This window comes from Diabrotica undecimpunctata, chromosome 9 (genome assembly GCF_040954645.1).
Source record: "Diabrotica undecimpunctata isolate CICGRU chromosome 9, icDiaUnde3, whole genome shotgun sequence".
Lineage (NCBI taxonomy): Eukaryota > Metazoa > Arthropoda > Insecta > Coleoptera > Chrysomelidae > Diabrotica > Diabrotica undecimpunctata.
In genome coordinates this window covers 9,796,275-9,855,454 of record NC_092811.1, presented here as the reverse complement: position 1 = coordinate 9,855,454, position 59,180 = coordinate 9,796,275, and the positions used below count along the sequence as shown (strand labels likewise).

The following is a 59,180-nucleotide window of genomic DNA, read 5'->3' as shown; positions in this document are numbered from 1 at the left end:
GCTTTTTAAATACAATCATTTTTTTCGAATCCTGAGAAAACTAACAAATATTTTTAAAAAAATTAAACACAGAGTGAAAGATTACATTATTACCGAGGGCCGAAAGTCCCTTAGAATAAACAAAAAGTTTTTTTGAATGAGATATTTGAAATTAAAAATCACACTAAATTTTCTTTTTTTTTTTTTTTTCGCTGTAACTTATTAAAATAAACATTACAGAAGTTTTCAGGGACTTTCGGCCCTCAGTAATAATGTAGTCTTTCATTCTGCGTTTAAATTTTTCAAAAATACTTATTAGTTTTTTCAGGATTCGAAAAAAATGAATGCATTTAAAAAACATTGACCCGAAATTTTGCGCCTACGCTCTTAAGAATTTATATTGTGTGATATGCCCACTGACTATTAATTTTCTGGTTGTTAGCTGTCATTGGCGGCTTGGCCACGTAACTTCAAAGGACTTTCGCTTCTCTGTGTTCGGTTGTTCTCTGATTTCATTCTATGAACTTTAATTGACAGCTCAATTATAGCTAACTTCACTGGGACTAAATGTGAGAGACATCCGAATAGGTTAAGTTAATGGATTTAGTGCACAGTGCAGACCATAGATAAAGAATATATATTACTGAATTGCAGACGTACAATATATGAAGAATGGGTTCTTCACAGAAGTAGATATAGATATAATAGATGTTAAAGAAAAGATGTTAAAAAGGAAAAACAAGAGGATGATTCAGGTGAGATACTAAATTAAACATGAAAATGTAAAGCCAAATATGGACATGCATTTCCTAGTAACAGTTTTGCATAAATTTTAATATTTATTTCCATATGTTCATACCAGAGTAATTGGAAAATGTGACTTTAATTTTAAACATAATAAATTCAACATAACCTGCAATAGTATTTCTAGCATCATTCTTGTATAATTTGATTGTGTAGTAAGAGGGTAAAAGAGTTGTCTAAAAACAAAATCGCCATTAATTTGTTTTGTACCACCATTGTAGATAATAAGCCAATCAGTTCTGTGAATGATCTGCATCTGAAGAATTTGGAGTCAAAAATAGCAGCCAATTCAGTGAGTGAAAATATAATGGATATTAAGGTTGAAATTAAGAAAGAACTTGAGGAATATGATAATGGATTTAGTAGTGGAGACATACAATATATGCAGAGTGGGTTATCCACAGAAGTAGATATAATAGATGTTGAAGATGTTAAAAAAGAAAAACAAGAAGATCATTCAGGTAAGACACTAAATTAAACATGAAAATGTAAATCCAAATGTAGACATGTTACATTTCCTAGTTGCAGTTATTATTATTATTACTAATGCCATGAATAAATTTTTGTCCAGATACAAAACAATTGTAAAATAAGCATTTTTACTAAAAATCGAAAATTATAAATTATTGTTATAGTTTGAAAATATTTTGACAGATTAATTGTTGGAAACATACAAAACAAAAATTCATACCACACTTATTAATAGCTCAAATAAAATTACTATTACAGATTTCTTCCATTGTGGGAGTGGATATGTATTTATTATTGTAATTAAAAACTTTCTACTGTAAATACTAATCTATATACAACTACACTGCTGAGTATAAAATTATGGTCACCCAAAAATATGAATTTATTTTAGAATTTATTAATTTTTCACTATTTTTGGTTGTAGCATAGTTTACCAACTAATTGTTAAATTAGTACATTCAACCAACTTACACATCTAAATGATTAATGGAATTCACAGAAAACCTTTTGTTGTAGTACAAGGCACGGTAAACTGCACTGGAGTTCTCCATAATCTTTTTAATTACTTATGTCGACTTTACACTACATGATTTTATCAAATGACAATATCATATGAGATTTGTTATGATCCTTGTTTCTATGATGTTTTAAAAAATTATGTTTACACTGAATGATAATTTAAGACTTATTATATGAGTGACAATGAGGTTTTATTGACTTTTCTTTTTGTTTATGGTCATAGAGATATTAGACACAGTATAGGTAACAACTAAATTTTTAAACTATTATAATGGCAAATAAATCTTTGCTTGCATTGGAGTCCTGACTTTTATTAATAATATGCCGCCAACAACAGATTAGACAATAGGTTCAATATCAATGCAACCAAAGTATTATATACTCTGAATGCAACAAACAAAAAATAAATAAATAAAGGATGTTGTCTCTCGAGAAGGGAATTTCACTGAATTGACATAAGACTAAGGCACGATATTCAAATATGTTGGTGTTACCAGTATTATTATCGAAAATCATATGATTTTATCATGCGGAATAGGTACCGTCCTATAAATATAATAAAATTATATTAAACATAATTATACATACAAATTAAATAAATTAAACATCTATCAAAATACAATTAAACATCTATGAAAACTACACAGTAATTCATCAACTGGATTAGACGGGCTCACCTCCTTTTTCCTCAAAAAATGTGCAGAATCTGTGTAGCCATCCCTATATCTCTAATAATGAATACTTCTTTTAATGAAGGTTCTCTCTCCTTGTCCTAGAAATTGGCTTCGGTTACTCCTATATTCAAGAAAGGAAATAAACTTGATTGCAATAATTATCTCCCAATCAGTTCCTATTGTCGGCAAGGTCATGGAATCGATTATTTAGGAAGCTATGTCTGAGTTTCTTCTTCAAGAAAATATGAGGAGCTATTTTTCAAAAGGCAACAAGTCCATTTTTCCAATTTTTGGGTATGGTTAAATAACTGATTTGACGATTCTGCAAATCGCAGGAGACCAAATTATGTGTTTTAGAATTAAGGGCATATAGTTATCTAGAATTATGATTTTTGGTAAATCAGAATGATTCCTATCCATTTATTTGACCGCCATTTAAATGGACTTGTCTCTTTTTGAAAAAAAAAAACGCGGACTAGTTACATTTTGAAAAAAATATGTATTTTAATTAATACACTAAAACATAAAGAACGAATTAAAAATATGTATTTCATTCACACCTTTAGTTCTGGCTCTTCTTGAACACATTCGCAATTAACGTGATGGTCGTGATCATTTTCCGCATCCTCTTCATAGTTTTGAATATTATTAATCAGCAGTTCGAAATACCAACTTAAGCCTTCTTCAAGACGCCAGTTTTCTCCGAAAGCTGCAATCAAAAGTTTGTTAACGGCTTTTCCTTTATCAGCCGAAATCTTATTGTTTTCCCTTAATTGTCTCAGTGAAACACCTGCTAAAGATTTTCCTCTTTTCAAAAGGGTTTTTTCTCTTTTTGAAGGATCGTTGTTTCTATAAAATACTTGCGAAATTATCGTTACTGCATTATGTTGTTTACCACGGTTTAAAGTTTTCTTTATATTAACAATTTTTTGTTCGCTTATCCCGTCGTATTTATTAAACACCGCGAGCAAGCCCTTTAGATCATACATTTTCAAATCCTTCTCCAATTCAAATACATTTCCAAACTTCTTGTAGATAGCAGTATAATCTGAAGGTAAAATAATTCTGTCGTGTCTCCGTAAGTCTTTTTCAACTCGTCCGAAGATGCGATCAGCAGGCAAATAAGAATGACCACGCACAGGAAAAACGATTTCAATTTCTTTAATATGCATGGGTGATTCCGTATACAGCCAGTAAATTAGGAGGTACAGGATGTGACTATTCTTACTTTGACCGCCACATCCATCACAAAACAAACGAATTTTCGTTACGGATTCATTGAACTGAGAGTGCTTTAAAAAATGAAGAAGCGCTGACCCAACCTCGTTTGATCCTCGGCCGGAAAGGTTCTCAGTCCAAATATAAAAGTTTGGCATCCTGGCATCTACATCAACTACACAAAAACAATAATAAGCTATTTGGAGAGAGTAAAATGTTTCCTGTATGGGAATTTTTCGCAGATTTTGAACTTGTTGGAGGTCAAAACAGTAAGTAACTTCGTTGTCTCGCTTTTCTTTCATTAGTAAATTAAACTGTTTGGCCTTATGTTGATGAACTTTTAAATCACGTTTGGCCTCATCGTATGTTGGAGTATTTTTTATTCGAAATTTTGTGCGTTCGCAGTAGCTACATACATCTGTAGCAGGTGAACCGAATCCAAGATTAAACTGCGTAGAAAAAACTTTATGAAAATAACAATATTTCACTTGAAACTCGACATCTGCTTGATCATTATACGTCTCCCACATTTTTCTTATGGTTAATGACGAATGCAGATAGAGCCTTTTAGATTTATTTCGGTTATAATAACTCTCTTGGGCTTTAAAATTACCAATGCATTGTTTTACTCGTTCAAATTTAGGTAGTTCTTTTGGAGAACGCCTGTCACCGTCACTTTTATCTCCAACGCTTTCTCCGTTTAGAGTTTTACGTGCAATTAATAAAACACGTGGAGCTTTCACTTCAAACAGTTTTAAGAAAAAGGCTCTGCAAACAACAGAATATCTTCCCTTCTTACCGACCTGCTTTGTTGCTTTAATAAAGTCCTCGTAGACATACCGTCTCAGGACTTGCAACTTAATGTAGAGTCATATGTCGCCATGTTACCAATCCAACGGTAACTTTACCATCCTATTTGTAAACACGACATAATGTAAACTAAACTTTATATATTAATTTTTAAAGGGTTTTTACCCTCATATTTAGTGGCTACATTCATGTAATATATTGACACTGATGATGGAATACTTATTCCGAAAACGTTTTGTCTTTTTAACATAGCCCGACGGGGTTTTTTTATATACCTTTTTATAAAGGATTTTATTGGAAAATTTTTTATAACAATATTGTTAAGTGGATATAGAATTACTTGAAACTTAAAATAGTAAATTGCAAACGGTAAATTTGCTTGTTTTAGATTGTTTATTACTACATTTTTTTCTTATAGACTTATTTATTTTTATTCCTGTTGTTGACATTCTTTCTGTACTAATTTTTACTTGCAGTAAAGAAACAATTTTTGGTTGAGTTTACCGAAAGTACAAGCTGAATATAGCCGCAAATATTTCGGTTTAGCAGTGTTGGCACTTAGCATTTTTGTTCCGTGTTTGACATTTGCGGCTATAATCAGCTTGTACTTTCGGTAAACTCAACCCAATTTTTTATAGTTTGGTTTATATTTTAGGGTTTCCCCAAATCAACAATAAAATGGAAAATGAAAAAAAATCACCGAAGTACTCATACCACGAGGAACAACAAATAAGTCGCCATATTGAAGAAACCATATTAAACAAAAGTGTAAAAGTTCAGATTGGACAAAACCCAAACAAGTGTGAAATTTGCTTTAAGGCATTTACTACAGCAAAGTATTTGAAAATACATTCGCGAATACATACTGGGGAAAAACCTTACAAGTGTGAAATTTGCTTTAAGGGATTTATTACAGCAGAGTACTTGAAAAGGCATTTGCCAACGCATACTGGGGAAAAACCTTACAAGTGTGAAATTTGCTTTAAGGTATTTGTTACAGCAGATAACTTGAAACAGCATTTGCGAATACATACTGGGGAAAAACCGTATAAGTGTGAAATTTGTCTTCAACAGTTTTCTCAGCAAAGCACTTTGGTAAATCATAGTAAAGTACACACTGGAAAAAAGAATTACAAGTGTGAAATTTGCTGTAAGGTACTTACTACAGCAAATTATTTGAAAGTACATATGCGAATACATACTGGGGAAAAATCTTACAAGTGTGAAATTTGCTTTAAGGGATTTATTACAGCAGAGTACTTGAAAAGGCATTTGCCAACACATACTGAGGAAAAACCTTACAAGTGTGAAATTTGCTTTAAGGTATTTGTTACAGCACATAAGTTGAAAAGTCATTTGCGAACACATACTGGGGAAAAACCGTATAAGTGTGAAATTTGCATGAAGGCATTTACTACAGCAAATTATTTGAAAGTACATTTGCGAATACATACTGGGGAAAAACCTTACAAGTGTGAAATTTGCTTTAAGACATTTATTATAGCAAATTATTTGAAAGTACATTTGCGAATACATACTGGGGAAAATCTTTACAAGTGTGAAACTTGCTTGAAGGCATTTACTACAGCAAATTATTTGAAAATACATTCGCGAATACATACTGCGGAAAAACCTTACAAGTGTGAAATTTGTTTTAATACATTTATTACAGCGAGTAGTTTGAAAGTACATTTGCGAATACATACTGGGGAAAAACTTTACAAGTGTGAAATTTGCTTTAAGGCATTTGTTACAGCACATATGTTGAAAGTGCATTTGCGAACACATAATGGGGAAAAACCTTACAAGTGTGAAATTTGCTTTAAGGCATTTACTAGAGCACATATTTTGAAAATGCATTTGCGAACACATACTGGGGAAAAGCCGTATAACTGTGAAATTTGTCTTCACCAGTTTTCTCAGAAAACCCATTTGGTAAATCATATTAAAGTACACACTGGAGAAAAGAATTACAAGTGTGAAATTTGCTTTAAACAGTTTTCTCGGCAAAGAAATTTGATAACGCATAAGAAAGTACACACTGGAGAAAAACCTTACGAGTGTGAAGTTTGCTTTAAGACATTTATTACAGCAGATGGTTTGAAAGTACATTTGCGAATACATACTGGGGAAAACCTTTACAAGTGTGAAATTTGCTTGAAGGCATTTGGTACAGCACATAGGTTGAAAGTGCATTTGCGAACACATAATGGGGAAAAGCCGTATAACTGTGAAATTTGTCTTCACCAGTTTTCTCAGAAAAACCATTTGGTAAATCATACTAAAGTACACACTGGAGAAAAGAGTTACAAGTGCGAAATTTGCTTTAAACAGTTTTCTCGGCAAGGAAATTTGTAATGCATAAGAAAGTACACAGTGGAGAATAGCATTACAAGTGTTAAATTTGTTTTAAGCACTTTAGCTTACGGGGAAAGCACATACTGGGGAAAAACCTTCTTCTTCACTGGCTTTACAACACGGGGTGAGTCTTTGGGGCATCCACTATCGCCCTCCATCCTCTACGATCTTGCGCTTTTATTTCCCATTGTTGTACCCCAATTCTATATAAATCGGCTTCAACATCATCTTTCCATCTTTTTCTCGGTCGGCCTACTGATCTACCATCTGGTTTTTCAAAAAACACTGTCTTTAACACTCGGTCATCCTCTGATCGTACCACGTGACCTGCCCATCTTATTCGGTTTGCCTTGATATGTCTGACTATGTTTTCAGTTCCATACAGTCACCAATTCAGCATTGCGGCGTCTTCTCCAATCCCCTGTGAATTCATCTCTTTGAAAACCAAATATTATTCTGAGACCGTTTTTTCAAATACTTATTAGCTTATTAATTTCCTGCTGGTTGAGAGTCCATGCTTCACTGCCATATGTAATAATTGGGCGAATAATCGACTTGCACAGTGTTAATTTAGATTTTCCTCTTAGCAGCTTCGAACTTAATAATGTTGATTATTTGCTCTATTTCCCGCAGCTATCCTTGCTGAGACCTCTTTTTCTAGGTGGTGGTCCGCTGTGATTATCGCCCCCAGGTATTTAAACTCCTTTACTACTTCGAAGTTGTGATCTTTAATACTGATGTTTTGCCTAACTCTTGGTCTTGGATTTTTAGTTACTACTATGTATTTTGTTTACCTGTTTCCTCCTCGAGCTGTTTACCAATAGTTTACCAACTAATTGTTAAAAGGAAACAACCTTTTTACCCTCAAAGTTTATTCAAAGTAATGAAAATGAACAATTTTCCTTTAATATACTTTATACAGTACATTCAACCAACTTATACATCTAAATGATTAATGAAATTCACAGAAAACCTTTTGTTGTAGTACAAGGCACGGTAAACTGCACTGGAGTTCTCCATAATCTTTTTAATTACGTATGTCGACTTTACACTACATGATTTTATCAAATGACAATATCATATGAGATTTGTTATGATTCCTTGTTTCTATGATGTTTTAAAAAATTATGTTTACACTGAATGATAATTTAAGACTTATTATATGAGTGACAATGAGGTTTCATTGACTTTTCTTTTTGTTTATGGTCATAGAGATATTAGACACAGTATAGGTAACAACTAAATTTTTAAACTATTATAATGGCAAATAAATCTTTGCTTGCATTGTATTCCTGACTTTTATTAATAATACGCCGCCAACAACAGAGTAGACAATAGGTTCAATATCAATGCAACCAAAGTATTATATACTCTGAATGCAACAAACAAAAAATAAATAAATAAAGGATGTTGTCTCTCGAGAAGGGAATTTCACTGAATTGACATAAGACTAAGGCACGATATTCAAATATGTTGGTGTTACCAGTATTATTATCGAAAATCATATGATTTTATCATGCGGAATAGGTACCGTCCTATAAATATAATAAAATTATATTAAACATAATTATACATACAAATTACATAAATTAAACATCTATGAAAACTACACAGTAATTCATCACCTGGATTAGACGGACTCACCTCCTTTTTCCTCAAAAAATGTGCAGAATCTGCGTAGCCATTCCTATATCTATAATAATGAATACTTCTTTTAATGAAGGTTCTCTCTCCTTGTCCTAGGTTGACTTTTCCAAAGAGTTCGACCGTGCTCCAAAACGTCGATTACTAGCTAAATTGGATCACTATGGTATCCGCGGAAAGTTAAACATTTGGATTCAAGATTTTCTATCACAACAGATATTTCAAGGTTCGTGTTGGGGAAGACCACTCACTAGATAAGCCAGTCAAGAATGTCTTATCTTCTTCTTCTTATTCTTATGGAATCAGTACTTGGACCGCTTTTTTGTGTTTACACTAGTGATTTTCCGCTCATTATATTCAGTAAAGTTTCCATTTACGCTGATGCTACGAAATTACATGTGAATCTACCTATTAACCAGCATGTTCTTCAACACGATCTTGATGCAATATTCAAATGGTCCTCAGAATGGTCTTCCGCTTAACATTGAAAAATGCGTTGTTTTACATATCGGCAAAAATAACCAATCACTGCCGTACTTTATTAATGGACATACCTTAAACTTGGTAACCTCTCACAAAGATCTCGGAGTGATAATTAATACTGACTTAAATTGGTCTGATCATATAGTATGTGTGGTGTAAAGCAAACTCGAAACTATTTTTGATCCGTAAATGGTAAATGTTTTATACGTATACCTCTAACCTCTGTTAGTAAACTTTACTCAATATACGTTAGATGTGTGGAATCCAGATCTCAGTCGCGATAAAATCCTACTTAAAAATGTTCAGCGTCAAGCCACAAGACTGGCATTCGGCCGTGTAAGACCTAACTATGAAGATAGACTATCCATGACTCATCTTACGACATTTGTTCAGCGACGTCTTCGAGGTGACCTAATTATGTCCTTCCGTATTTTAAAACATAATTTTGGGAACCTAAACACCATATTCACTTTAAACCAAGACGAAAGATTAAGAAGCCGTCGTTGCAAATTAAAGAATGGACAATATACTGTAAGGTCCAGAGTGAACTTCTTCCCAAATAGAATATTTTGGAATATTCTGGAACAATTTGGATCAAGACACCATATCGGCAACTAGTGTTAATATCTTTAAAAATAAACTTGATAGCGCTTTATATTATTTATAGGATTACTCGGACCGCATTATTTATTTATTGTTTCACAATTTTTTGTATAATTTACTTAATTATTTACTTAGCTTAAATTTATAATTGGTGTTAGTTTTATGATATTTTTTTTTGTTTTTTGGGCATATATTTGGGCAATAATAAATTCAAATTATGGGGTGACCCTAATTTTATACTCAGTGTATGCAATTTCAAAAATAAACTTTTGTTTTAATTGGTAGTTTAATTTTGTTAACAAACAGCATATGAAGATTTTTTTGTTTAAATATTGGCTATGTGAATGTATGCTTGTATAGTAATTTCCAGTCACTGAGGGTTGGTCAAAATTGAACCAACACATCAAAAATAATTACTAAATTTAGTAGACAATTACGACTGGGATCAACAAACCAACCATCAGGGTCGTACTGATGTACGACCTATGTATCATATGATTTTTTAAAATATTTACTTTTGAAACTGTTAGTGTAAGAATTTCTTGAAATTTAATCATTATATCACAATTAAACTAAACTCTAAAAAATAACACGACCAGTAAATAACTTAACAATAACTATAACATAAATATAACACAATATAATAACTTAAAAATCAACACGATACAATTAGAATTTAAAATAATCACAAGTTGGGATCTGTAACATGAGAATCTGTCTCGCTTACGGTAATAAATTATATTTTATTGCCTCTTGACGAATAAGACGGCGAATATCAACACGTGCTCATGTTTACTGATGGGAATTTGGTAAACGAATATACTTTAACAATATTGTTAAGTGGATATAGAATTACTTGAAACCTAAAATAGTAAATTGCAAACTGTAAAATTGCTTATTTTAGATTGTTTATTACTACATTTTTTTCTTATAGACTTATTTATTTTTATTACTGTTGTTGACATTCTTTCTGTACTAATTTTTACTTGCAGTAAACAAACAATTTTTGGTTGAGTTTACCGAAAGTACAAGCTGAATATAGCAGCAAATGACAAAAATATTTCGGGTTAGCAGTGTTGGCATTTAGCATTTTTGTTCCATGTTTGACATTTGCGGCTATAATCAGCTTGTACTTTCGGTAAACTCAACCCAATTTTTTATAGTTTGGTTTATATTTTAGGGTTTCCCCAAATCAACAGTAAAATGGAAAATGAAAAAAAATCACCTAAGTACTCATACCACGAGGAACAACAAATAAGTCGCCATATTGAAGAAACCATATTAAACAAAAGTGTAAAAGTTCAGGTTGGACAAAACCCAAACAAGTGTGAAGTTTGCTTTAAGGCATTTACTACAGCAAAGTATTTGAAAATACATTCGCGAATACATACTGTGGAAAAACCTTACAAGTGTGAAATTTGCTTTAAGGCATTTGTTACAGCAGATAACTTGAAAAAGCATAACTTGCGAATACATACTGGGGAAAAACCGTATAAGTGTGAAATTTGTCTTCAACAGTTTTCTCAGCACAGCACTTTGGTAAATCATAGTCAAATACACACTGGAAAAAAGAATTACAAGTGTGAAATTTGCATGAAGGCATTTACTAAAGCAAATTATTTAAAAGTACATTTGCGAATACATACTGGGGAAAACCTTTACAAGTGTGAAACTTGCTTGAAGGCATTTACTACAGCAAATTATTTGAAAATACATTCGCGAATACATACTGCGGAAAAACCTTACAAGTGTGAAATTTGTTTTAATACATTTATTACAGCAAGTAGTTTGAAAGTACATTTGCGAATACATACTGGGGAAAAACCTTACAAGTGTGAAATTTGCTTTAAGGCATTTACTAGAGCACATATTTTGAAAATGCATTTGCGAACACATACTGGGGAAAAGCCGTATAACTGTGAAATTTGTCTTCGCCAGTTTTCTCAGAAAACCCATTTGGTAAATCATATTAAAGTACACACTGGAGAAAAGAATTACAAGTGTGAAATTTGCTTGAAGGCATTTAATAAAGCAACTCATTTGAAAATTCATTTGCGAACGCATACTGGGGAAAAACCTTACAAGTGTGAAATTTGTCTTAAGAAGTTTTCGCAGCAAAACCATTTGAGAGGACATAAGAAAAGACATACTGGGGAAAAACCGTACGAGTGTGAAATTTGCTTTAAAACTTTTATTTCAGCATATAATTTGAAAATGCATTTGCGAACACATACTGGGGAAAAACCTTACAAGTGTGAAATTTGCTTGAAGGCATTTACTACAGCAAATTATTTGACAATACATTCGCGAATACATACTGCGGAAAAACCTCAAAGAAATTTGAAAATGCATAAGAAAGTACACAGTGGAGAATAGCATTACAAGTGTTAAATTTGTTTTAAGCACTTTAGCTTACAGGGAAAGCACATACTGGGGAAAAACCTTACAGATGTAAAATTTGTTTTAAATAATGTTCCTATCCCAGTGATCTGAAAAAACATACTGGAAAAAAGTATGAAGATTGTTTAAACAATTAATTGAATGCATAATCAGCATGACCATCGAAATAAAAAATATTGTTACTATTTTAAAAGATGTTTGATTCAGGTCTTGAGATATGGTCAAACAGCCTTTTTTATATAAAATGAAAAAGAATTAAAGATCTTTGAAAAACTAGTATGCCTAAGGTATTGTATTTAATTAATTTACTTAAAACGAATAAGAAGTGAAGTGCTGGAGTGTAAATTTAAGGTATAATAGAATTTAGTTTAGTAAAAATCAGCTTTAATTGTTAAAAAAAACATTAATCACTATAAGGAATCATATAAAATTATTGTATGACAAATATTTAAATTCATTTAATTCTTGTATACATAGAAATAAAGAAGTAATTTAAAAAGTTCAAATATTAGTTAATATCAACCTGTGGGTGTCGAAAGTCCTAGAGAGATCGTTTTAATCCCTCAATTATAATTTACATAAACAAGATTGTAAATAATATATAAATCTGAGAAATGGTTTTGAAAACTCAAACAGGAAAACAACTACTGTGAATAAAAATCGAGGAACAAAGGTTAAAGAGTACTACTTGTTAATATTAAGAATAGAAGGCTAAGGAATTAAAAATGGGGAGAAAAAGAGTGAAAAGGATTTTTTTAATTAAGACAAAAGAGGAATTCGATTTTGATAGTAGTTATAAGAGGGCTGTTAACCTGAAGAAAATTGTGTGCCAGTAAGAGAGTTGAAGAAGAAAAAAGTAGTCGTGGTACTGGTTGTGGTAAGTAATAAGTAATTATTCAATAAATTTCCAGACAAATATTGAGAGAGTAAAGAATGAGCAAAGAGCGAGTCATTTTGAATTTTGTCTCAATATCAAATAGACGTTTTGGGAGCAAAAGCAGCAGTTAGAGGGGTATAGAGTGTTTGATTTCATGTATTGATTAATTCATAGGAATTTATAACAAATGAACTTATGACAAGAATCATTTTTAAGTTGTTGTAATACTGATGTTGCTGTATTATTGAAATTGGTTGCCTCGTTCTGTTCTTAATTCGCTCATGGTTATATGTTCTTCTTTATCATCTATTACTACCTCGTTTTGTTTATTGCCTTCATTGATGTGTCGTTCTCCTAGTAGATCTTGAAAGTATTCTTTCCATTTATTCATCAAATCTTTCTGATCGGACAATATGTTTTTTAGATTCTCAATGATCTTAGTGTTTTATAAAAAAGCTTTTGATTTCCTTTCCTATTTCACTCCATTTTTTACAATTTTTATCCATGTTTGCTTCTTCGATTCAGTTATTAGATTTTTTTTCCAGAATCCAGATATTCCAAAAAAATAGGCAGATCGTTCAATTTTTTAGTGTCGAAAATAGAAAAAAAAATGAAGGAGTGGATCAAGCTAGGAACAATTTTATAAAGGTCGTCCTGTAAGGTCCATTCGCTTAGCTCGGGCATATTTTGACAGATTCATAGTCGGAAACCTACAACCAAAAAAATTCATACCCCTCAGTGTTAATAGCTCAAAGCAGACTTCTATTAAAATAAGAAGAATTATTCTAAATAGTGGAAGTGTATACTAAACCCATAAAATTTTCCCTGTATGTATATTTAAAATATAATATTTGAGTTGTTACAATTTCACATATATTGTAGTAAATATTGTTGTTTATTTTAATTAATATAGTTTTATTGTTTTATTATTTTTGTTTAATTCTTTTGTTAGTTCTATTTTGAATTTTATTATTATGGATAGTCAAAGTTTTCCACTTGTTCCATCAGCTAATGCGTTGGTAAGTTTTTCTTAAATAAATATTCTATTTGTTCTTTATAAGTTAATATGATTAGATGAGTAAGGATGCTGTTAAATTACAAGGTGATGAAACTGCACAAAGGTTTATTCAAAATACCTAACATTCTTTTAAATTATTTGCCAAATGAAACCCTGTTGAGGTAAGTTGATCGTTAAAATATATTTTCCGTTGACCGTCCATTTATGATCAATTTTAACACACTCAAAATAATTGATTAATGACACCTATTAATGAATTATTTTATATTAATGAACGATTTCATTATAGACAACACAGCATACATTGCTTGCATAAATTAATTAAACGATCTGTGATTGGCAGTGACCTGTGGTGTAGGCAACCAAACATATACCTATTTATATTCCCACTAAAAAATTAATTTAAAATGAAGTATTAGCCGCTGTTAGTACTATCTGTCATTGTATGTCATTATTTACTTTATTGTTTAAAATTCTGTGTATTTGAAAAATCAAAGGATGGATATTGACGAAGAGTTTAATTTAACTCCACCAGAATTTAACTTCTTCTATCACAGAATTTACAGAGGTCAAAGAAGACTTAAATATAAATTTGTCAAAATGCTATACAGCAGATAATCATTTATCAATATCTTCCTTTAGTTTCAGTAATTGTACCATTTCGAATATTAATGTTTACTATAATAAAACTACCACTAAGGAAACTTTGAATAAAGTCAATGAAAGCTGAAAAAAATTGTTGTTTATCGTTAAGCAAATAAATATTTAAACTAAGATATCTTTATTTCTGAAAAGTACGGTCGACGGAAAAGTTTTGTTTTTGTAACTCGTGAATTAAAATGGCGATTAACATCTCTATCATTAACGCGCTCACGCGTTAAAATATCTCAATGGTTAATCGCCCTTATTAATACATTTGTTGGTTAAATAACTATTATCGAATTATGTAAATGTTACAAATGTTCTTAATAACAAAAACATTTCAGTTTTATAGCATGTATAAAGAAAGTAAGTTTCTATTATATATAAAAAAATATATTTTATAAAAAAAGTTTAGGTTAATTTAGTTTATATCGTTGAATTGCGCCAAATGTAGGCAACCAACTTAAAGTTTTTGCTTGAGCTTCTTGAGAATATTTTCAATAAACGTTTAATGTTTTCCAGTTAATTTATTATTTTTTTAAAGTGATGATAATAATGCTGAATAAGCACTATTTCAAATGATACATTATCACAAAACATACTCAATATTGTGTTATATAATCTATATAATAAAGTACGTTAGATAAAATACTAGTTTCGGATAGGAATAATTGAATATTAGTAGAGATAGTGCAAACACCCCTGACCATGGAGCTGCGCGAAGGCGGAGTCAAAATTCACGTAAAGATAGAAAGGTTCTATTGTAATTGGAATTATACTAACCAAACTGAAACGTTCTACCTTCGACTGCAACCTCGAAATTGTTACAGTGTTGGACTGAGTAATAAATACAAAATTGCACGGTGTATAACAAAAATCATTTTTATGTGCATTTCGTTTATATTTTCAATGATATAGTCACGTAAGAGTATATAGTTCTCGTAAGAGTTTTAATTGTCTATAGCAGGTTCTTCTAATAGTTCACATCCTAGGTCACCTTCATCATCGTCAGTGTGTGACCACAAACTGTCAGAATCATCTTCGCCAACATGTATAATTAGTTCAGTCACGTCATCTATTAAGTGTTCTTTCTTAAGGTACTCCTATTCTACTTCAATAACGTGTTCACATGTATTCTTCCACACATCTGCTCCGAGATTGTTGAATTCTTCGGCTATCTGCCTAACATCGGACATGTTAAACTTTATTTGAAGCGATATGAACTACTCTCCAAATTTTTTCAATGGGATTTAGTTCAGGGTGGTATGAAGAAAGACGTAATACAATGTGTCCTTGTTTCGCCATTATAGTGTCTACTACATATTGTTTATGTACTGGTTTATTTAATTTAATTTTTTAATAAAGTTCTGGTTTTGTATCAGTCGCTGCAAAATAAATGCATCTTTCTGTTAGCCATCACTGCGTGTCCTTTTTTTCCATGAAGATGTAGGGGCCGCTTCACAGGCTACGTTATGATAGGATGCGTTGTCCAATTCAAGGACGGTTTTCTGCTGTAAGTTGGGAATTAACTTTTTTGAAGCAATTTTATGAAGTTTTCGTGGTTCTTCGTTATGATAATCTCCAGTACGCTGACCAGATTAGAAAATTAGTAGGCCATTTGGAACGAAACCTTTTCCCCCTCCTGCATGTACGATAATTAACCGCTGACCTTTGGCAACAGAAGAGTTGTTGTACCATCATCCCATGATTTAGATGTTGTATGGCTGCTGTTGAGATACGTTTCATCAGTGTAGATAACATCATAACCCTCAGCTCTATATTTTTTTTAGTTATTCGGTTCGTTTGGCTCGAATATCCGTTTTTTTCATGAGTATTTTTCGGTTGTCATTTGTGTTTTTCCCATTTAAAACCTAATTTCTTCACCAGTTTTCTGAACGACGATAGTTTACCTTGAAAATTAATCTTATTCTTAACAGAACACAATGACATTGTAGGTCTGCTGCCATAAATCATTGCAAAGGTATGCACTGTGTTTCTTATAATTTCTCCCTGATAACCATGGACGTTGGTTTTAGATTTTTTTTGATTAATATTTTTTCTGGGAGATTTAAAGATGTTTCCCGAGCTGCCTGAAGGAGATGAAAAATCGGAAACTCTTTCTCCTTCTTTCATAATTCTTTGGACGCTGTTTATAGAAATTCCAGTGGCTTCAACAACCATATTTAAAACGTGTTTAGATTTAGATGTGTAAAGATTTCGTGTCGTTTTTTTCGTGCTCCTTTTTTATAAACTTATACACGTTGTAAATAATCTGTCGGCCCTGACTGTAAATAACACGGCTATTATTCATTGTGATGGCAATGTGAAGGAAATGGAAATGTAAAAATATTTTGATTAAACAATTATGTTTGTTTTCAAATGTTTTCATTTTTCTATAAAAAAAATCACCATAAAAATATAATTTAATTATAATCCGAAAACGAATTAAAAAAAAGTTTAAAAAATTTAAAATTTTATGTTAAAAAAAAACACGGTGTATAAAACAAAGATTTCAAAAAAATATAGACTCAAATCAACATAAATCGTAACGTATGAAGTAGTTTTAGAAAAAAAATTTTCCAATATCAAATATTAACGTAATAATTGAAACAGACTGCAAGTAATTTTTGTTTTGCACCAGTCTCAAAAAAAAAAGAATGAAAAAATTTTATTTAAATTTCCTTAATGAGCCCCTATGTATTTTAATTTATGATAAAGTCTTTTGACCGCATTTAATAAATTTGAATACGCAACAGGCTGTGGCGCACCCAGCGGGGTTTTCGGGGTTAAACCCCCCCCCCTCAGGCCATATAAAGTAAAAATATATAAAAAATCGTAGGAAAATATAACTTTTCTTTCACACACAATACAAAAAATCCAAAACGCTAATTGAATAATTAAATTACCACGTTCAATATGCAGAACACAATAATTATTGTATAAATACACAATAATTAATACACTACTGTATCTGCGGCGGCCTTGTGGACTATCACGGGTTGTGTTTCTCTCATCGAGTTAGATTCTAACTCGATGGTTTTCTGCATGTGTTAGCAGTAGAAAAGAGACATCTCTATGATAGAAAAGAGCATTTGACAACGGCTATAAAAAAAAGAAGAAAAGGAAAGATCAATGGAAAGATGGCAAGAAGAGGGGAACAACAAGGAAGATGTTGCCTAGTGGACCAAGGTGCTGATCCTGAGCCTAAGGGACTGGGTAGATTGTCTGTTTTAGATAAATCGGAAATAGGCTAAATAAAAGTAACTAAAGGACTAAAACAGGGATGCAGTATAACAAGTAAACGGGAGAAAACATACAATCTTATTGAAAGTTAACACCTCGAAGTCAAAAACATAGCACACTACCACCTATCAGTGAAACTCCCGTGTTAACGACTAAAACAATGATTGGCGCATCGCCCAGTGACCGGGAGCGTAACTATATATACATGCATAAGGCAAATAATAAACTGAAATACCACGAACAAACTGTGATAATAAATGGGTTTTGTATTCTTGTGTACTCTGGTGACGTAACTCAAGTATCCCCACCCCAGTCGGAAGAGGCAACCGTAGTAAGTCAACGAACCGTGAGCTATCTCCACGGTTCGTATCTCTGGGTAAACTCAACCTTACTCATTCTTGTTTTATATATATATATATATATATATATATATATATATATATATATATATATATATATATATATATATATATATATATATATATATATATATATATATATATATATATATATATATATATATATATATATATATCAAAAATTGCAGAATTCTGAACATAATATAATCAAAATGTACTTTTCTAAAGCTTTATCTCTTTTAAATTTGAAGCACATACACCACATACATTATCAAAACATGCCAACACTGCTAAACCAAATTTTTCTGTTCCATGTTTGACATTTGCGGCTATGATCAGCTTGTACTTTCGGTAAATCGACCAAATATTTTTTATTTAATAAAGAAATAACATTGCTTATAAACAAAGAAAGGCTTTAGAAAATTTAGAAAATAATATATGTATTGTCTTTAAATGATTAAGAGTGTATATCACTTTTACATATTCCATAACAATATCGCTTTGTTGTTTCTTATATGTGTTCTTCTTATGTTGTTTCTATAAACTTCAGTAGTTTATGGACCGATATTTAAACTTTCAAAGCAATAAAGAACCTTTTAAGCTTTGTTTATATTATTTTGTGTATATTAATTGGAGTAGTGCAAGCACTTTTAAATAAAATACAGTCGATTTATGAATATTTCAAGGTGACAATCTAAGAGCAATTTAAAAACGCTGATTTTCTCGTATACATTTTATTAGGTAGGCATTATTCATCTTGAGATTTAGTAACAGCCTAAAAATTTTAAAAATCGTAATATATAATTACACAGAGCTTATACTTATATTAGCCCGAATAACTTATTATTTTGTGGTATAGCTGTTCAGGAAACTAATGGAGCTCGCTGGATGTTGATGTTAATAGGCAGGAGGCCATCACAATACATACCCACATTGGCAACATGGCAACGAAGAAAGTAGAAAGTTATGTCAACAAAGATGTTGTTTCTTTTCTCATTTTTTTTTAAATACGAATTAGTATATGACTGTGATGGATATTAAAGTAGAAATTAAGAAAGAACTCGAGGAATATGATAGATTTAGTAGTGCAGAAGTACAATATATGCAGAGTGAATTATCCACAGAAGTAGATATAATAGAAGATGTTAAAGAGGAAACACAAGATGATTCAGGTAAATTAAATATAAGAAATAGGATGGTAAATATAGACAACATACTTTTTCTAGTTGCAGTTTTGCATAAGTTTTAATTTTATTGTCTTTTGTATGTGAAATTTTTTGGACTTAATGTCAAAACTTTGATGGATTTACTGTGTTGGTGTCTACTGATATTGATAAATTTTTGACCAGGCAAAAAATTTGTAAAATAAACCATTTGTAGTCCATTCACTCAGTTTAGGAATATTTTAAGAGATTCATTGTAGGAGATATAATAATAATATAATATATTAGCACTTCAACTTCAATCCAAGTAGACTCATGGCTTGGTTTACAATTTTCCTCCATCCTTGTTTTTCCTTTGCTTTTGCTTTCCAATTGCTTGTAATTGAGGTAACTCAGGTAGTGGTGGTTGATCCAAGTATTTTTGTGGATCAGGTCAAACTGATATGCGTAAACAAAAATACCTGTTCCAAATACCTGTTAAAAAATACTGGTTTGGAAATCAGTTTGTTATCATTCGTTTAATAGACATGTAAGCATAACCATATCATTATTTGTATTTTATTAGATTTTTTTATAGTTATTAAAATGACTGTTTGACTACAAATACTTAAATTACTGTTATTCAGAGATTGCATAAAAAATGGCAATAGTATCTTGTCTACTTCACGCCAATTGCCATCTGTTGATATTTCTCTAAAGCTTTGTAAGCGTATGCACGAGTATACAAGTAAGTATACAAGAGAAAAATGAGGACAAATGCAATGAAACAATTAAATTGTTATGTATTTTTTATGTATATTTGTCGAATAGTCCACTGATCGACAAGCTTATGCAATTTCCTGATTAATATGAATAACAACAAATGAAAACGCATAATATGATTATAATAAATTTTAGAAGTACTACATGAACACGTAAAAATAAATATTTGCAAATAAAATTTTATATATTTTAATGATAATTTTTGACAATGGTGGTTTTATAGATATGGATGAATGAATTTGGCAACGTCAACTTGTTTGTAGCATGTAGAATAACTAGAAAATTATTCGTGTTGCTTAGAAATTAATTTATGTTTCGAAATCTTAGTATGTCTATTATACATTAGTCTTTTTGTTCAAATTTGCCATAAAACGATCTTTATACAATTCAATTTAGAATATTTATTTGGTAAATGCCGTCTATCATATTACATTCAGCTAAGATAAATTTAAACTTCATCCGGGTGCATACACCTACAAAAATAATTTATAAGTTATTTTACCACGTTCAGTAACAAAAAAAAACCAAGTACATATTTCACCTAGCGCGAGTTCTCTTAAAAATATATACCGAGGTACCGAGTACATTATATACATAAATCTATTATCCACATCGATCAAATCCAAGTCCTGCATCACTTCCAACATCCAAGTATGAGTACTGAGTACATTCGTAAATGTAGGTACGCGTCCGAGACATCCGAGTCCGAGTACTGTTTTATCATCCACCCGTACAGCTGAGTCTGTTAAATAGATATCGAATATAAGTATTGATACTGATACCGATCCCGTTCAAGTCCAAGTCCAGCCAAAGCGAGTACAATGTACGCGTACGCGTACTCGTTTATATTGGTGTTAGGGATCAGTTCCACAAGTATAAATAAAATACCTGTTCCAAAGTAACTGGTACGGGATCAGGTCACCATCCCTAAACTCAGGTCATCTTTAATTTTATGACTCCATCTGGTCATAGACCTTCCTTTTTTCTTTTTACCACCTATTGTAGTGCTTAACAAGATTTTTGGCATTCTTTGGAAATGTCAGCAATTATTTAATAAGCCGGAACGCCTCAAAAATGCCCAATTTTCTTTGCTATAAACTAGTACAAGTCTACAAATAATTAAAAAAATCAGAAAAAATAACAAAAAAAGTATTGTGAGCCAAAAAAAAATTACATAAAAAGCAAATAAAAGTATATATACATGTCTTAATAAAAAAACCTTAACTAAAACACATTAAATACCACTGTTTTTTACTGTTAAATTATGAAAAAATGTGTAAAATTGTTTAAAATAATCAAGATTTTTAATGTTTCAAAACAATATGGCGGCCATGGGCAAGAAGTTAATTTTCATGTACATTTGACATTGTTGTCAGTCTTAACATTTAAAATACCTAAAAATTTAATGAAAATTACTTATTTAACTCTAAAGTCTTGTAAGGAATTGCTATAAGGTATAGCATAGGATTATTTACATTAAAATTTTAGTGTGACAAATAATATAATTCGTTGGGGATGAAATAATACCCAGAGTGCTCACTCTAAAGTCATTTAGTGTATATAGTATTACAATATTGTAATACATAGTTTATAATTATGTAGTTAAAATTTTAGTTTAACGGATACTATAATTCGTTGGGTGATAGTCATTTATTTTTTGACTTAGGTTAATATAAGTATATTAATTTTTATATCTTATCACAAGTTAACCATTTTCACTTTATTTTGTTTAAATAATAGTATCTAAACTTACAAGTTATTATACCTATATCTAGGTATCTAGATAACTTTATTATTTGGTAAAGATTACCTTTATTATTATTTTGATGATCATAACATATAACGAGTTTAGTGATGAGAAAAATTTCTCAAGGTACTTTCGAAATTTTTCTACTGGGTGGTGAAAGTGTGTAGCGTTATAACTGCTACATTGCCTGCTTTCTTTCTTATGTTAATATATTTCGTTAATTCTATTCTCCAATTTCCATATCTTCTGTCATAATTCATATTCTTCTATATCCTCCATTGTATCTCTTATTTTTCTATATATTTTCTCAGATATAGATTGTATCAGAATTATGTCGTTACTTAATTGATTCATTATTCTCTTTTCATTTTTACTGGTATTTGGTATAAAAACCAGTTGGCGTCCAAATCTATCTTCTTTATATATATATATATATTTCAGTATCTACCTTTCCTATTTTCTTAATAATCATCATTTTTATCTTTTACTCAAGTTTCTAAAGAATGAATTTTATTTTCATCTCTATTTCTGTTACTTTGGAACGAGAGGTGCCATCTTTATTCTCTGTATTGCATTGTTGGATAACTGTCTGTGAAAGACTCCTTTTTGTTGACATTTCCCCCTTCCTGTTCGATACAAAAGTCGATATAGTGGCTTCTATTTCTAAAAATGTGGATTTTCTTCATGACTTCTGTAAAAGTACAATAACCAATTGTTATGTCGTCTCCTGATTAGGAGTCAACCTCCGGGATACATTTCTCAGGTGCGGGTCAAATTCTATTAACATCCAGAAGACCAACCGGCCTGAGAATAGCACTATCATTCCGATAGGAGAGTTGACTCCGGGGCAAGAAAATCCACAGCTAACAACATGGCTTGCTAACAACCATAGCAGAAAAGACCAGGATAAAACCTAGGATTTGGTGACAAACATTTTTCTTTACTATAATGTAACACTGTAGCAAGAAGTCGAATAATTTTTATTTAAATTCAATATCATATTTAAACATGTATTTTTCTGTCATTTTTTTTTAATATTTTAATAAACATGTGTTAATTTTACTGTGTATTGTTTCTTCTTTTTACTTGTTTGCGTGTGTTGCTCCAGAGTAGGCCATATTCACGTCCTGAGTGAGCTAGCCAGGGAGTGTTTCGTGTAACATCTAATGTAGCAATTTTGCAATTGATACATTAGGGGTTATGACGTTAAAAATTGGTCCCAACGGGAAACGATTTGTCGCTCCAACTTTGTTAGTGATGTTAGTCAGGTTGTAGCAGCAAACTAAGGTTTGCGGTTACAAGTTGACAACAGCAGCTCAACGTTGGGATGTTACAAATTGAGCCTCGAAGGGTTACAAATTGGCACCCAATGAATATTCGTTGGCACGTCATAGATTGACGTCCAATGAATGTTCGTTGGAACGTTACAACCTTAATAAACAGGTAGATAAAATCTTAATAACCGGATGGATATAATGATGCGGCAGCTGTAAAGAATGCATGCATTCTCTCCTTCTTATCAGGAAATCTTTTGAAGTAGAATTCTGCAAGGTAACCTACAAAATGGTCTTGCCTTAGTCCAAACTTGGGAATGGTGGACCGAACTTCCCTCCAGAGTCTCTCTTTGTTGTTGGTATGTGTACCTGTCTCAGGATCGACAAATCGCTTGGAATGATTGACTGTTTGGTGAATAAATCCTTCTTGGCTCAAACAATTGTATGATTTCCAACAATCACTATAAATTGTTGTGCCAGGAAGAACCCATTCTTTAATTATCCCAAGGAAAGTATCGGCATCCCTTGATTCCGCAGGTATTAAAAAACAATTCTTGGAATTCCGTTCAAATCCACCAAAAACCCACTGTCCAACCACACGGCGACCTCTATTGTACTTTCTCTTGCCGAATTTCGCTTCATCAACCTCAATAACGGTCGAAGGGCCCCCTATTTTGATATAGTGTTTCATCATGTAATCCAGAAAAACTTCTCTGCAAAACGAGTACCAATCAACCATCGTCTTGGAAGAAATCTCGAACTTGTCATTTACGAATTCTTGCCTAGGCGGCTTTAAATGTAATAAAGTTGCCACGAACATAAATATTTTCTCTACCGGCAATTTACTTGCTTCCAAAAAGTCCCTTTCTTTGCCGATAGACTAAATCCACACTTTTTGTGTGTGTTTTTTTTTTGTCTTTGGACAAGTTTATTACATTTAAACCTACCTTCAGCGTTAATTCGTAACTCGTTGCCGCAACGACACACCATTTTGTCTTTAATAACACCGTGTTTGATCATAATATCTAGGACACTACCTTTGTTCAAACACAATGTGAAACTTTCCGTAAATCTTAATTGACACCCACCACACTCCATTTTGTCTTCCTTTCGTAACGAACACGAACAAACAAGAAATGAGTTGAAAATGCCACACGTATTTCCCTCCAATATTTTAAACACAATTGCCAAATTTAGATGTTTGCAAATCTAAAGTACACTTTAATGCAAAATGTATCCGTATTTTCATATGAAATTATCTTTTATCGTCTAGACGGCAACGCAACTATATAAAAAGTTTCATTCATTCGATTAAGGTCGGGTATTTTCGTTTTGATATTGCACGTTATAAAAAATATACGTTCACAGAAAATTCCTAGATTGACACCTAACCGTTAAAAGTCTGTCTGTAAAGTTTATTATTAAAAATGTAAACCAATAAACCAAATCTAACCTAACCCTGTTAAAAAAGCAGTAATAAGAATAATATTTGTAATAGTTATTTAACCAACAAGTGTATTAATAAGGGCGATTAACAATTGAGATGTTTTAACGCGTTCGCTTCGCTCACGCGTTTATGTTCGAGATTGTTAATCGCCATTTTAATTCACGAGTTCGTTACAAAATTTTTCCGTCGACCGTACTTTTCAGAAATAAAGATATCTTAGTTTAAATATTTATTTGCTTAACGATAAACAACAATTTTTTCAGCTTTCATTAACTCTATTCAAAGTTTCCTTAGTGGTAGTTTTATTATAGTAAACATTAATATTCGAAATGGTGCAATTACTGAAATTAAAGGAAGATATTGATAAATGATTATCTGCTGTATAGCATTTTGACAAATTTATATTTAAGTCTTTTTGGACCTCTGTAAATTCTGTGATAGAAGTTAAATTCTGGTGGAGTTAACTTAAACTCTTCCAGCATAACTAATAAACCAAGTATAAAACTTATACCCAGAATAAATCAGGTATAGGCAAAATCACTACCAATAAACATGGAATAACTTAGATATAGGTTATACTTGGTATAAGAATTTATTCCAGGATTATACCGACCCGCACCCTTGTTTAAGTCTGGTATAACCTATTTTATGAATGTCAAAGTCATCAGTGACAAGAATATATTATTTTTTGTATTGTTTTGTGATTGTGAGTAGCAATATATAAAAAAAATGTGTTTAAGAGGTGTTGCGGCTGTCGAGGAAGTTGATAATTTAATTCACCTGATGGAAAATGCACGAAAAAGAAAAACTTTTAAAGAAAGTATAAATCCCTTTTCAAAATACACCGATAGAGAATTTAGAATAAAATATCGGTTTTCTAAAGATGGTGTAAGGTTTTTAGAAAACTTAATAGGTGATTCACTTATTGTGGACACGCGAGGAGGCGGTTTATCCTCTACTGTACAGCTACTCACCGCTTTACGATATTGGGGTCGCAATGAAGTGAGTATATATATGAATTGTTTTATCTAGATTATGTACATACAACTGCTGTACTAAATAACTGTTAACACAAAAGTTTTCTTGATTTTTGTAGATTCAAGATGATGCAGCAGATATTCATGGCTTAACCCAGCAGTCTATCACTAATGTATGTCGTCGAGTCGCAAGAGCGATATTGGAGAAAAGATTTGATTATATCAAAATGCCTTCTCTTCGTGAAGAATTAATTTTAATGCAACAGTTTGAACAAATAGCTGGTTTTAAAAAAGTAATTGGTACTATAGACTGTACTCATATCAGAATACCTAAAATACAAGGGCCAAGTGGACAGTATTATATAAATAGGAAAGGATATAGTTCCTTAAATGTTCAGGTGAGTTGTTATACATTTTTTTGTAATATAGGTATGTGGTTTAATAAGTTTTGTTTTAGGTGGTTAGTGACAATCATTTAAAAATAAGAAATATTGTTGCTCATTGGAGAGGAAGTACACATGACTCCCGCATTTTTAATGAAAGTACATTAAAACAACGGTTTGAGGGAGGAGAATTTCATGGGTTGTTATTGGGAGACTCTGGTTATGCTTGTTCCCCTTATTTATTTACACCAGTTTTAAATCCTTCCAACCGTCAGGAGGAACGATACAATTATGCACACATCAGAACACGTAATACTGTTGAAAGATGTTTTGGTGTTTGGAAAAACCGATTTAGGTGTTTACTGAGTGGATTCAGAACATCCTTAGATAATACAAAAATGTATATTGTAGCTTTGGCAGTATTACATAATATTGCAATTTATTTAAATGAGGAACCTTTTCCTGATGATGGTGATGTGCAATATCCACCTCAACCACTAATAGCACCAGTAATGCATAATAATATACAAAGGGGTGCTGCATCAAGATCTGTATTTATAGAACAAAATTTTTGAGGAAAATAAAACTATATGTCATCATTTATATTTATATATTTTCTTCCTTTTTCTTTTTTAAAATATCCTCTTGCAACTTTAAAATTTTCATAGTTTGAGCATGTTGCTCACACATGTGCTTTACACGTAGCTTATGCTCTTTCATTAATCGTTTGTTCTCCTGGACCCTAAAATAGTGCATATCTTCATATGAGGCCTTAGAAAAATTAAAAGTATTCGTGGATGTCTGAAACAAAATTTAAAAAAATGTTATATGATGATAATTATTCTTTTTATATAATCATACCAATGTTTTCTTTGTAGCTCGCTTAGGTGTTGGTATTGATTTACTCATTCTAGTTTCTTCAATGTCATGATGTTGTATCTGTAACAAAATGTTAGAATTAGTTTTTTGTACACTTTTATTTATATGTTCATTCTGATTGTAAGAAAATATACTAATGAAAAAAATGTTTCTTTATTTTTTATTACATTCTATAAAATATCTTACGCCAAATGAAGTACTAGGATAATTTAAAACTTCTTGTTCAATGTTCTGGGCCACTGCAGATTCCTAAAAAGATAAAAGTATGTTTATATATATATATATATATATATATATATATATATATATATATATATATATATATATATATGCATATACATGCAGATGCTGTATGCTTCAAATATAAATATAGTTTTAGAAAACTACATTTTGTTTATATTATGTTATTAATTCAGCAATTTTTGATTCTTATAAAACAACAATAAGTAAATATTTGTTTCTTTGTAGATTAATTGCAGTTAATTGTTAGAAATTTTTTGGCAATTGCCCTTTGATACATTAGGGGACAGATTTGGCAATCGTCAATTCAGCAGTTGCCAGATTGCAACAGATGTTTGCAATTAACCTCAAAAGAGACAAATATTTACTCGTTATTGTTTCATATAAAATTAAAATTGCAAAATTCATAAAATAGTATAATCAAAATGTACTTTTTAAAAGCTTTCTCTCTTTGTATTTGAGCATACAACATATGCATTATAAAAACATCCCAACATTGCCAAACCGAAATATTTCATTTCATGGTTGACATTTATGGTTGGGTGGTAAACTCAATAATATATACACACATATATATATATATATATATATATATATATATATATATATATATATATATATATATATATATATATATATATATATATATATATATATATATATATATATATATATAGTTTACTCTGATTATAAGAAAATATACTAATGAAAAAATGGAATTTTTATTTATTTATTACATTCTATAAAACATCTTACCACAAATGAAGTACTAGGATAATTTATATCTTCTACTTCAATTTTCTGGGCCACTGCAGATTCCTAAAAAGATAGAAGTATGTTATATATATATATATATATATATATATATATATATATATATATATATATATATATATATATATATATATATATATATATATATATATATATATATATATATATATATAATTCATTCTGATTTTAAGAAAATGTACTAATGAAAAAATTTTTTTTTATTACATTCCATAAAATATCTTACCCCAAATGAAGTACTACAATAATTTAAAACTTCTACTTCAATGTTCTGGGCCACTACAGATTCCTAAAAAGATAAATATATATATTCAAGTAAAATAAATAAGAAAATACTAGATTCAATATTGTACCTTTACACCATCACTGTCAAATTCATTATGATCCACTTCTAATTCAAGGGGAATCATTTTTGCTATCTCCAATACCTCAGGAGGAGGAGATGGTGGTTTAGGACCACCTCCAGTTTTATTCAACTCTCTTCTCAACTGGGACATTTGCTTCTTGCAATTTATTTTGGCCAACTTCCACTGGTTCATTAACTGTTTCTTGTCCCTTGTTCTAACATTGGCAGCATTAAACCTTAAAATAAGTTGAATACTCAGTATCAAATTATTTAAATACATAAAAAAATGTTTTAACCAACCATATAAATTTGTTAAATAAATGGTTTGAAATAAAAAAGGTTTTGATGAAGTATATAATTTTAAGTAAACACTTACCTCTCCGTTATTTGTAGCCATGCATTTAATTTTGATTTGTTTGTGTTGGTGCTAAGGTCTTTATTTTCTATTGTGTTTAAATAATCTCTTAAGTTGCTTACTTTTTCTTCACTTTCCCAGTTAACGCAACGTTCTCTTTTATTTGAAGCCATTTTATGCTTTTTTTCAATTTTAAAATAATCAAACTCAACCTACAAGATGTAAGATAACCAGAATATAAAAAATAAAAATATATTTGGTGTCAGTTGTCACGTTGTCAGTTTCGAAAAATCAAAATTGACATTATTTCAGTCAATATGTTGTTGTTCTATGTATTTGTGCAAAAGATTGCGACATTGACAAACTATTATTTCGGAATAAAGTGGGAATACTTATAACGAGTTTATACCGAGTTTATTTGTAACAAATTATTTTAGAATTATATTTACCTTATACTTAGGATAACTATTCTAGGTATAAATACGGAATAACCTTAGAATAGGAGTGTTTTATTAGTAAGAGTGTAAGTCAATATCCATCCTTTGATTTTTCAAATACACAGAATTTTAAACAATATAGTAAATAATGACATACAATGACAGATAGTACTAACAGCGGCTACTTCATTTTAAATTAATTTTTTAGTTTGAATATAAATAGGTATATGTTTGGTTGCCTACACCACAGGTCACTGCCAATCACAGAGCGTTTAATTAATTTATGCAAGCAATGTATGTTGTGTTGCCTATAATAAAATCGTTCATTAATAGAAAATCATTCATTAATAGGGGTCATTAATCGATGATTTTGAGGGTGTTAAAATTGATCATAAATGGACGGTCGGAAATATAATTAAAAATCAAAGTTTTTATTTTTTATAAGAAAACATGATAATAAACGTAAAGTAACCTAACCAAATCTAACCTGACCCTTGTAAAAAACTTTAATTTTCAGTTAAAAGAAAGTAATAATAAAATGTTATTTTAATGTCAAATTTGAAGGTAAATTTTTATTTTTCATTAGAAAACATAATTTTGAATAATTATGGCAACACTGGTTAAAGTTACCCTTCTTGACCATAAGAAACAGTTGTCATTCCTGTCATTTCTTGTTGTTTCATGGTAAATAATAGCGGTGGCTTTTAAAAATCGGGCATATTTTAAATGGAAATTATATAAAAAACAACGTTTTGCACCAAATAAAAATCATTGCACAATCATTAGTAAGCGAAGCACAATTCATTGATATAAATTTCATCTCTGTAAACATCGTTCCAGCTTATTACACTAGTACCGAAATGTCGTTTTTGGAAAAGCTTTCAGAGTACAATTATATATATTAAATATGGATACTGGAATGGAGAGAATAAAACACATCTTTACTTGGGCAACACAGAATGACAACTCCTTTATGGTTCTGTCAAGATAGCCAACCTGATTTACATAGTATTTGGGGATCGATAGCCAACATTTATTTATTTATATACGGCATCCATTTACTTACAATTTTTACAAAGTTACATCTTAAAAACAATAAATTATTAAAATAACAAACACCTCAGAATAATACAAACATATAAGAATTATACAGATGTACAACAAACTTATTGTAAGATACTTTTTAGTTGTTTTTTAAACAAACTAATTTTGGAGTCAAAAATATCCATTTGTCTTGGTAGGCTATTAGCACTCCGGACCAATCGTGTAGTTGGTTCATTGATACCATAATTAGTGTGGTGAAATGGCACTGAAAAGATTTCTGATTGTCTGTTGCTTCTACTAGGAACTTTAAGACTAACAAGCGATAAGAGTTGAGGACAATCTATAAAAGCATTGATAACTTTGTGTAAGAAACATAAATCTAACAATTTGCTCCTTGAGTCAAGTGTTGGTAAGTTAAGACTATCTCTTACCCACTGATAGTCGTATTCCTCTCTCCTGTATCCACTCTTATAGGCTGCTACCCTCAAAAATTTATTCTGGACTCTTTCAATCTGTTGAATGTAACAGTGGTATGATGGGGACCATACAACTGATCCAAACTCCAGGATGGGTCTAAGGACAAAGACAGGTCCACTGATGTGCGTTAGATAAATCCCAGCACTTTCATCGCTCTATTTGTTACTTGGTTGATGTGGCTTGAAAATGACAGTTTGGTGTCTAACCAGATTCCCAAATCTAATACTTCATTTTTCGAGGCTAATGGCAAGTTATTTATGTACTAAATAAATTCAATTGGATTTCTTTGCCTTGAGAATGACATTTGTTTATATTGAGTGACATTTTGTTTAAAGTGCTCCAATCATAAAATGATTTAAGATCTTCCTGTAATATAGCAGCATCATTCCAGGATTGAATTTTTCTAAACAGTTTTATATCGTCAGCAAACATAAGAACACTACAATTTTTGATTTGTTGTACTAAATCAACCAGAAACAAACAAAACAAAACAGGGCCACAATGGGAGCCTTGTGCGGCCACTAACAAATTCTGTAATCCACTGAAGAAGGGGATCCAAAATACCCAACGCTCTTAGTTTTTTGTAAGAGAACCCCATGGTTTACCCGATCAAATGCTTTGGAAAAGTCAGTATAGATTGAGTCAACCTGGAATCCATCTTCAAAGCTGTTATATATATGATTGACATACAAAACTAGGTTGGCATATATTGACCTCTCTCTTATAAAGCCAAATTGTTCAGGGTCAAAAATGACTATATACTGACCATTTTGAATCCAAATCACACCATATTTATATCATTTTTAATGTTCACGAATATTCTTGAAAGAAAATATATTCGAATCCTTCTATTTCATAGACATTACAATGTTCGCGAAGATTCTACTGCGAACAAAGGTTAAATTCTTTCTATTGACGTCTTATTTTATATTTCTAGATAATTCTTTTTTATTCTATCTAGAAAACTACTATTCTAACTAAAATTCTATCGAGAAGTTTATGGAAATTTAGGCTTTTCAGATCAGAATATAAACTTATATATAAATTAAATCTTAAATTAATAAATAACCCTATTTTTTAATCCATAGTCATTTATAAAAGTTCTTATGACTAAATTCACTTCATTGTATACTTGGTTGCCTATAAAGATGGCTCACTCAAACATATTTACAATATTATATTTATTAAAATAACCAAATACATTGCAAAATAAAAACTTTTTAAACTTATTATTATGTTAATTTCTTAAGAATGCCCTCATATAAATACTTTTTATACTATTCTCTAGTATATAACTTATAAATAAATTATTTCTTTAAACACTACCTTTGTTTCTCCTATATTTAATATTATCTCATATATATATATATATATATATATATATATATATATATATATATATATATATATATATATATATATATATATCTATATATCGAGAAAAGGAGTACGACCGTCAATCCAAAATAAACTAAGGTACACTCGAAGAGTGGTGGGTTTTTCGGTCAAAGTGGAGAAATAAAAGACAAAGAAGGTGGCTACTTCATCTATTTATTGAAGACGTTTCGCTTTCTGCTCAGAAAGCATCATCAGTTCATCTAAAGAACAATATGAAACCAAACATCCATAGAGAAGTTACAATAAAAGTGTGTTACCTTACAAAGACATGTAGCAGTCAATGATGTTAAAAATTTGAAAAAGCTTACGAAACTGGTCATTTAGAGTAAAGTTGTATAAATCCATTAATTGAAACTTGGTATAGTTTGCAATTTAACAAAATTAGCACAGCAAAAGAACATGTGATAAACATACATGTATATAAAAAAGTTATTATAAAAACTTAAGTAAAAAAACATTAAGGTTTATTTTAAAGTGTAAAAAACTAGAAAGATAGAAAGCACTTCCAACCATTTATTTAATCAATTAGATTTTAAATTTAACTTTAGGTAACATTATAAGTTATTTAGATTAATATAGTATAAAGATAAAATGAAGTTACCAATCTTAAGCTTACTGAGTCTCGCCGATAAATGAATTTACAGGTTTAAGGCTGTTTTATCGGTGCATCAAAACCTAGGGACAGTGTTTTCTCTGTTATTTACTGACAAAATGTCTCGAAATTTGGACACGTTATTCGAAATTATGTTGCCTTTAAACTGATGGTTTTACTTTTTTTATTTTTTTGAAACTTCTGTTGAAAAATTGGAATATACTGTTTAACGTTCTATTATAACCAAACTTTTTACGCCCATCACTCGAAAGAGTTTTTTTTTTCTGTAATCGTTGATTTTTGTTTCACCTTTCTGTGTCCAGTAATAATCGAGAAAAGCGTGTTCCAAATTTAAAGAAAATTGCTAAAAAATACTGAAATCTAATAGTGAAACGTGTTACTCATCATTGGGCTTAGTTTCATCGTTATCGCCTTCGTGACGTCAAATCTCATGAACGTACGGTCAGTTAGTTCGTGTTAAAACTAATTTGAATGGAGAATAATGTATTTGTTGTCATTAAACTACCCGTCGGCCGGCGGCACTGAGTAAAGATGGTCTCGCGTAAGCAGTGTGGAAAAGTAAGTGATACGCCCATTTCAAATCGCAGTTGGCTTGAACTGCTAAAACAGCCTTAACACCCACGCACACAACGTGAATAGAGATGGCCTTGAGGTCAAAATGACAAGAACAGCAAGGCAAACTACCAACCTCTATATAATAGGGCGGTACTGATGAACTGATGATGCTTTCTGAGCAGAAAGCGAAACGTCTTCAATAAATAGATGAAGTAGCCACCTTCTTTGTCTTTTATTTCTCCACTTTGACCGAAAAACCCACCACTCTTCGAGTGTACCTTAGTTTATATCTATCTATATATATATATATATATATATATATATATATATATATATATATATATATATATATATATAGTAACAATCTTCTTCTTCTAATGCCGTCTCCACTAATGAAGGTTGGCTATAACCATTGCAAATTTGTCTCTCTCTTCTGCTTTTCTTAAGAGCGTCTGTTAACCCGGTCCAGTCGCGAATTTTTTTCAGCCAGGATATTTGTCGTCTACCATGACCCCCTTTTCCTTCGATTTTACCCTTCATAATCAGCTGCAACCACTCGTACTTATCATTTCTAAGTATGTGGCCCAAATATGCTGTCTTTCGCCTTTTAATGGTGGTCAAAAGTTCTCTGTATGTTCCCATTTCTGTGCAACACCATTTCGTTTGTAATATGATCGGTCCATGGTATCTTTAAAATTCTCCTAAAAAGCCATATCTCAAAAGATATATATATATATATATATATATATATATATATATATATATATATATATATATATATATATATATATATATATATATATATATATATATATATATAGACGTTTTCCGAGTCCATGAGAGCAGCCCAAAATCGCAAGAGATGGAGAGAATTGACAGCCCGCATTGTAGGAAATCACGATCCTCAGCAATGAGGAAACGACAAGAGATTATATATATATATATATATATATATATATATATATTTCCTTTAGACTTATGTGTTTTTATTCCGGCTGTTGAGTTTCTGCACACATTTTTCCTCACAGCAAAATAAAACAAATTTTTATAGTTCGTTTTATATTTTAGGTTTTTCCCAAATCAGCATTAAAATGGAAACTATAAAAACATCACCTAAAGATTCATACCACAAACAACAACAAATAAGTCAACATGCTGAAGAAACCATATTAAACAAAAGTGTAAAACTTGAGATTCGACAAAAATTTTACAAATGTGAAATTTGTCTTAGGCAGTTTTCTCAGAAAAGCAATTTGACAACGCATAAAAAAATTCATACTGGGGAAAAACATTATAAGTGTAAAATTTGCTTTAAGACATTTACTACCGCAGATAACTTAAAATTGCATTTGCGAACACATACTGGGGAAAAACCTTATAAGTGTGAAATTTGTCTCAGGCAGTTTTCTCAGCAAAGCAATCTGACAACCCATAAAAAAATGCATACTGATGAAAAACGTTATAAGAGTAAAATTTGCTTTAAGACATTTACTACCGCACATAACTTAAAATTGCATTTGCCAACACATACTGGGGAAAAACCTTACAAGTGTGAAATTTGCTTTAAACAATTTGTTGTTGCTGAGAATTTAAAAAGGCATTTGCGTACACATACCGGGGAAAAACCTTATAAGTGTGAAATTTGTCTCAGGCAGTTTTCTCAGCAAAGCAATTTAACAACGCATAAAAAAATGCATACTGATGAAAAACGTTATAAGTGTAAAATTTGCTTTAAGACATTTACTACCGCACATAACTTAAAATTGCATTTGCCAACACATACTGGGGAAAAACCTTACAAGTGTGAAATTTGCTTTAAACAATTTGCTGTTGCTGAGAATTTAAAAAGGCATTTGCGTACACATACTGGGGAAAAACCTTATAAGTGTGAAATTTGTCTCAGGCAGTTTTCTCAGCAAAGCAATCTGACAACCCATAAAAAAATGCATACTGATGAAAAACGTTATAAGAGTAAAATTTGCTTTAAGACATTTACTACCGCACATAACTTAAAATTGCATTTGCCAACACATACTGGGGAAAAACCTTACAAGTGTGAAATTTGCTTTAAACAATTTGCTGTTGCTGAGAATTTAAAAAGGCATTTGCGTACACATACCGGGGAAAAACCTTATAAGTGTGAAATTTGTCTCAGGCAGTTTTCTCAGCAAAGCAATTTAACAACGCATAAAAAAATTCATACTGGGGAAAAACATTATAAGTGTAAAATTTGCTTTAAGACATTTACTACCGCAGATAACTTAAAATTGCATTTGCGAACACATACTGGGGAAAAACCTTATAAGTGTGAAATTTGTCTCTGGCAGTTTTCTCAGCAAAGCAATCTGACAACCCATAAAAAAATGCATACTGATGAAAAACGTTATAAGTGTAAAATTTGCTTTAAGACATTTACTACCGCACATAACTTAAAATTGCATTTGCCAACACATACTGGGGAAAAACCTTACAAGTGTGAAATTTGCTTTAAACAATTTGCTGTTGCTGAGAATTTAAAAAGGCATTTGCGTACACATACCGGGGAAAAACCTTATAAGTGTGAAATTTGTCTCAGGCAGTTTTCTTTGCATAGCAATTTAACAACGCATAAAAAAATGCATACTGATGAAAAACGTTATAAGTGTAAAATTTGCTTTAAGACATTTACTACCGCGCATAACTTAAAATTGCATTTGCCAACACATACTGGGGAAAAACCTTACAAGTGTGAAATTTGCTTTAAACAATTTGCTGTTGCTGAGAATTTAAAAAGGCATTTGCGTACACATACTGGGGAAAAACCTTATAAGTGCGAAATTTGTCTCAGGCAGTTTTCTCAGCAAAGCAATTTAACGAACCATAAAAAAAATCATACTGAGGAAAAACGTTCATAAGTGTATAATTTGCTTTAAGACGTTTACTACCGCAGATAACTTAAAAATGGATTTGCGAACACATACTGGGGAAAAACCTTACAAGTGTGGAATTTGCTTTAAAACATTTGCTAGTGACAATAATTTGAAAAGCCATTTTCGAAGGCATATCGGGGAAAGCCTATAATCGGGGATAATTTGCTTTAAGATAACTGGTGTACAAGCCTTCAATTAACGCACACACTTTTGGATAACACGCATTGTCTCGGAACTTTGCGAAATAATCGCAAGGGTAATCCAGCTGAAGTAATAAATAAAACACTTAAAAAAGGTGAACTAATTGCCAGAGAAAATGAAAGAGGAATATGTGAATAGGAATATTGATTATAATTCAGGTAAAAACTCCATCGATTTATCCAATCAGATGTCGAGTTACAGTACGGTGCTGCGACGAACTGTCCATTGTTACAAAAAAATAGCTATAGAAATTTTATTAGGTACTTTAACTGTTAATGCCTATTTCATCTACAAGGAGTCCGAACAGACCAACATATCCCTAAATGATTTTCGATATGCAGTTATTAGTAAAAGTAACCCTCAATGCTCACGTATTTATAAAATTAGACTGTAAGGCACGGGAAAATAGACGGTACTGCAAGGGATGTTACATGACAAAACGGGATGGACGGATAGATAAAAATAAAGCGAAGAATGTAATAACGTACTGTGCCCAGTGCGAAAATTGTCCTAGGTTCTGTCTGGAATGTTTCAATTTATCTCACAAAACTCATTAATTTTTTTGAAATAAACGTATGTACATGTACATGCCTATATGTAATAGATATGTATTTCTATAGCTTATTTGTTTAATACATTTTTTTATCAATTGAAGGTATTCTTATTTCTATACTTAATGAAAGACCTCAAGATAGTTTTTACACCAGATTTTTCTAATCGAAATTGCTACACACAACCTGGTTCAACAGTCTATATTTCAGAGCCATAGCGGACACATTCCTGTTCAAACCACATAAAATGGTGTCCTCGCGGCCGGGTAAGGACGATGAAAAATTTAAAGTTAAGAGTCCACCGTGGCCCAGGCGGCGAATTTTAAATCGTACATCCGTGTTCGCCGTGGCGCTTAACCTGTTAAAAAATCTACCCCTGGCAACAAATCACCAAGTAGTGCTGGAAATAGTAACATTCAAAATTGTGCAGATGTCAATTCTACATCGTAGAGCCAAAAATATTATTGTATATATATATAATGTACCTGAAAAACATTCCAGTGAATCTAACATCTGTGTTGAACATGATGGAAATGAGGTCTAAGGAATTCTCAATAACATAAGTGTAACGAACAGTACCTTTAAGCTTTTCGTCTTGCTCATCTAACAAATAAATCAAGACCAAAGTAGCATTTACTGATTCAGCCCTAATTATCATATATTTAAAACATAGTAAAGATTTAATGGGTTCTAATTTGCACATTGGAGATGATTCCCAGCCTCTGACAGTTGGGCAAAATTTAAACAATACATCAAAAAATTAATTTCTAAATTTACTAGATAGTTGGGACTGCGACAAGCGAACTGAGTATAAGAATATTCTATAGACTTATGTGTTTTTATTCCTGTTGTTGAGTTTCTGCACACATTTTTTCTTACAGCAAAAAAAAACAAATTTTTATAGTTCGTTTTATATTTTAGGTTTTCCCCAAATCAGCAATAAAATGGAAACTAAAAAAACATCACCTAAACATTCATACCACAAACAACAACAAATAGGTCAACAGGCTGAAGAAACTATATTAAACAAAAGTGTAAAACTTGAGATTCAAGAAAAATTTTACAAATGTGAAATCTGTCTTCGGCAGTTTTCTCAGAAAAGCAATTTGACAACGCATAAAAAATTACATACTGGGGAAGCACGTTACAAGTGTGAAATTTGCTTTAAGCAATTTGCTGCTGCGGATAATTTAAAAAAGCATTTGCGTACACATACTGGGGAAAAGCCTTATAAGTGTGAAATTTGTCTTAAGCTGTTTTCTCAGCAAGGTCATTTGAGAAGTCATATGCGAACACATACTGGGGAAAAACCCTACAAGTGTGAAATTTGTCTTCGGCAGTTTTCTGAGAAAAGCAATTTCACAACGCATAACAAATTACATACTGGGGAAGCACGTTACAAGTGTGAAATTTGCTTTAAGGCTCATACTAGACCAGATAATTTGAAAATACATTTGCGAACACATACTGGAGAAAAACCTTATAAGTGTGGAATTTGCTTTAAAACATTTGCTAGTGGCAATAATTTGAAAAGCCATTTTCGAAGACATACTGGGGAAAAACCTTATAAGTGTGAAATTTGTCTCAGGCAGTTTTCTCGGCAAAGCAGTTTGTCAACGCATAAAAAAATTCATACTGAGGAAAAACGTTTTAAGTGTAAAATTTGCTTTAAGACATTCACCACCGCAGACAACTTAAAAATTCATTTGCGAACACATACTGGTGAAAAACCTTACAAGTGTAAAATTTGTCTTTGGCAGTTTTCTCAGAAAAGCAATTTCACAACGCATAAAAAATTACATACTGGGGAAGCACGTTACAAGTGTGAAATTTGCTTTAAGCAATTTGCTGTTGCTGATAATTTAAAAAGGCATTTGCGTGCACATACTGGGGAAAAACCTTACACTTGTGAAATTTGTCTTAAGCTGTTTTCTCAGCAAGGTCATTTGAGAAGTCATATGCGAACACATACTGGGGAAAAACCCTACAAGTGTGAAATTTGTCTTCGGCAGTTTTCTCGGAAAAGCAATTTCACAACGCATAACAAATTACATACTGGGGAAGCACGTTACAAGTGTGAAATTTGCTTTAAGCAATTTGCTGTTGCTGATAATTTAAAAAGGCATTTGCGTACACATACTGGGGAAAAACCTTATAAGTGTGAAATTTGTCTCAGGCAGTTTTCTCAGCAAAGCAATTTGACAAACCATAAAAAAAATCATACTGAGGAAAAACGTTCATAAGTGTATAATTTGCTTTAAGATAACTGGTGTACAAGCCTTCAATTAACGCACATACTTTTGGATAACACGCATTGTCTCGGAACTTTGCGAAATAATCGCAAGGGTAATCCAGCTGAAGTAATAAATAAAAGACTTAAAAAAGGTGAACTAATTGCCAGAGAAAATGAAAGAGGAATATGTGAATAGGAATATTGATTATAATTCAGGTAAAAACTCCATCGATTTATCCAATCAGATGTCGAGTTACAGTACGGTGCTGCGACGAACTGTCCATTGTTACAAAAAAATAGCTATAGAAATTTTATTAGGTACTTTAACTGTTAATGCCTATTTCATCTACAAGGAGTCCGAACAGACCAACATATCCCTAAATGATTTTCTATATGCAGTTATTGAAGAATGTTAAAATTTGAAAGCGGCCAGTTTTATGAACGTACACGTCGTGCAAAAGTAACCCTCAATGCTCACGTATTTACAAAATTAGATTGTAAGGCACGGGAAAATAGACGGTACTGCAAGGGATGCTACACGAGAAAACAGAAAGAAAGAGAGAAAACACAAAACTAATTAATGTTTTTGAAATAAATGTATGTACTGTACATACCTACATATATGTAATAGATATGTATTTCTATAGCTTATTTGTTTAATACATTTTTTTATCAATTGAAGGTATTCTTATTTCTATACTTAATGAAAGACCTCAAGATAGTTTTTACACCAGATTTTTCTAATCGAAATTGCTACACAGAACCTGGTTCAACAGTATATTTCAGAGCCATAGCGGACACATTCCTATGCTAAAACCACACAAAATGGTGTCCTCGCGGCCGGGTAAGGACGATGAAAAATTTAAAGTTAAGAGTTCACCGTGGCCCAGGCGGCGAATTTTAAATCGTACATCCGTGTTCGCCGTGGCGCTTAACCTGTTAAAAAATCTACCCCTGGCAACAAATCACCAAGTAGTGCTGGAAATGGTAACATTCAAAATTGTGCAGATGTCAATTCTACATCGTAGAGCCAAAAATATTATTGTATATATATATAATGTACCTGAAAAACATTCCAGTGAATCTAACATCTGTGTTGAACATGATGGAAATGAGGTCTAAGGAATTCTCAATAACATAAGTGTAACGAACAGTACCTTTAAGCTTTTCGTCTTGCTCATCTAACAAATAAATCAAGACCAAAGTAGCATTTAATGATTCAGCCCTAATTATCGTATATTTAAAACATAGTAAAGATTTAATGGGTTCTAATTTGCACATTGGAGATGATTCCCAGCCTCTGACAGTTGGGAAAAATTTAAAAAATACATCAAAAAATTAATTTCTAAATTTACTAGATAGTTGGGACTGGGACCAGCGAACTGAGTATAACAATATTCTGTAGACTTATGTGTTTTTATTCCTGTTGTTGAGTTTATGCACACATTTTTTCTTACAGCAAAAAAAAAACAAATTTTTATAGTTCGTTTTATATTTTAGGTTTTCCCCAAATCAGCAATAAAATGGAAACTAAAAAAACATCACCTAAACATTCATACCACAAACAACAACAAATAGGTCAACATGCTGAAGAAACTATATTAAACAAAAGTGTAAAACTTGAGATTCAAGAAAAATTTTACAAATGTGAAATCTGTCTTCGGCAGTTTTCTCAGAAAAGCAATTTGACAACGCATAAAAAAATTCATACTGGGGAAAAACGTTATAATTGTAAAATTTGCTGTAAGACATTTACTACCGCAGATAACTTAAAATTGCATTTGCGAACACATACCGGGGAAAAACCCTATAAGTGTGAAATTTGTCTCAGGCAGTTTTCTCAGCAAAGCAATTTGACAACCCATAAAAAAATTCATACTGATGAAAAACGTTATAAGTGTAAAATTTGCTTTAAGACATTTACTACCGCACATGACTTAAAATTGCATTTGCCAACACATACTGGGGAAAAACCTTATAAGTGTGAAATTTGCTTTAAACAATTTGCTGTTGCTGAGAATTTAAAAAGGCATTTGCGTACACATACTGGGGAAAAACCTTATAAGTGTGAAATTTGTCTCAGGCAGTTTTCTCAGCAAAGCAATTTGTCAACGCATAAAAAGATTCATACTGAGGAAAAACGTTATAAGTGTAAAATTTGCTTTAAAACATTTACTACGGCAAATAACTTAAAATTGCATTTGCGAATGCATACTGGGGAAAAACCTTACAAGTGTGAAATTTGCTTTAAGCAATTTGCTGTTGCTGATAATTTAAAAAGGCATTTGCGTACACATACTGGGGAAAAACCTTATAAGTGTGAAATTTGTCTCAGGCAGTTTTCTCAGCAAAGCAATTTGACGAACCATAAAAAAAATCATACTGAGGAAAAACGTTCATAAGTGTATAATTTGCTTTAAGATAACTGGTGTACAAGCCTTCAATTAACGCACATACTTTTGGATAACACCCATTGTTTCGGAACTTTGCGAAATAATCGCAAGGGTAATCCAGCTGAAGTAATAAATAAAAGACTTAAAAAAGGTGAACTAATTGCCAGAGAAAATGAAAGAGGAATATGTGAATAGGAATATTGATTATAATTCAGGTAAAAACTCCATCGATTTATCCAATCAGATGTCGAGTTACAGTACGGTGCTGCGACGAACTGTCCATTGTTACAAAAAAATAGCTATAGAAATTTTATTAGGTACTTTAACTGTTAATGCCTATTTCATCTACAAGGAGTCCGAACAGACCAACATATCCCTAAATGATTTTCGATATGCAGTTATTGAAGAATGTTAAAATTTGAAAGCGGCCAGTTTTATGAACGTACACGTCGTGCAAAAGTAACCCTCAATGCTCACGTATTTACAAAATTAGACTGTAAGGCACGGGAAAATAGACGGTACTGCAAGGGATGCTACACGACAAAACAGGATGGACGGATAGATAAAAATAAAGCGAAGAATCTAATAACGTACTGTGCCCAGTGCGAAAATTGTCCTAGGTTTTGTCTGGAATGTTTCAATTTATTTCACAAAACTCATTAATTTTTTTGAAATAAACGTATGTACATGTACATGCCTATATGTAATAGATATGTATTTCTATAGCTTATTTGTTTAATACATTTTTTTATCAATTGAAGGTATTCTTATTTCTATACTTAATGAAAGACCTCAAGATAGTTTTTACACCAGATTTTTCTAATCGAAATTGCTACACACAACCTGGTTCAACAGTCTATATTTCAGAGCCATAGCGGACACATTCCTGTTAAAACCACATAAAATGGTGTCCTCGCGGCCGGGTAAGGATGATGAAAAATTTAAAGTCAAGAGGACACCGGTGTCCGCCGTGGCCCAGGCGGCGAATTTTAAATCGTACATCCGTGTTCGCCGTGGCGCTTAACCTGTTAAAAAATCTACCCCTGGCAACAAATCACCAAGTAGTGCTGGAAATAGTAACATTCAAAATTGTGCAGATGTCAATTCTACATCGTAGAGCCAAAAATATTATTGTATATATATATAATGTACCTGAAAAACATTCCAGTGAATCTAACATCTGTGTTGAACATGATGGAAATGAGGTCTAAGGAATTCTCAATAACATAAGTGTAACGAACAGTACCTTTAAGCTTTTCGTGTTGCTCATCTAACAAATAAATCAAGACCAAAGTAGCATTTAATGATTCAGCCCTAATTATCGTATATTTAAAACATAGTAAAGATTTAATGGGTTCTAATTTGCACATTGGAGATGATTCCCAGCCTCTGACAGTTGGGAAAAATTTAAAAAATACATCAAAAAATTAATTTCTAAATTTACTAGATAGTTGGGACTGGGACCAGCGAACTGAGTATAACAATATTCTGTAGACTTATGTGTTTTTATTCCTGTTGTTGAGTTTCTGCACACATTTTTTCTTACAGCAAAAAAAAACAAATTTTTATAGTTCGTTTTATATTTTAGGTTTTCCCCAAATCAGCAATAAAATGGAAACTAAAAAAACATCACCTAAACATTCATACCACAAACAACAACAAATAGGTCAACAGGCTGAAGAAACTATATTAAACAAAAGTGTAAAACTTGAGATTCAAGAAAAATTTTACAAATGTGAAATCTGTCTTCGGCAGTTTTCTCAGAAAAGCAATTTGACAACGCATAAAAAATTACATACTGGGGAAGCACGTTACAAGTGTGAAATTTGCTTTAAGCAATTTGCTGCTGCGGATAATTTAAAAAAGCATTTGCGTACACATACTGGGGAAAAGCCTTATAAGTGTGAAATTTGCTTTAAGGCTCATACTACACCAGATAATTTGAAAATACATTTGCGAACACATACTGGAGAAAAACCTTATAAGTGTGGAATTTGCTTTAAAACATTTGCTAGTGGCAATAATTTGAAAAGCCATTTTCGAAGACATACTGGGGAAAAACCTTATAAGTGTGAAATTTGTCTCAGGCAGTTTTCTCAGCAAAGCAATTTGTCAACGCATAAAAAAATTCATACTGAGGAAAAACGTTTTAAGTGTAAAATTTGCTTTAAGACATTCACCACCGCAGACAACTTAAAAATTCATTTGCGAACACATACTGGTGAAAAACCTTACAAGTGTAAAATTTGTCTTGGGCAGTTTTCTCAGCAAAGCATTTTGACAAAGCATATAGAAGTACATACTAGGGAAAAACTTTACAAGTGTGAAATTTGCTGTAAAACATTTACTAGTGCAAATAATTTAAAGGTGCATTTGCGGACTCATACCGGTGAAAAACCTTACGAGTGTGAAATTTGTTTCAAGACATTTACTGTAGCAAATATTTTGAAAAGGCATTTTAGAACACATACTGGGGAAAAACCTTACACTTGTGAAATTTGTCTTAAGCTGTTTTCTCAGCAAGGTCATTTGAGAAGTCATATGCGAACACATACTGGGGAAAAACCCTACAAGTGTGAAATTTGCCTTAGGCAGTTTTCTCAGCAAAGCATTTTGACAAAGCATATAAACGTACATACTGGGGAAAAACCTTACAAGTGTGAAATTTGCTTTAAGCAATTTGCTGCCGCTGATAATTTAAAAAAACATTTGCGTACACATACTGAGGAAAAACCTCACAAGTATAATTAGGACATTTACTACAGAAAATAATTTTAAAATGCATTTGAGGACACGTACCTGGAAAAACCTTACTTCTTATTGCGTATTCTCCTTTTGAAGGTTGGCGATCCAAATGGCAATTATAGCTTTAGAAACTGCTGAACGAAAGATTTCTGTGGATGAGCGGTTAAACCATCTTCTCAGGTCTTTCATCCACAAGTTATGGCGCCTTCCAACTGATCTTTTGCCCTGCACTTTATCTTCGAAATAAACCCCGTCATCTAAAATACAAGTTCGACGAAATTTTACGCGAGCATGGCCATATTCCTTTGCGTTTACCTCCGTACCATCCTGACCTAAACCCGATTGAATTTATATGGGCTACAGTCAAAAATAATGTAAGCCAGAAAAACGTTACATTTAAATTAGCTGACGTTCAAACTTGACGGCTGAGGAAGAGTTCAATAAAATTGATGCAAATGAGTGGAAATAACGATGTGACCATGTCATTAGGAAGGAAGATGAATACATGGACAGCGAGATAGTGGTTGATAACGCCATGGAAGTAGCTCCTATTATTATAAATATTGACAGCGAATCTTCCAGTACAGAGTTTTCTTCTGATGATGAAGATGAAGAAAATTAACCATTAGAAAATTATTTTCAGTTACTATTTTTCTACACTTGATACTCGTTTTAGTGTTATAATAAAACCAAAATATCAAAATTAAATAATTACTGTGTTACATTTATTTATACAATACCCTCCATTTAATATGAAAGACAATATCAACGTAGTTTTATTTGTTAATTAAATTCAGTCATAATTATTATTGTGTTTGTATGTTAAATTAAAGAGATATTAGAAACCAGTGTCTTTCTATTTAAATTGACTAAAAAAATAATCATAATAATTGAAGGGTCCACGGGAAAAACGTGTTCGGTCACATTTTGTAACTTTTACAGGAGAGCTAAAATAGTGTTATAATCTTGTATAGAAAATTCTAAAATGATAGTAAATATATTATTAAATACCTAATGAATTTTGAAACAATTCAATAAAAATTCAATTATATCGTCATATGGCACTTAAACAATAAAAACTAAACAAAGAACATTTTGGACTTGCTAATAATGTGTTTAATCCATTGTGATAACTCCACGTAAGTGATTAGCCCAACTATTATACCTTGAAATGAAGATTGAATTTTCAGAATGAAAGATAGGTCAGCTTTAAATAACTAAACACAAAAATTACAAAGCACAAGATATTTTATTCAGAATCTACTTTACAATATTACGTTTTTTGTTTGGCTTCTTTTGATTTTCAGAGTAATATGGGAGATTGGTAAAATATTGTCTTGCAGCATTCCCACAGAATTGTTTAAGTACTTGTAAATAATCATACTTCGGCTTTGATATCGGTAGGCGATCTGAAAATAAACGCAAACATCACCTATTTTGTTTGAATTTTACTTTGATGGTCCTACGAAAAAGATCACTAGTATTTAGACGTACCTTGATAAGCCTGTTCAGGGTAGAACAATTCTCCATCCTGCAGAAGAGGTTGTCGATCAGTTTTACGTCTAACGTCAGATGATATCCAAGGCCCATTGTAAGTGTCTCTATGAAACAATTTGATTACTTCTTTTGTTATTTTAGCCTCACGAGTTGGTCTTGTAGGAAATGGGCATTTGTCCTTATATTTTGCTTTTAAAAAAGAGGTCCAATCTCGTATCATATCCTGCTGAACTGGAATTATATTGAATGGGGTGGGGTTTGATCGTGCTGCTCTAAAAACGTCATTCCATTCATTTTTGGTCTCAACTATGCTTTTCTTGTTGACCAAGGAAGTATTTTTGTCGCATTCCAGATAAGAATGTCCTCTGATGTGAAACGTTATTAAAATTTTGTCTAGTCTGTCAATGCCATGAACTAAGTGATACAGGAACAGAAATACAGGGTAATTTTTGTTCTGTCCCGAACATGAGTCACAAAATATTTGAAAATCTCTTACATTCGAATTAAGAACTTCACTCATGTAGTGATTCAAAAAGCTTCACTTCACATGCGCCCTTATTTCCTATATCTTCGGCGTATGTGTAGAATATTGCATTCCGGTTTGAAAGTTGATGTATATTAAAACTGTAAAAGGACAACTGTCGCTTATAATATACATCATTGGATGTAATGTTTGGAACCGGTAAATTCTTCTTGTAGTCCATACATACACATTCTTTGTTAGGATCTGATTTACATAGTTTTCTTGCCTTTCTTTTCCTTGTATAAAACGTCACTGCTCTTAATTTATGAAACTTATTTTCATTTCCAAGGGCAGTAATTTCACCCTCAATCACTTGTTTCTGATCGTCACTAGCTTCAGTAAGTTTAAGAAATTTCCGTTTCTTAGAATAAGAAACGAGGAAGTTCGTAGACGAACCGGAGTGGAAGACATTATCGAACATATTACAAGGCAAAAATGGAGATGGGCAGGACATGTTGCAAGAATGAAAGACGACAGTTGGACAAAAAAATTGCTTGAGTGGACACCACGAGCTGACAAGCGAAGCCGAGGAAGACCCCCAACGCGATGGACCGACGACCTCAAAGAATCGTGACCAATTGGATAGCAGAGGCACAGAACAGAAGCAGATGGAAAAGTCTAGAGGAGGCCTCCTATGTTCAACAATGGACAACTCAGGGCTGATTGATGATGATTTGTCACATATTGAACAAGTATCTGTTCGGGGGTATCCAAAAGAAAGATTAAATTTATTCTTAAAGATTTTTCTGTAACTCTCATACGATACAGGAAGATTGGGATATTTTCCTTTGTAAAGTTCATAGCATTTAGATATCGATAAATCTTCAGGTAGGTAAATTTTTTACTATCGTTGAGGCCATAATAGCTTCTTATGCCTCTAAATGAGTTTATACGGTCATAGACTGCCTGTTTTTTCTCATCACTCAATCTTTGGTGCCGATTTAAATGGCGACCTCTTTGGTCCCTAGGAGACAAGCCTTTTTCTTTTAAAGAATTTTGTATTGTATCTAGCCTACGTCGTGAAATACCATGTAAGGATATGAAAGCCTTCTTGCAAACAGGAACTTCCTGCATAATATTGCCTCGTTTCACTCTTACTAAATATCTAAAATTACAGTATCTCTACTTTTTGGATCGTCCTGTCTTCTACGAACAACCAATGTTACTGAAATAAGAGAGGTTAGATATGATGACTGTTCGTTCCAATAGCCTAATAGATTAAAATCTTTTATATCCTACTCCTATCCTCGGACGGAATAATTTTAAAACAACCAAACATTGAGCAGTTACAATCAGGACCTGTTTCATGACTACTAGCTAACATTCTTTTGTTTACATCAGTTAGTCTACCAAAACTATGTTTTTTCTTAGAAGTTTTACCTGACGATGGCTTCTCTCTCTCATCACCACTATTATCTACACTGTTAATTTCCATTTTTCCTATTTAATACTGACTGATGCTCACTCAAAAACAACCAATAGCGAACTGATGCAATGGCTCCAAGGAAGCACTGAACACGTTCTTTGCGTTTAGGCAAGCGACTAAGCACACTCTTTTCGTGTGTCTCCAAATTAGAAACGGAAATATCTCACGGACTGAACACGTTGTTTGCGTGTGATGTAGACAGGTTCGTAGTACTCGCATTGAACTACCAGAATGCGTTATAAAACAAAATTCCAAAAAATTTTCCCGTGGACCCTTCAATTTCATCTTTCTAATGATATATTAAAGCTTGCGAAAAAATATTACTACTTTTTTAATTGTGTACTATACCGTTACGCCTCTGAAACTACTTAACAGAAATAGTAAACCGATAGGAGAATCATGGCGTAAACAATCTATTTCTCAGTGACGTTGTGCGTATTCCGTCGCCCAGTTAACTGGCATTTGCTGTAATTACATCTCCATCTTATAATATCATCGCGTTCAATGAGAATATTTTTTCGACTTCTCTTCAAGTGCCTACAAAATAATAAAATTTACATTTGAATAAAGCTCTTTATCTTCTAATTGATTGCTTAACTCAGACACAATATTAAGACTTTTGTGTTGCACTTTTTATTTATTATATGAAGGGGTTAGAATACAAAGGGTACAAGTACCTTTGACTTATAAAATGAGATATATGTACTCCTGAAAACTAGATACAATTATTTATTGGAATACATAGGATCCAAGTGCATTTTCTAACTCCTAACGCCACCTTTTGGGTACTAGAAAAAGTATGTGAATATAATTGTAGATATCCTTAGAATACAACGGATGTAAGTGTACTTGTACCCTTTGTATTCTTACTTAATCAGCCTTGGATGACTTTAATATACCTTACTTTTAGTACAATACTTTGAATTATTGTTTTTGTGTTCATTTGTTAATTAGCTAAAGCTAAACTAAAACGTTTCAACTAATAGATAAATATTACTACTGACGAATCATAACAATGGAGAGCGACGAAGGTAAGTTTTTTGTTTAATTTTAAACAATAGTATTACACTATTCACATTTATTTTTCCTAAATTTTGTGAGGTTATTTATTTTTGTTTCCAGATCCTTACAAAACCGATGAAGATGACTCGTACCACCCTTCTGGGAGCAGTACTGATAGTGAAAGTGGTTATAGGAATGAAGCCAACTCTATAACAAATGAGGCAATGTCATCCGTGAGTAGTCTATCTTCTAAAAAAACTAGAAAACGGCAAAGGCACGAATCCTCATGGAAAATTAAAAAACGTCAAAATCTACGAACCCACGGGAAAGAGTATGTGTGCCGTAAAATTAAATTACACGAGGCCAAATCTTTAGTCGCGTATCCACATCAATGTCGTTAGAAAATATATCTCAAAAAGACAGCAATTATTTAATGCGTTTTATGAACTGCCATCGTACGACCATCAGACATCATTCTTGTCGTGTATAAAAAAAGTAAGTGTTGCAAAAAGAAAAATGAACAGAAACATAAGCAAGGGTTTTAGTACACAAATTTTTTTGTTGCAAAAACGAGTGTGCAAGCCATATTTTTTAAAAACGTTTGACATTTCAAACAAAAGATTTATAGTACATCCACTAATAATTTTCCAACATAAACATGTCTTATTCTGGTATCAAAGAGACCGCCTTTCAAATCAAGGTTGTCAGACATATTTCCTAAAATTCCTAAGGTTATATTTAAAAAATATTCTCTATTCTCTATTCGTTATTATTCAATTGCTAGTCAACGAACGACACTCTTAAAAAATAATATGAACTTATTCTCAAAAATATATATATAAATTAATTAACTAGGTACTAATATTTACATGGACTCTTCACTAATGAATTAAAGCAACCGTGAACTTTGTATATATTACTTATATTCTAAGTAATTTTCGAATATTGGCAATATTGTAGTCTGGAGAGAATTTGAACGTTCGACGTTGCCCTGTTGGTGAATTTAGCGGTAATACTTTTATAGATATAATGATCGACTTTTAAGAAATCAGACAACTTTTAAGAATCCAAGTTCTCAAAAACGGTTTCAAGAATTGTATTATTTTTTTCCAAATTTCATTGATTTTATACCTTACCTGGAAACATGAAAAATTGCAGATATATTAATAATGGTATTAAGGTTATATTCACTAATTTTAAACTCATGCATTATGGCGGCAACAGCGCGAAGCGCAAAGCCGATAATTCTAATGAACACCTGTTGTCTGGCTAGGCGACACCCTAAAATATTTCCTTTTGCAGAGGCGTAGGCTTATAAGGTATAGGTAATATAAGTTATAAGTAATATTATATTTTTCTAGGATGGCATTTTTTAAGATGCATCAACTTCTGTGTTATCAATAAATAATGACAATTATGTTAATGACAGCTCTGAATTAAAAAATAAAGATTTGCACGTACAATCCCAAAGAATAGTTTTAAATATGTATGAGTGTTTGAAAAAAGAAAATATTGGGATGGCTGATAATGCAATTGTTTCGAGAATTCATGTATTAAAAAAATCGGGTATAAGACGATATATACAATTATTAAATTAGGCACAGTTACAGATCATTCCTTAAAACGAAAGCGACCAAATAAAAAATTGGGTAGGATTGACACTGCTGCAAAAGACGTTATTCAGGGAACAGTTTACAATTTTACAGGCACACTGACGATTCTTTTCAGTCCTTCTAATTAATTTCTTTACAGCTATCGCGATGCATCTTGAACACTAGTATTCATTATTATACAGTGTGTCGCATTTAAGATGAAGACAACTCTATATATCAGCTACTAAAATACATACAGATTTGACATTTTGCACAGTCATACATGTTGTTAGTGCACATTTTTTTAAGATAGTCATCTGAAATTTAAATTTTAAACGCGGCTTACTGCGAATCCACAAACAGGGTAAATTTTCGATATTTTGCTTCGCGTTAGAGAAATCGGAAAAACTTATTTGGAAAAGTTGTTCCACTTATTGTAAACGCACATACCAAATTTCATGACAAAATTCGCAATTTTAGTTTTTCAGTATTATTTGTAATCTCGATCCTAAATCTACAATTGGCTGTCTAAAGATGCATCTCGGGACAGCCAACTGTCCGTTTTAGAATCCTGACTACAATTGAAGAGCTTATTTCCAAAGTGTCTTACATCCATATAATGAAATCCATGAAATTACAGATTTTCATACAAATTTAACATACAAATTATACAATTTTACAATTTTCATATGCACTTTTAAATGGTAAATAAGAAGTTGTTTTGGTACATATAACTTTATTCTAGACTTGAAGAAATCTATAAAGTTTAAAAAAAGAAAATTTAAAAAATCGAAATTTTGGATTTAAGACACTGGAAATAAGCTCTTCAATTAATGAAAAAAGTAAAAGTGCGAATTTTGACATAAAACTTTGTTATGTGGGGTTAAAATAATATTTGGAACATCTTTTCCAAATAACTTTTTCAGATATCTCTAACTCGAAGCAAAATATTGAAGATTCACCCTGTTTGTGCATTAACAGTAGGCCGTGTTTAAAAATTAAATTTCAGTTGACTATCTTAATTGCTGGATAGACAATGTTTTAAAATTTTCTGACAGAATGAGCCATTATTTACAGATAATTGTAAAAAAATATTATGGTTTATGTAAAAACTAAATAATAAGTCCAATATTCTTATAAATCACTAAAATTAACAAGCTTTAATTTGAAAGAATTAATTTGTTATTTATTCGGTGTTGTGAGCCCGCTCCCATTTGAAAAAAAAACTGATTCCGTCCTTTGAAGAGTCCTATTCAAAAATGCCCCGTTTAAACAAATCGAAGGTTAAAGGGTGCCGGACATTTTTGCCGGAAACAATTCAAATTCAAAAGATCACCTTTTTCTGCTACGGAAAATATTGCTCCGATTTCTCACCAAAATCAATGTTGATACTTTAGTTTAGATACTCTTGAATCTCAAAAATACTCATTTACATATTTTTCAAGCCTCGAAAATGCATATTAGGTATCGCATTTTTCGGATTTTAAATCGCTTATATCTCCAAAACTATTAACTTTTGAGAAAAATGACATAGATCTTATTTAGAGTCACCCAAAAACCTAAAAAATATTTTTTGGAGCACAAAAGGTGATATTTTGAATTTGTTTAAAAAATTGTTTAAACAATTTCTGCCCAAAAATTGAGAAATTTTCCTGAATATAATTATGTAAAAATTAATAAAAATTATATGATTTTTCTTGAAATATGCGTTTGATAACTGATCCCTTTTCTTAATTTCCACGCCAATGGTCGGCATCGACATCAAAGAACCTCAAAAGCCGACGCTTGGCAAATTGACAATGGAAAAAGTATACATTTGTATGCAAAAAGAACAGTGACCTTGGAATAGTTGAACCAGATAAAAGAGGTAAAGGACTGAGCAATAGAAAGATCAGTGGAAACGACACAAAATTGATTACTGATTACATCAACAAATTTCCGAGATACAGAAGTCACTATTCTAGGAAAGACAATACCGCTTCAAGGTATTTGTCTTCAGAGTTAAACGTACAGTGTATGTATAATCTATACAAAGAGATCTGCCTTGAAGATAATAGGACCCCAGTCAAGTTATCTTATTACAGATATGTGTTCAATAATCATTTCAATTTACGATTTCATAGACCACATTCTGATACCTGTTCCAGATGTGATAAGTACCAAAATATTATTAAACACTCAACAGATCAAAGAAATGTCGCTGAAACTAAGGTTCAACTATCTGTCCACCAACATAAAGCTGAGCTAGCCTGTGAAACAAAAAAAAAGATATAGATACCTACATATCTTCAGCAGATACCTTAGTTGTATGTTTTGATCTGCAACAAACTTTACCCACTCCGCTGATCACAACATCTAAAGTGTTTTATTTGAGGCAGTTGTGGACATATAATTTTTGTGTTTACGATTTGTTGCACAACAAGGCTCATATGTTTACGTGATCTGAAAATATTGCTTCGAGAGGGTCACAGGCAATAGGATCGTGTCTTCTGCAGTTCATCAAAACTTATTGCCTACAGTGATTCCTGTGAAGGGCAAAATAAAAATAAATATATAAGCAAATTGTTCATGTTTCTTGTACAAGCTACTCACTTAGAGGAAATCCACCATAAATTTTTAGAACCTGGACACACGTATATGGAATGTGATCGTGCATTTTGCTCTTATTGAACACGCCAAAAGAAAAAAATCCGCAAGTATTTATCCCACAACATTGGACTTCCGTTATAAAATCATCTGTAAGAAGTTTTGTTGTGCATGAAATGACTCAACAAATGTTTTTTACATTCCAAACATTAAATACTCTAATAAACGATCCAAAACTAGATGTGGAAAAAAAGCCTCTATATTTTAGAAAGATAAACCACTTTAAATACTCTAAAGATGCTGCAATATTTTCATTTCAATTTAAACATATTCTTCAAGAGGACTTTCCGTTTTCTAAATGGGTATCCGTTTCACCAAGAGGTCGACTTTCCCTCAAATTAGAGAATATATTGTCCACAAATACCGACGATATAACGATTACCACAGCAAAGTGGAAGGATCTCCAAACATTACTTGACTATATACCACCTGTCTATCATCAGTTTTACAAGGATCTACCTCATAAGGAACAAAAAAAGAAAGAGACAAAAGCAAGAGAGTCTACAACTAGAAAGTCCAATAATGTGACAGCTTTAACTTCCAGGGTGGCGCATGAATCAGATTCTGACAACGATATGGATGATAGTGCCATAATTGACTCTAGTGACCTAATTGACGATTATGAGAATGTATAGTAAAATATGTGTTATTATGTGAATAAAATTTATAATAGCCTATAGATATTTTGTTTCCACCTGTTACTAATGCTGAAATAATGCTGGAATACAACGGGTACAAGTAACTTTTTTGTATTTTTTATGGAAAAAAAGCTTTAAATTTTTATACTACTAATGCTAGAATATATCATTTGTCTTATATTTACCTTCTTTATCGAAATTGTAAAGTTTTTTTAACTGCAGATTTTACTGTAGCAAATTAAGTTTAAAGCCAGTTTACTCAATATATTGGAATTAGTACTTATACCCTTTGTATTCTAACCCCTTCATATATTTGTGGCTAACCCACATTTACTTTCACTTAAAATTTTATTTAAAGTGGGCATTTTATTCTTGAAAAAGAAGCTGTGTACTATCTGTCGTACAGATGTTTTAACTCTTTCATGGTATGTTGCAAAGATAGAAGGTCGACCGTCAATATTTTTAAGACATCTTACTGTTCCAGTCCGCTTATCTTCCTTAATTGTTCTGTAAATAGTTGAATTCGAAACACCTTAAATTAGTATATTACTTTAGTAAGTCTTGATTTTAACAATAACTATTCCGCAAAACAAACCTGTTGCCTGTTTTATTTTTGCTGTGGCTGTTATTTTCATTCCAGGATTATCAATTTTTATTTGTTTGTACATGTTTAGAATGCATTGTTTTCTGAAAAGAACTGTTTTTTATGTAAATGCAAACGAAAATCTAACAAGTAAAGGACGCAGAAAATACAAAAAAATATAAATTTTGAATTTTAAAATGTCATTATTGTCAAAATGTCATAATTTAGTGGAGTAAACTTGCCTGCGGTTGGACCAATTACAAGCAAGTATTACAGCGCGATAAATTTGAATTAATCCTCCTGGTTAAAAAACAAACCATAGTAGACCAAGTAAGCGAAGATTCTTTTTTACAACATCTTTATGTATAACATTTTACTGCTATTGTCTTATTCAGCGCTGCTCAACAAGTTATCGATTTATTCCATCCATCCAATGGCGCTACAGCCCAAATCGGGCCTTGGCCTCCTTCAACAGGCTTCTCCAACCATCTCTATTTACCGCTGTTCTTTTCCATGAACGCGTTCCCAGGCAGTTCCTGGCATCCTCATCGACTTCGTCTTCCCATCTCTTTTTAGGTCTTCCAACAGGTCTTTTTCCCTGCATTCTTGCATTTAATAATTTTCTGGGGATTCTATTCTCATGCATGCGGACCACGTGCCCTGCCCATCGTAATCTCTGCAGTTTAGTATGTTGTGCTAGAGGTGGTTCGCTATATTGCTCGTATATTTCTCTATTGTACCTAATTCGCCAGTTGTTGTTTTCACTTATTGGGCCCAGGATCCTACGTAATATTTTTCTTTCAAACACATCTAATGCATTGGCAGATTTCTGTGTCACCACCCATGTTTCGCAACCATAACTTACTATGGGCCTGATTATTGTTTTATAGACCCGGAATTTTGTTTTCCGGTGTACGTCTCGCGATTTGAATATGTGGCCCATCGCGAAATAGGCTTTATTTGCCAGCACAAGCCTTCTATTTATTTCCGGTTCTTCTTCATTGCTTGCGACCAGATCCATTCCTAGGTATGTGAATCTATTTACATGTTCTATATCGTCAATAAAGTGTTGTTGCACCGGTCTATTTGATCTGGTTTGTATGAGTAGTTTTGTTTTATTTGTATTTATTGCTAGCCCTACTGCTTCTGCACTCTGTTTCAACTCAACGTAGGTTTCTTCCGCTGCATTCATTGTTCTGCTCATTATGTTTATGTCATCTGCGTATGCTGCTAATTGGGTAGACTTGTTTGTAAGTATGTTATTTCCGCTCACCGTCAACCGTCTAATTACATATTCCAGAACAAGATTAAAGAGCGTTGGAGCTAGTCCGTCGCCTTGTTTCAGTCCTTGCGTTATCGTAAACGCATCAGTGATCTGTCCCTGAATACATACCTGTGCTTCTGTTTCTGTCATTGTCATTTGCACTAGTCGTATTAATTTTGATGGTATGCCAAATTCTTTCAGTATATTAGGTAGAATTGTTCTATCTATTGAATCATAGGCTTGTTTAAAATCTACAAAGAGATTGTAAACGTCCATGTCATATTCCCATGCTTTGGCTAGTATTTGTTTAACTGTAAATAGTTGGTCAATGGTAGATCTATTTTGCCTAAACCCTGCTTGATATTCCCCGATGATTTTTTCCGTGAGAGGTTGTAGTCTTCGATTAATGATGTTTGTGAGTATTTTGTATCCCGAACAAAGTAAAGAGATGCCTCTATAATTCTGACACAACAGTTTGTCTCCTTTTTTATGAATAGGGCAGATTATACTTTTCTTCCATTGTTGGGGAATTTCTTCTTCTATCCATATCTCTCGTATTAGCTGGTACATCTGTTGTGTCAAATTCCTTCCAATGCCAATCGATAATAAATATCGATTTATTATCTAAATTAAATATAATAATGTCGTATTTATACAGTGAATTTATTAACAAATCTCTTTTAATGATTTTTGTTTAATTTTTTATAACTTATAATGTAGGTTTGCCAAATAATCAAAGGATGTTGATTGTTACTAGAAAAATAAGGTTCCATCCACACATATTATTAAAAATGATTCATATTTTATTATTTTTGTAAACTTAAAAAGTAGTTGAATTTAGTAATTATTTTTTTGCGAAGTTAGTTTCTTTTTGACGTGACTGGAAAGAAGAAGTGGCTGGAAATTACTATACAACCAAGGCCCAAGCACACGTACTCATAGCCTTTATAGTAAACAAACGTAAACTAAATAGAATCTTGCGAATTACCGACAATCAATATTTATTTATTTGCACCATATAATGTATTGATAACAGATAATAAACTTATTTAGTGTACAAAATAAAAAATATTTTGAGGAAATAAGTTCCACAAAAATAAGAAGTGACCAGTCAATCAGAAAAGGTCTTAAGGCCCTATGACACTATGCATTTTCTTATATCGTTTCTGATATAACAAGTATACACACAAATGTACGTGCAAGAAACGATACAAGAAAACATAAATAACTTTCTATATAAGAAATGATACAAGAAAATGCATAGTGTCATACGGCCTTTCCGGGTGCTTACCGCATACTTAATTATTGTTGACGTTTTACTAGGATAGAATCAACATAAACTTTGGTTTTGTTTATGTTACAAAATAAGTATACTTCCCTATGCAAAGAGAATTTAGCAAAACAAATACATGATACTAAAAAAAAGCAAATATTAGTAATTTCCAACAATTCATTCAGTTATGCTAAGTATTCATGTCCTGCAGAACAACAATAGAACTATATTTAATAAAATAAACAGCGTGATTAATACAAATATTTACTTAGAATATGTTAAATTATAACTGAAAAATATTTTTTAAATATAAACTCCCCAAAATTTTATAGGTTTAGTATACACTTCCAGTCTTAGTAAAACAATGATTGGCGCATCCCCTAGTGACCGGGCGCGTAACTATATATACATGGCGCTAAATTCAAAAGTTTAGTAATATTACCTAGGATTGTGAACTCATTTTAAAGTAAAGGAAAATCGATATAATCATAAAATAACAAGAAATATCCTTATTCTATACGATAATAAATATTTTTCGTATACTTTTTGGGTTTTCTTGTTATGTTGAGATTATATTTATTTTCCATTACATTAAAATGCCAAAGTGGTTAAAAAAATTAAAGAATAAAATATAGAATAAAATCTTTATTTATAAAAATGTTACAAGAAATGTTATATGTGTTACAAGAAATATTAATAATACAAACCAAGTGTAGTATAATTTAGTTTTCTTAATGTTATAACAAGAACTGGTCAGTAGAGATGTGTAGTTCACCATCGAAATAGTTCAAATGAACGATTCTTTCAACTGAAATAATTGAACTAGTTCATTAATTTTCATAGAACTAGTTTATTGCGAACGATTTGCATTATAAACTGTGTCTCAACTTCTAAAGAAGAAAATAATGAATGAATGAGATCATATATTTATTATTTTGTGAATGGGATGGACTGACTAGTTTAAAAAAAAAGAAATGCTGATTAGCGATTAGCCTCACATAACATATAATAATTCTTATGAACGTGACAATAACATAAACAGTCTTATTTTAATGTCATAATGGTTCGGATCTTATGCCCATGTATTGGCTTGGAAGTTGCGATGCTGTGTTGTTTCTTAGATTGTAATAATTTTGAAATAAAAATTTTTAGTTGTGGTTAAAATGATTGATGCATTTACATCAAATAATACATATAATTTTATGTAAAAGTGAGAATGAAAATGTGTTATTTAATGTTCCTAGAAAATCATTTCCTAAAATGGCTAATGTAGAAATTATGACTTCTTTGATTTCCAAAAAACGTGACAGCATTTCATATGTGGAATTTCACCGAGTAACATCTTGTTTTAATTTTAACGCTGGCAAATTCATCTGCTCTTGGGTTTGCTTTAGCTTGGTAAGGCCCTGTGAGCTTCTTTTAAAAAACTCGACTACTGATTTGACTTTTTTTATTGTCTCCTCAATTTCTTTTATACCTTCTTGAACAGCTAAATTCAGGGAATGTGCAAAACACGATAAATGGCTCCACTGGCAACGCCGCACTGCTGCTACAATGTTACATCCAATAAAAATTTCGATAAATTTTCAACAGTATGTGGTTTACCGCAATTTACACAATCTAATAAACCCGAAGACAATTGAAAATCCTCACTGAAAAAATGAACGGTAACAGCAATAAAACTCTCGTTGTTAACAGAGGTCCATAAGACTGTTGTTAAATTCACAGCACTGGCACTTTTTAAACGGTTTTTTAACTTTTCTAGTTCTGAAAGATATAGATTTGGTATAAAACTTTCTGCTATGGTTTTCCTTGTGGGCAAAGAATATCTAGGATATAACATTTTGACAAACTTTTTAAATTCGATATCCTCCACTATAGAGATAGGCTGGTACTCTTTGACAATCATCCTAACTAACTGTAAATCCAAATTTCTAGCTTTTTGACTGTGAACGGGTCGAATTACATAGTCCCTGATAGGAACAAGGGGAGTAGGAGCAGGCTTTTTCTTAAGAATTATAACTGCTTTCTCTTCATCTTCCCCTACTTGTCCTACTAGCGAAACTGATTTTGACGTTGAAGCTTGAGGTTCTTAAAATGTATTTTCTGATTTTTCGGGTCCTTTTTCTATGTATCTCTCAACATTGAGATATTTGAGATTGATAGCAGGGTGTTTCATTCTTAAATGTCTTGATAAATTGCCCAGTGAACCACTTGCAATACTAATATCACATGAAGAGTAATTACACTTTGCAGATTTTTGATTTTTATCGTTTTTCTCGAAATGATCCCATAAAAAACTTCTATTTCGTCTGTTACTCATCTTTTGGGATTGATTAAGAAAATAAATTATTATAAAGAAAAACTAAATAATCATAAAATAATTTAAAACATTTAAACCTAAACATACAATCGAAAGAAATGGTTCCGAACCCGAACTACTTGTACGGTAGTGAAAGACTGACTGAAAACCGAAGGAGCTTGTGTGATGATTGAGACGAGACATCTGGCAAATAGTTATATTAGGGTTGGATTTCGATTTCGTTCCTACAAATAGTTCTTTCGCGAACTAGTTCACTGAACTAGTTCATTTTTGTGAAATAGTTCTCTTGAACTAGTTCGTCTAAAAGAACTAATAAGCACACCTCTACTGGTCAGTATTTAAATAATTGTTTTGTCATTCTTATGTCAAGTTTTATGTGAATAAAAGCCT

At 31.8% G+C, this 59,180-nt stretch overlaps 5 protein-coding genes across 9 annotated transcripts; 4 read left to right on the top strand and 1 right to left on the bottom strand.

Moving 5' to 3' along the window:
* Window positions 1-558: 558 nt before the first annotated feature.
* LOC140449502 (uncharacterized) lies at window positions 559-12,805 on the top strand. Of its 3 annotated transcripts, none has more exons than XM_072542694.1 (3): window positions 559-734; window positions 1,005-1,244; window positions 10,744-12,805. In XM_072542694.1, the coding sequence occupies exons 2-3, from the start codon at window positions 1,091-1,093 to the stop codon at window positions 11,937-11,939; spliced, it is 1,350 nt and encodes a 449-aa protein (XP_072398795.1). In that variant the 5' UTR covers window positions 559-734; window positions 1,005-1,090; the 3' UTR covers window positions 11,940-12,805. The 3 variants fall into 3 exon arrangements, with proteins under 3 accessions (XP_072398795.1, XP_072398793.1, XP_072398794.1); XM_072542692.1 differs by lacking the exon at window positions 10,744-12,805 and adding an exon at window positions 5,131-9,841; XM_072542693.1 differs by lacking the exons at window positions 559-734; window positions 10,744-12,805 and adding exons at window positions 763-946; window positions 5,131-9,841.
* Window positions 12,806-19,036: 6,231 nt separating this feature from the next.
* LOC140449501 (uncharacterized) lies at window positions 19,037-39,696 on the top strand. Of its 2 annotated transcripts, none has more exons than XM_072542691.1 (2): window positions 19,037-19,274; window positions 37,574-39,696. In XM_072542691.1, exons 1-2 carry the CDS (start codon window positions 19,124-19,126, stop codon window positions 38,893-38,895), a joined length of 1,473 nt encoding a protein of 490 aa, XP_072398792.1. In that variant the 5' UTR covers window positions 19,037-19,123; the 3' UTR covers window positions 38,896-39,696. The 2 variants fall into 2 exon arrangements, with proteins under 2 accessions (XP_072398792.1, XP_072398791.1); XM_072542690.1 differs by lacking the exon at window positions 37,574-39,696 and adding an exon at window positions 34,060-36,851.
* LOC140449504 (uncharacterized) lies at window positions 25,967-28,678 on the bottom strand. 2 transcript variants are annotated; one of them, XM_072542698.1, is made up of 7 exons: window positions 28,489-28,678; window positions 28,120-28,348; window positions 27,993-28,055; window positions 27,731-27,793; window positions 26,921-26,983; window positions 26,717-26,794; window positions 25,974-26,656 (listed from the first exon to the last, which is right to left on the bottom strand). In XM_072542698.1, the coding sequence occupies exons 1-7, from the start codon at window positions 28,638-28,640 to the stop codon at window positions 26,462-26,464; spliced, it is 843 nt and encodes a 280-aa protein (XP_072398799.1). In that variant the 5' UTR covers window positions 28,641-28,678; the 3' UTR covers window positions 25,974-26,461. The 2 variants fall into 2 exon arrangements, with proteins under 2 accessions (XP_072398800.1, XP_072398799.1); XM_072542699.1 differs by lacking the exon at window positions 26,921-26,983 and having other exon boundaries at window positions 25,967-26,656.
* Window positions 39,697-40,255: 559 nt separating the features above from the next.
* On the top strand, window positions 40,256-42,513 carry LOC140449499 (uncharacterized). Its single transcript, XM_072542688.1, has one exon. The coding sequence runs from the start codon at window positions 40,409-40,411 to the stop codon at window positions 41,285-41,287; it is 879 nt and encodes a 292-aa protein (XP_072398789.1). The 5' UTR covers window positions 40,256-40,408; the 3' UTR covers window positions 41,288-42,513.
* A 7-nt stretch (window positions 42,514-42,520) lies between these two features.
* On the top strand, window positions 42,521-44,866 carry LOC140449498 (uncharacterized). The gene has a single exon (XM_072542686.1). It carries the CDS (start codon window positions 42,890-42,892, stop codon window positions 44,027-44,029), a length of 1,140 nt encoding a protein of 379 aa, XP_072398787.1. The 5' UTR covers window positions 42,521-42,889; the 3' UTR covers window positions 44,030-44,866.
* Window positions 44,867-59,180: the final 14,314 nt, after the last annotated feature.

Bases quoted from the DNA above. Each gene is read 5' to 3' on its own strand.
- LOC140449502 (XM_072542692.1), top strand. From the start codon at position 1,091: ATGGATATTAAGGTTGAAATTAAGAAAGAACTTGAGGAATATGATAAT. The intron at 1,245-5,130 runs GTAAGACACTAA...TTTATATTTTAG, and splicing joins AAAACAAGAAGATCATTCAG to GGTTTCCCCAAATCAACAAT.
- LOC140449501 (XM_072542690.1), top strand. From the start codon at position 19,124: ATGACTGTGATGGATATTAAAGTAGAAATTAAGAAAGAACTCGAGGAA. The intron at 19,275-34,059 runs GTAAATTAAATA...TTTATATTTTAG, and splicing joins GGAAACACAAGATGATTCAG to GTTTTTCCCAAATCAGCATT.
- LOC140449504 (XM_072542698.1), bottom strand. From the start codon at position 28,640: ATGGCTTCAAATAAAAGAGAACGTTGCGTTAACTGGGAAAGTGAAGAA. The intron at 28,349-28,488 runs GTAAGTGTTTAC...ACTTATTTTAAG, and splicing joins TGGCTACAAATAACGGAGAG to GTTTAATGCTGCCAATGTTA. The intron at 26,795-26,920 runs GTAAGATATTTT...ATTTTGTTACAG, and splicing joins ATCCTAGTACTTCATTTGGC to ATACAACATCATGACATTGA.
- LOC140449499 (XM_072542688.1), top strand. From the start codon at position 40,409: ATGGAAACTAAAAAAACATCACCTAAACATTCATACCACAAACAACAA.
- LOC140449498 (XM_072542686.1), top strand. From the start codon at position 42,890: ATGGAAACTAAAAAAACATCACCTAAACATTCATACCACAAACAACAA.